The sequence below is a fragment of the Quercus suber genome, unplaced genomic scaffold (assembly GCF_002906115.3).
Source record: "Quercus suber isolate HL8 unplaced genomic scaffold, Cork oak 2.0 scaffold_74, whole genome shotgun sequence".
In the NCBI taxonomy this organism is placed as follows: Eukaryota; Viridiplantae; Streptophyta; class Magnoliopsida; order Fagales; family Fagaceae; genus Quercus; species Quercus suber.
Window position 1 is genome coordinate 1,630,772 of NW_027069539.1, and position 51,914 is coordinate 1,682,685.

The 51,914-nt window shown below is 35.9% G+C and overlaps 5 protein-coding genes and 1 long non-coding RNA gene across 7 annotated transcripts; 4 read left to right on the top strand and 2 right to left on the bottom strand.

Annotated features, from left to right (window-relative positions):
* Window positions 1–4,945: 4,945 nt before the first annotated feature.
* Window positions 4,946–6,819, top strand: LOC112006928 (uncharacterized). Its single transcript, XM_065773422.1, has 3 exons — window positions 4,946–5,407; window positions 5,657–5,775; window positions 6,024–6,819. The coding sequence occupies exons 1-3, from the start codon at window positions 4,946–4,948 to the stop codon at window positions 6,817–6,819; spliced, it is 1,377 nt and encodes a 458-aa protein (XP_065629494.1).
* A 6,934-nt stretch (window positions 6,820–13,753) lies between these two features.
* LOC112037307 (meiotic recombination protein SPO11-1) lies at window positions 13,754–20,528 on the top strand. The gene is made up of 15 exons (XM_065773405.1): window positions 13,754–13,836; window positions 13,965–14,064; window positions 15,301–15,374; window positions 15,478–15,579; window positions 16,059–16,132; window positions 16,368–16,384; window positions 17,002–17,071; window positions 17,143–17,179; window positions 17,382–17,429; window positions 17,519–17,577; window positions 17,639–17,670; window positions 17,791–17,896; window positions 18,094–18,214; window positions 18,297–18,360; window positions 20,101–20,528. Exons 1-15 carry the CDS (start codon window positions 13,782–13,784, stop codon window positions 20,225–20,227), a joined length of 1,086 nt encoding a protein of 361 aa, XP_065629477.1. The 5' UTR covers window positions 13,754–13,781; the 3' UTR covers window positions 20,228–20,528.
* Window positions 18,662–19,846, top strand: LOC112006929 (meiotic recombination protein SPO11-1; the record flags this gene model as incomplete). Its single annotated transcript, XM_065773409.1, has 6 exons — window positions 18,662–18,739; window positions 18,811–18,847; window positions 19,050–19,097; window positions 19,180–19,237; window positions 19,300–19,332; window positions 19,449–19,846. Coding segments are annotated over 6 exons (453 nt in total), but the record flags the coding sequence as incomplete, so codon positions are not given.
* A 6,144-nt stretch (window positions 20,529–26,672) lies between the features above and the next one.
* Window positions 26,673–32,956, top strand: LOC112006923 (serine/threonine-protein kinase ZRK1). Of its 2 annotated transcripts, XR_002882412.2 has the most exons (3): window positions 26,673–27,882; window positions 28,192–28,432; window positions 30,820–32,956. XR_002882412.2 is itself a non-coding variant. In XM_065773406.1 (2 exons), exons 1-2 carry the CDS (start codon window positions 27,320–27,322, stop codon window positions 28,352–28,354), a joined length of 726 nt encoding a protein of 241 aa, XP_065629478.1. In that variant the 5' UTR covers window positions 26,673–27,319; the 3' UTR covers window positions 28,355–28,659. The 2 variants fall into 2 exon arrangements, 1 of the variants encoding a protein (XP_065629478.1); XM_065773406.1 differs by lacking the exon at window positions 30,820–32,956 and having other exon boundaries at window positions 28,192–28,659.
* On the bottom strand, window positions 31,040–32,416 carry LOC136067477 (cysteine synthase 2-like; the record flags this gene model as incomplete). Its single annotated transcript, XM_065773410.1, is given in 3 exon segments — window positions 31,040–32,072; window positions 32,075–32,185; window positions 32,255–32,416. Coding segments are annotated over 3 exon segments (468 nt in total), but the record flags the coding sequence as incomplete, so codon positions are not given.
* Window positions 31,040–34,017, bottom strand: LOC112006924 (uncharacterized). Its single transcript, XR_002882413.2, has 3 exons — window positions 33,772–34,017; window positions 33,508–33,562; window positions 31,040–31,642 (listed from the first exon to the last, which is right to left on the bottom strand). It is a non-coding gene; the product is annotated as an uncharacterized LOC112006924 (long non-coding RNA).
* Between the last annotated feature and the right edge of the window lie 17,897 nt (window positions 34,018–51,914).

A 51,914-nucleotide genomic window follows, 5' to 3' on the forward strand; every position in this document is an offset into this window, starting at 1 on the left:
GAGATCTTTTTTCCTTTGGAAGATACAAGAGCGAAAACAAACAGCCAATTGATATTGGAAGAGGCAAAAGAGTCTTACAATGTATCATTTTTGGGTCCAATGAAATTCTTAGGAATAGGAAGAAGTCTTATCGAATAGAGATTTTTTCTCGCAACCATCTTCCATTTGTTAATGTGATATATAAGAATCAATGCTAAAAATAGTACTACACTCTTGATCGTGAACTATCAATTTCTTGTTGAACCCTATGAATTGAAAATAAGATGATCCAAATTTGAGAGTCCAAGAGTTTTATAAAATGTTCTTGATGGGGAAAAAGAATGTGAATGAAAGATCCCATCATAGTTTTGGAGCATCATCTAAAAATGGTCAAGTAAATTGCTAACAACCTTCAAAAGGAGAAAAAAAAAAGGATTTTGGAAAGGGTTTGGATGTGGCAAACAGAAATCATTATTTGAGTAAAGCATCGAAAACCTTCAAAAGCTGATGCTAGTAGGCTGCTTGATTTGATTTTTTTGAAGTTCTTGGAGGCTTTAGAGCTTGGTTCCGGCAGAGCTTCTGGACTTCTGAGTGCTTCCAATGGCCTGGTCCTCCCCAAATGGCTTAGGAAGGCTTCTATTTATAGGAGTTTTGGGGTAGGTAAGCGACACGTGGCGGAGTCTGATTAGTGACACGTGGCAGAGCTTGATTGGTCCGCTTATGTCATCGCCTGCACATGCTGGAATGATTGTGTCATCGCTTACACGTGCGAGGCTGATTATGTCATCGCTTACACGTGCGGTGATGTGTGATTGGTTTTTGCATGACACTTGGAAAATTTTTATTGGTTTCTGAGTAGTGATAGCAAAACCTAACAGCAATACGTGGCGCTTTGTAATTGGCCGTATTTTGTGGACTTAGTAGTGTGACGTGTCAGCTTGTGATAGGTTGGAAATTTTCCCTGTCTACAGCAATGTCTAATGGTTTAGAGAAACCTTGGACCTAAGTCCCACTCAAGTCACGGAGAAGACCACCAGCACCAGCGTGGCCATTGATGATGGAAGCATCAGTATTCAACTTATACCAGCCTGGTGGGGGTTTATCCCATTTGGCATTGAGCCGAGGCCTTGCACTGGGGACTTTGGACGAAGCTGTGAGAAAATGATACTCTAAAGCTTTTGCAACACACTCTTTTAGGAGCTGCTAGTTCGGAGGTTTAGCTTGGTAAGTAGCACAATTTCTGTTAGTCCATAGAGACCAAAGACCAAAAAGAAAGAGAGTGGACCATGGTATGCCGTGGTGCTGAGAGGGCAGAATAGATGAGCAATTGTCATGCAACCAATCTAATAGAGGGAGGCCAAATGAGTTGTATAGACCTGTGGGTGGGCCAAGACGGTTCCAAAAACTGACAGAGTAGGGGCATTCTCTAAGCATGTGGCTAATGGACTTGGTTTGGGATTTACAGATGGAGCATCGCTGATCTAGGCTTAAACCCCTTGAACCCAAAAGTTCTTTCACAGGTATGCTATTATAAGTGCAAAGCAAAATAAAGAGAACGAGCTTTGGAGGAACTCTAAGCTTCCATATCCAAGTGAGAGAGGGAGTGCTCGGGTTCAAGGTATTTAAACCCTTTGCTGCATTATAGGTAGTCCGAAGAGAGAAGTCACCATCATTAATGAAGGCCCAAGCAATTAGGTCATCCCCTTAAGAGGCTAAATTTGTGGGGATAGCTTGGATGACTTTCAAAATATTATTAGGGAGATCAAAAGAGAGCTGGAGATTCCAATTGCCATATGTGTCAATGGCTTGGTTGACAAGCTGATATTCCTCACCAAAATTGAGAGGACCAATTAATTAGGCTCTTAGAGGGTCGAGAGAGGTCCAGTTATCAAACCAGAAGGAAGTAGAGGCACCAGTGGTAATTACCTTCCTTATGCCACTGTCCAGAAGGGGTTTGGCTGCTTTACAAGTTGCCCACGTGCAAGAACAAGAGCCTTTAGAGGTCTATGGGTTCCTGCTAGTATTGTTGGAGAGGTATTTAGCTTTTAAAACTTGAGCCTAAGGGGAGTGGTCCTCAGACAGTAATTTCCAATTCAGTTTAGCAATAAGAGCGAGATTCTGCGGTCTTGTTTCAAGAGTACCCAACCCACCATGATCTTTAGGCCGAGTGATAATGTCCCAATTCACAAGGTGCATCTTCCTTTTTTCAGGAGTTGAGCCCCAAAGGAAGTTCCTATTTGCACGGTCAATTTCTTTGCAAACTTTACTTGGCAGCAAGGCACCTTGCATGACATAATCAGAAATTGCACCTGATGATGACTTAATAAGGGTCCTTCTACCAACAAGGGATAGTAGCATAGCTTGCCATCCTGCTAGTTTTTCTTGCACCTTGTGGATAATGAAATTAAAGTCCCTAGTAGCACGATCAGCAAATTTTAGTAGGAACCAGCATGCTCTTAGAGCCACAAATTGCTCTTCTAGTTTCTTCAGGAGTGTTTTTTGAGAAAAGGACTCTAGATTTTTCCTTGCTAACTTTCTACCCAGNTTGTGCAAATTCTATGCCAAAAAAAAAAAAAAGTGTTAGTAGTTCTAGGGTTTGTAATGTTTCAATTTCCAATTATATCCCTTGTAAATTTTTGTAATTACACACTTTTCTTTTTAAATTTAAAATATATGTTGGATATAAAAGGTATTTGACAAATCTAAAATAAAATAAATATTTATTTGTTATACAAGTTAAACGGGTTGTGTTAAGTGAGTTATTTCGAGTTGACACAAATAAATTGGCGTGTCAAACGTATCTATTGCGGGTTACATGAGTTGAACCGCTTATGACACGTTTCTTATCGTGTCGCTTTCGAGTCGACCCGTTTATGACCCAAACCCATTAAGGCTCAACCCTAACCCGAAAAACCCGTGTCGAGTTCGTGTCATGTTCATGGGTTGGGTCGAACATTGACACCCCTAATACTATTTACATGTTGCTTTGCCATGTCAAAAATATTGGATTTCAATATTTTATTTTAATAAAATAAAACAAAAATGCCACAGTGATCACCTTTTGTGGGTGAAAGGATGATCTAAGAACCTAATTAACTACTTTAAATAGCCAAAAAGTCAGATAGCCACACTCTCAAGCGAAGAAGAAGACACTCTACAGAGAAGCACTAAAAAGATAAAAGATGGACATACGGGTGGATTCTCGTTCCACCCCAATGAATCTAGCTACAAGAACAAGCTACTTGGACAGTTGCCAGGAGCGTACGAAAGTGCGTTCAGCCTCTTGGATCAAATGCAAAAAGACGTGGAGTCTGACACGGAGGAAAATAATCTTTGTGAAAGCTTTGCATCAGTCTCTCTAACTAAAGAAGAGAAGGTGTGCATTAGGTCTCAATGGTCTCATGCACTCATTTTAAAAACATTTGGTTGCACTGTTGGCTACCAATTCCTGGCATAGCGTGTAAAGGAACTATGGACACCTTCAGGTAAACTTGACCTTGTGGACTTGGGCTACGATTATTTCCCAGCAAGATTTGAAGCTAAGGAAGATTTGGACCATGTTCTAAGTGATGGCCCATGGTTCATTGGACAGCACTTTTTGGCTATCAAACCATGGCAACTAGAATTTTCAACGTCTAATGCCAACCTCTCACAGGTCACAGTGTGGGTAAGATTTCCTGGGCTTCCCATTGAATATTATGACACTGCAGTCCTAAAGAAAATCAGTTCCTCCATTAGTCCAGTGCTCTGCATAGATAGTCACAGCAGCCCACTACCTCCGCCCCTACTGATGCTAGTAAAGATCAAGTGGATCATTCCACAGTGACCATTGATGCAACAACTACCCCTTCACATTCAACCACCTCCCCACCAGCTGAGTTGGACACCTTTGGTCCTTGGCTGCTAGTCTTTCGAAGAAAGCGCAATGTCAGGAAGTCCCCTCAACCAGCCAATCCATTCCATTAGCCGATTGCAAGCACCACTTACACTGCTTCTAAGCATGGGAAGCCTCTCCCTTGGGTCACATCAGATGAAGTCATCTACATGGATGCTGACTCATCAATTGGGAAAGGTAAACGAAAGCTGGTTACTTCCTCTGACCATCACCAAACCTCGGGGCCCACCAAACCCAAAGCCCATAACACTCCAAAGCCCACATCTCAAAACATAAAGAGTCTGAACCAAAAAGGAAGTCAAATAAACAAACACCTTTCTAAGTCCACAAAGTCCATTGCTTCTTTTAAAGCCTCAGATAAAGCCACAAATCTTTCAAGCTCTACAACCTTCCAGTTTAGTGCCAGAGCACCATCAAGCTCCACAGACGCTCCTTTCTCCATTGCTTCACCTAAACCCAACAATGTCGTGGGCAATTTGGATCAACAATCATGCAGTGGAGCTCAGCAACTCCATGATCAACAACATACGATGGGATCCGCTCATGATCTATGGGTGGACGGACAAAGACCTGCTGAACTCTTGGAGTTTCATCTTCCCTCTAACAGAGCAAAGTAAGAGGGGTGGGTGTCTTCCTCTCACGCACCTAGCATGGCACAACACTCTGAATCCATGGTGGAGATTCAGCCTAGACCAACCACCTCTGCTTCCGCTGGGTCAAAGGACATCAAGCACCTCAAGGGATCGCTTGCAGTCCAACCTTTTAGAAATATCACTGGACCTACTAGAAATTTTTCTGAGAAAGTTTCTCACAAGTGAGACAATAGGGGTCTTGATTCAAGGGACTCTTCCACAGCTCAAGCTCATCCAGACTCTTTCATTCATGGAGAGCTTCACCTTGGGGACTGTCATGAGACAGACGTAGTTGCAATTACTAGAGCATGCCATTACACTGGCACAAAACCCTGTGATGCCCAATGAGGAATTAAGGTAGGTGGGATGGAAATGGATGACAATCAGAAGGGCTTTTGCCCAGGAATGTGAGTCCTACTCTCCTTTTCTATCCCCAAAAATGAATATATTAGTCTGGAATTGTAAAGGGGCTATGAAGCCTTCTTTTCGTAGTACTATTCATGATCTAACAAATTTTCATTCTCCTGGCATTATGGTTGTCATGGAGACTTGCATAAGTGGCTCTAGAGCTAGTGAAATCCTACGTACCCTGCCTTATGACGGAATCCACACTATTGATCTCGTTGACTATGCTAGAGGAATTTGGCTATTATGGCGTGGGGATATGGTGGACATGGACGTGCTCACTGCCATGGAACAGGAGATACTTGCTATAGTGAAGGTACTCTCCTCTCCCTCTCCTTGGCTTTTATCTTCTATTTATGGAAGTCCTAGATTTGAGGAACGTCAAATTCTATGGGATAATTTGTGTTCAGTCTCTCTTCTTCATGACCTTCCTTGGACCATTGTGGGTGATTATGATGATGTCATTGATGGCACTGAAAAGTTAGGGGGTAAACCAGTTAGCCTTTGACGCACTACAACCTATAGGAACTGCATGAACTTTTATGGTTATAAAATTGAAAATAGAGTTACAAAACATTCTATACAGCGATGAATTAGCATTGTGACTGCCCCAATGGCTTGATGGACAAAGCAGTCTTTGCCATTATAACAAAATGAATTGGATGAACTCATATTAGATATTTGAATACTACTTGCTAAATCGTATTTGCATTCACTTTGTGACTTATAACTCTTTGAAAGGCAGGAAGTAATAGATAAAGGTGATAGTAAGCTGAAGAAGTTGAGGAGTGTATGTGGCGAGGAAGTGTACAAGACTGTAGTTGATGCATTGCTGGAATTGAATGACTACAACTCAAGCGGGAGGTATGTAATTCCAAAACTTTGGAACTTCAATGAGAGAAGAAAAGCCAATCTGAAAGAGGTAATTAAGTACATGATCGAAGAGTTGAAGACACTCAAGTCTTGATTGATTTGGGGTTCTCTGGTGCCCCTTTCACGTGGACCAATTGTAGAGATATTAATGCTTTAATCCAGCGAAGAATTGATAGATGTTGGGCTAATCTTTTCAGGACCTTACTATTTCCTAATGCCAATGTCACCCATTTTCCTAGGGTGAGCTCGGATCACTGCCCCCTTCTCCTAAGATTATTCGAGAATGGTCAGAGGAGACTGGAACGATCTATTCGTTTTGAAAAAATGTGGCTTAACCATCCAGGGTTTCAACAAGTTGTGGAAAAGGCCTGGGAGTTTATGCCAAGTCTGGGTCTGGCTATCTCCACTTTCAAAAATCTGGCCTCCACCTGGAACAAGGAGATTTTTGGGAACATCTTTGCAAGGAAAAGGCAGCTCCTTCCCAGAATTAGGGGTCTTCAAAAAGCTTTAGCTGCTCAACCCTCAGCCTTCCTTATTTCTCTAGAACAAGAACTCTCCCTGGAATATGCCTCTTTACTAAATCAAGAAGAGGATTTTTGGGCTTTAAAATCTCGGGTGGACTGGCAACTTTTTGGTGATCGAAATACTGCATTCTACCACACAAAAACAATTATCAAGAGGAAGCACAACCGAATTCGGAGGATCATGAATCAATCTGGGGAATGGATTGAAGACGAAGATCAAGTGATGGACATTGTTCTTAGTGGATTCAAAGAGCTCTATCAAACCAAACACCTGACCTTCATCTCCACTGCAGATTTTGAAATAGAGTGGGCTATTGCACTCTCTACAGAGGACTCCCGCAAGCTTTCTACCATGCCCTCGAATATAGAAATTCTTAAGGCCCTCTCCTCTTTGAAACCTTTTGAAGCACCAGGAGTGGACGGTCTTCATGCTGGCTTCTTCCGGCATTTTTGGCACATACTCGGATCATCAGTCATTGATGAAATCCTGACTATCTTCGCATCTAAGTGAATTCCCTTATATCTAAACCATACCTTGGTGACTCTTATTCCAAAGAGAAATGGTCCAGAAGTCCTTGGCCATTTTAGGCCAATTAGTCTCTGCACAACTATTTATAAAATGGTATCAAAGATCATTGTCAACATATTAAGGCCCCATATGCAACACTTAGTCTCCCCACTTCAAGCTACCTTCATCCCTGGGAGAAAAGGGCTTCATAACATGATTATAGTCCAAGAGATTCTTCACTCTATGGAAAAGAAAAAAGGAAGGGTTGGAACTATGGCGTTAAAGATCGACCTTGAAAAGCTTTTGATCGCCTTGAATGGAGTTTTATCAGGGAAGTCCTTGTCCATTTTAATTTTCCTTCTAACTTCATTGCCATCATCATGGATTGTATTTCATCAACGTCTGTTTCTGTGCTTTTTAATGGTGGTAAGCTCCTTACTTTCAGTCCATCCTGTGGTATACGGCAAGGAGACCCATTATCGCCATACATTTTTATTATGTGTCTTGAATATCTTGGGCTTCTTATTCATGATAAAACTGCAAATAATTCTTGGAAGCCCATCAAAGCTTCTAGGTCCGGACCAACCTTCTCCCATTTATTTTTTGCCAATGACTTGATGCTTTTCGGCCAAGCTAGTCTAAAGAACAGTGAGACAATTGATGAAGTGCTAAATACTTTTTGTCAGCTTTCTGGGTAGAAAGTTAGCAAGGAAAAATCTAGAGTCCTTTTCTCAAAAAACACTCCTGAAGAAACTAGAAGAGCAATTTGTGGCTCTAAGAGCATGCTGGTTCCTACTAAAATTTGCTGATCGTGCTACTAGGGACTTTAATTTCATTATCCACAAGGTGCAAGAAAAACTAGCAGGATGGCAAGCTATGCTACTATCCCTTGTTGGTAGAAGGACCCTTATTAAGTCATCATCAGGTGCAATTTCTGATTATGTCATGCAAGGTGCCTTGCTGCCAAGTAAAGTTTGCAAAGAAATTGACCGTGCAAATAGGAACTTCCTTTGGGGCTCAACTCCTGAAAAAAGGAAGATGCACCTTGTGAATTGGGACATTATCACTCGGCCTAAAGATCATGGTGGGTTGGGTACTCTTGAAACAAGACCGCAGAATCTCGCTCTTATTGCTAAACTGAATTGGAAATTACTGTCTGAGGACCACTCCCCTTAGGCTCAAGTTTTAAAAGCTAAATACCTCTCCAACAATAATAGCAGGAACCCACAGACCTCTAAAGGCTCTTGCTCTTGCACGTGGGCAACTTGTAAAGCAGCCAAACCCCTTCTGGACAGTGGCATAAGGAAGGTAATTACCACTGGTGCCTCTACTTCCTTCTGGTTTGATAACTGGACCTCTCTCGGCCCTCTAAGAGCCTAATTAATTGGTCCTTTCAATTTTGGTGAGGAATATCAGCTTGTCAACCAAGCCATTGACACATATGGCAATTGGAATCTCCAGCTCTCTTTTGATCTCCCTAATAATATTTTGAAAGTCATCCAAGCTATCCCCACAAATTTAGCCTCTCAAGGGGATGACCTGATTGCTTGGGCCTTCATTAATGATGGTGACTTCTCTCTTCGGACTACCTATAATGCAGCAAAGGGTTTAAATACCTTGAACCCGAGCACTCCCTCTCTCACTTGGATATGGAAGCTTAGAGTTCCTCCAAAGCTCGTTCTCTTTATTTTGCTTTGCACTTATAATAGCATACCTGTGAAAGAACTTTTGGGTTCAAGGGCTTGAAGCCTAGATCAGCGATGCTCCATCTGTAAATCCCAAACCAAGTCCATTAGCCACATGCTCAGAGAATGCCCCTACTCTGTCAGTTTTTGGAACCGTCTTGGCCCACCCACAGGTCTATACAACTCATTTGGCCCCCCTCTATTAGATTGGTTGCATGACAATTGCTCCTCTATTCTGCCCTCTCAGCACCACGGCATACCATGGTCCACTCTCTTTCTTTTTGGTCTTTGGTCTCTATGGACTAACAGAAATTGTGCTACTTACCAAGCTAAACCTCCGAACTAGCAGCTCCTAAAAGAGTGTGTTGCAAAAGCTTTAGAGTATCATTTTCTCACAGTTTCGTCCAAAGTCCCCAGTGCAAGGCCTCGGCTCAATGCCAAATGGGATAAACCCCCACCAGGCTGGTATAAGTTGAATACTGATGCTTCCATCATCAATTGCCACACTGGTGCTGGTGGTCTTCTCTGTGACTTGAGTGGGACTTAGGTCCAAGGTTTCTCTAAACCATTAGACACTGCCACGGTCCTAATGGCAGAACTTTGGGCTTTGAGGGAAGGGCTTCGCATGGCAAGACAACTTAATATATATTATCTCATAGTTAATATGGATTCCTCTAATGTTGTCAAGCTCTTTTCCTCCTCATCTTCCACAAATAGACTAAGCCGGCCATTGGTGGTTAAATGTAAGGGCATTCTCCAAGCTTTCCAATAGGTCCAGCTCAGCCACTGCTTTAGGGAGGCCAACCATGCTGCTGACTTTCTTACTAAAATAGGAAGTTCTTAACGAGAGAATTTTGTTTATTATGTTACTCCTCCCTTTTCTTTGTTGGATGTATTAGCTTTTGAATGCGCTAGTGACAGCGCACCTAATGCATCTATAAATATTGAGGCTGATGTATCTTTTGATACCCGTTTCCTTGCGGGTTAGTTGGCAATAGACTCTTGGTTTAATTTAAAAAAAAAAAAAAAAAAAAAAAAGATTAGGCACAAATGTTTTCTTGAATATTTTAGAGTCTGTTTGGATAGGCGTTTGTGCGGAACAAACGCACGTTTTTGGAAGTAAACGCAAAACAAAATGCATTTGGCCTCATGTTTTCAGCAAAATACGATTTCCAAAATGCCAAGAAATCATGTTTTAGAACCATGCCTCCAACTAGCTTTTTATGAAAACGCTAGTTTCAATCTCATCACTCAAAAGCAACACAAATGTTTTAGGGGTCTCAATACCTTAAATACCCTCAAATATTTGCTTAATAACAAATTTATCAACCCGTAAAATTCTCACCCGTGTCTGATTTGACTCTCCAACGCTTGCAACTTCTTGGCACAAGTTGTCTTGCTGGAACGAAGATCATGCGACACACACTAGAAGTTGCAAGAATGAGTTCAATGGTGAATTCTGCAACTTATTTGGTTGAGAAGCGACCCACTGCTCTTTCTCTCTCCCTCTATTTGGTCTCTTCACTTTTTAGAATTTTTACTTCTCTTTTTTGTGGTTGATACTGATTAGCAACATATATAATACTATTACTTTATTTAGTTGTCATTAACTCTATAGTGGGGATAGTGTAAAAAAAATAATAATAAAAAACTTTATAGTGGGGCACAATTGCATAGGGAAAGTGACGATACCGGATAACTGTGTTAACATATTTAACATGGACTACAATTAAAATAACAGTATATCCTTATCATCAAAATTAAGTCCTTTTTGGTAATTTGCACCCACAACAAAAAATTTATAGTTTTCAAATTGCAATTTTTACAAGTTTTAACAAACATTTAACTGTGGCTTTCAAAATTGTGTTTTCAAGATGCACCTTTTAAAAGCGCTAGTTTTTAAAATGCACCTTTTGGAACAGTTTATCCAAATAAGCCCTTAGAAACACAGCAAAAAGAAAAAAAATCAAAGTTCATTTACAAAATTTGGCATTATACGATTCTAAAAAAAAAAAAAAAAAAGTGACCTTTCTATAAGCAGCAAAGTTTATGTACTGAATTAAACACAACAAAACTTTTCCTTTCCATTTTGACCTCAACAACAATCATATTCTTTGCGCGCAACGAGCACGAACTGCATGTGAGTTGACATTGAGACGCGTTACAAAGACTATATGCCAAGTGTTTTCTTGGGAAATACTCCATGGAATGAGTATTTCCAGAGTTCTTTTGTCACTTTCTTCGATTTTTGTTTCATGATCAAAGTAGCCAAACCCATATATCTGGACTCAAAAATTTAGTGCCGCAGAATGTATATATTTTTACAGGAAAATGAGTTAAGGGACAGCCAAACATATATTTCATTCATCTCTATGAAACTACGTACGTTTGTTAAGCCCAATTGTCTTTCTTTTTTGATTTATTAGTATGTGTCATGTACAAAGTTTTTTTTTTTTTTTTTTTAATTTTTTTTTTATAAGGTGTCATGTACAAAGTTATGCATTGGATTCTCATCCGAAATTCAGTAATTATCGTGGCATATGAATACTTTGGGAGGTGGGGCTTGATTTGTCTCATAATTGGAAAATTACAAATAAAAGCAAACAAGTTTACTAACACTTTAAGAATGGCAGAATATACATATAAAAAACTGACAGTATTACAGTTAAACTATTAAATAGGATTAAGGTAGTGATTATTACATACACTCTATTATACACATTCTTACTAGAGGAAGAGCCAAGGTGGACGAGGGGGCAATTGCCCCCTTAACCCCACCCCAAGTCCCACATCAAACTTAGTTATGCATTTTTCTTCTAATACTAAAATTGTGCCACACTAAAATCTAGATGAAAAGCTAAACAAGAATACACATTCTTACTAGAGGAAGAGCCAAGGTGGACGAGGGGGCAATTGCCCCCTTAACCCCACCCCAAGTCCCACATCAAACTTAGTTATGCATTTTTCTTCTAATACTAAAATTGTGCCACACTAAAATCTAGATGAAAAGCTAAACAAGGAGTACCATAAGTTGGCAACGGGGTTAAGTTACAACTACATTTCCTCTTTAAAATGTTGTTGTATTGTGAATGATTTCCTTATGTTGATTTGTTGCCACGCATCAGTTATTATCTCTACTATCTTTGTATTATACACCTAGATGTATTCTTTTTAACTATATATATATATATATTTCTAACGTTATTAAGTCAAAAAAGCTTCTTTTGTTCATGATATACTAATACCTTATTGGATTACAAGCAATCTATAAGTAAAGGTAGCAAAATAAATAAGAGATTTTAAAAAGTTGGATCACCATTTTTTGTTCCCTAATACAAATTTAGAATGAAATCTTTTTGGTTAATTTACCTTTTTTCATTCATTTTTATGTGTTTTACTTGTTTAAAATATATACTCAAACTCATAATCACCTTAGAATTTGGAATACCTTAAGGATAGCAGTGACTATTAAATTTCAACTCTAACACTAGGTATGGAAAAATCTTCATTCCCTAAACCAAATTCTGACTCCACCATTGATTCTTATACATATGTTTAAAGCACACAAAAATCATGACTTCAAGTCATGATTTCCAAATGTGTACACTGGGATGCGTGTACTAGTATTTTCTTATTAGTTTATAACATTAACATGCTTTTTTTTTCTTTTTTTTTTTTTAAATGAGCATAACATTAACATCTGAGTATAATGTATAGTGAGATTGTTAGGTTGAATCAGAGTGACGAAACAAAAAAAGAAGGAGAGCGGAAAAAGATTATGTAGTACGAATAACGTTAATGTTTGTGGCCGAAATGGGCAAATGCCCTATTCATGCAAACAAAGTGGCCTTTTTCCCCCTTTCCCAAACAAATTAGGGAAATGACCCTCTTTTGTAACTCGATTTTCTAAAAATCGAGTTTTTTTTAAAAAAAAATTTCTAAAGCCGAGCTTATAATGACGTTTTAAGGACCTATAGTGGCGTTTTGGAACTCGAGCTCCATGAACTCGAGTTATAGGCAATTTTTTTATTTCTTTTTTACCTATAACTTGAGTTCATAGAGCTCGCGTTCCAAAATGCCACTATGGGTCCTTAAAATGTCACTACAAGCTCCTTAAAAATGCCACTATAGGGCTTAACTCGATTTTGAAAAAATCAAGTTTCAAAAGAAAGGCATTTCTCTAATTAGTTTGGGAAAGAGGACAAAATGTTGCTTTGTTTGCGCAAAAATGGCATTTGCCCATTTTTTCATAATGTTTGCTTTATTTCATTAATGCTGATTTTTAAAATGTTGAAAAATTATTTGGTGATCATTTTTTTCTTTTAATGTTTTCTTTATTTTGTGTAGTCTATTGCCTATACACTAGTTTTTGGACCGAATTTACTCCAATGAGAATTTCCTGACTCAAAAATGCACCATAAGGAGGTTTGTCTTTGATGCCTTGAAAAATGCTAGACTGAAAGCCATAATTGATGGGGCAATTGATCCAATATTGACATCTCCTTTGGAAACATTATGTGAGTAGTGTTACATAGTCGCAAGGTGCTTGGCTATTTTGGTTCTTTAGGTTGTTGGTTGTTTACTTAATTCAATTTACACTTAAGATGTCTCAATTTCAACTTCTTATTAGTTAATATTTGTGACCATACCACGGTTTACTAGCATTTGTTAAAGTTCAAATTGTACTCTCTAAATTTGGAGTAATTTTTTTTTCTAAACTTTTAATTTTGTTAATTTCATCATTTATAAATGTTACTAATGTGGTACTTTCATCCACAATCTTTTAAAAAAGTTGTTGCTACAATCACAAAACGATGTAGTTTAATTACTAAATTTGATTCAAATCCATTTTAGTTCTTTAATTTTACTTTCATTTAATTGAATCCTCAAAAAAAAAATTATAAAAGAAAGAAAATGATGAAATACCTTTTCATTTATATACTTTACAAAGTAAGATATACAATTAAGTTGTGTTGTAATTCAATAATAAACGGGTAATGTTAGAGGTATTATTTTTCATAATTATTTACATAATTTGTTGTGATTAAAACAAAATTACTTTCATTTTTGTTTATCACCAATCGCAATATTTGAAATTAGAAGGAAAAAAAAAACGTTTTTGGGCCATAGGAAAATAATAACAAAAAAAGTAACTAAGCTCTAAACCGGGTCGACCCAACTTTTTACAGCATGATTCCGGGTTGGAACCTACCTATAAATACCCAGAAAATGAAAATCTAAAATTTGAAAAAATCGTACGCACAGTTACAGAAAGAAAAAATGGAGGGAAACCGTGGGAGCTCACAGCGCTGCGATTTGTTACGAAAAATCAGAGGTCAGAGAATTCAATTTCAAGTTAAAAAATAAAAATAAAAAAAGGCATTGAAATACATTCACATTCTTCAATCACGCTGTAATCAACAATTTAAATTCTTATAATTTATGGTTTCTTTGAATTTTCAGAGTTCACTCGAGCTATAGTACAAGATCTCAGCATCGGACGGTCACCGATCGTTCTCATCGATCCGTTCAGAGTCCACTGTACGAATCCTCACGCAAACTGGTTCGGTTTCTTCTCTTTCAATTGCATGGATGGCAGTATTTAGGTTTCGAAATTTTGATTTGAACTTCAAACGGCACCGTTTTGTAAAATATGTTCATAGTTTTTTAAAAATTCATTCATTTTTATCTCCAACTTGCGAATTTTTGTAAAAAATTCTTATTCCTTAATTTTTTTAACGGAAACATGTGTGAAGGAAATTTAGCCATGTAGGTTTAGATGAGAAATTTAGCTAGACTTTACATACCTACACCTAAAAAATAGTAATAATTATTATTAATTAGTAATTTGATTTTTTTTTTTTTCCATTTGTTTCAATAACATTGACGATCGTATTTAGGTTTTCAAAAATTGAATCGAAGATCAAACACCACTATTTTGTAGAATTTCTAAAAGCTTCATTAATTTTCAGCGCGTAATTGATTCGCTAAAGACCTTTAATTTTAAAATATTTTTTGCTTTTAAAAAAAATTGTTCATTAGTTTATTTAACGGAATTAGGCTTTGTTTATGGTTGAAATGAAAACTGTGTGAAGGAATTGTAGGTTCAGATGAGAATTTGGTTATTGCTCTATAGCAAAATAGTGATTATTAAAATTTATGAACTTTTATAGTAGGCTAATCACTATCCAACTATTAATTGGTTATGAAGGTTGGTTATAGCAAATAGTATTGGACCTAAGGTGATAGTTGGAGAAAATGGATGTTGTGATTATGGCACTGGACACAAGATGTACGCGCCATGTGTCCATCTCTTTACATTCTAGTGTTATTGAATGCATAGGATTTGGCTTGCATCCAACGCCTTTGTGCAATGGATGTAAGATGGATGCGCCACATGTCCATCTCTTTATATGCGGTGCATCTATTGTTTGTCTATTGCTTGAGATTTGGTTTGGCCTGCATCTAGTGTCTTTGCACATTAGACACAAGATAAACACACCACATGTCCATCTTTTTATATGTCGCATGCTTCACAAGATTTGGCATGCAAACACAAGATAGACATGCCATGCGTCCATCTCTCGTATGCGGTGCATCCAGCACATTGGATGCAAGCCAGACATTAGAATAAAAATGGGATGTAGTTGAGAATGTTACTAGCATGAGGTAACAAGCGTTTGTCTTTAAATTCATCAAGCATGATTGGGATGGAGTTGAAAATGTTACTGTTGTTGTATGCAACTTTGCTGATCCCAAAATTTTGGAACTAAGGTTTAATTTTTATTGTCTTATGTAGCTGTTGCAGCTCTGTTTTGCCAAATGGTAAGGAAATTCTCACACTTCAAAGGGAAAACCATGTGCATAGGCTCGGTGAGTGGGTTTTGAGCTTAACCACTTATGAGAACCTTACAATGAGCCCTCAATTGTATGGAATACTATCCAACTATTGATGAGTTATTGAATTCTATTTCAGATGTCTTGCTAAGAGTGCTATTGATTGTTCAGCAACTTCTGCAAGAAAACCAGCATGGGTCCAAGAGAGATATATATTACATGCATCCATCTGTATTTTCAGGTAAATCTGAATTAAGCTTCAGTCCCAATTTCAAATGATATTTCTTTTTATATTCAAGTTTCCCTATTACTGTGATAGGAATCTGAAAAGTGCATGTTCAGTGGAACAAATTTGAGTATCTGCCCTTAATTTATAATTTGTGCAATCACTTATCAAAAAAAAAAAAATTATACTTTGTGCAATCACTTATCAAAAAAAAAAAAAATTATACTTTGTGCAATCACTTTATGTTAAAGAAAATCACAAGCTTCATCATGGGGAGAACTTTATGAGAGAGAATTTGATATCTTTGATTATGCTCAGGTCTCCATTTGTCAACATTGTCAGTTATTTTATAGGGCATAAGTCAGCACTTAGATATTTCGGAGAAATCTGAACTTATAGTTAGATAGTATTAAATTTTCTTCCATAGATTTCAGTCCTTGTCTGCTTGAATGACATTGCTTTCTTAAATATCTTCTGCTTATTCTGCAATCCAGAACAGTCAGTCGTAGACTGGGCAATCAGTGACATTTGCATCCTTATGCAATGCAGTCGCCACAATCTAAATTTGGTAGGTGTCTTCCTTATGCTTTCTTTTTCACCTGAATATTGCTAATTCGTTTTTGGTTCTGCTGGAGTGTATAAAGCCTTTGTGGTTTAAACTGAACAAATTGGGGGAAGGCTTAAGAAATTTCCAAGTGCATGGCTGCACTAGCCTCAAATATTTGTAAAACCTCTGTCACTTTGTTGTCAATTACAAGGAACTTACACTTATTAAGACATTTATATCTTGTCTCTTTTGGCAGGTTTCTGTGGGCAATGGGTAGGTACTTGAGATCACACTCAGACCTTTGAAGGTAAGTAGACAATCATTATTTTTTTCTGTCTGAATTCTCTTTCTAAGATTGTACTCAAAGTGTTGTTTGCCAATAGCATATATGTGTTACTGGGTGAATATATCATATCTTTCCATTTCGTAGGATTTTTATAGCCACTGAAATGTAATATACGTTTAACTGAATGATTATCAACATGAGTAGTTTTTAAATTTTTTGATATATGGCATTCATTAGGCATAGCTAATAACTTCTATATGCTGAAGTAATTATTTCCAGTGATCATAAAATTTTCAGATCTACCCTCAGTTTATGTACTTGGCAGATGTTTCTTCAAGTAAATAAAATAAAATATAAAATTAAAATAAAAATAAACCCTCTTTTGTGAAGGGGATTAAATAGTCCTTTGAGGGGGGGGGCAGAGAGGGGGTGTCTCTGTATGAGTGATAGTACTTTACGACTTAAATAGTTCTTCACGCTGTTTTTTCATTCTTGAGTTTTCTCAACTACATAGCTGACCCTTTGACCCATAATATGCTGTGTTGATTCTGCTGTAGCATCGCTTAACTGTTAAAGTTTGTTGATCCCAATATTTCTGTTACAGGTTGGTGATGGGCTGGATAAGATTCTTAGAAGGTGGAAGGAAGTTTGATTGCATAAATCATCCTAACGCGGTAAGAACAGGAACTGGTATGGTTATTTAATTATCTCCAATTAATATATGTCTGAACCAGTTCTACTGCAGGCCCACCCCATCCCTGTTCAAGTTGAAGAAGTCGAATGTATCCAATTACTAAGATAATATGCAGGACAATTTGGACCAATCTATGTTTATAATTGATGCAGGCATTGGAAATAAGATTTATCTATTTTTTTCCTATGCATTACGTGCAAGGATTTTTTATGGTATTCCTCAGTTGGTGTCACATATTGTCTGGAATACAGAGAGTAGATAATTGAAATTTTCCTAATTCTTGCATGTAGACATTGTTAGTGTTGCTGACTACATTCTAGTTGTGGAGAAGGAATCAGGTAAGCAATTATACTGGTAATACTTATAGGAAGCACAACTTCTAAGTTCTAAGATTCTTCCTTTTAACTAAATTATTAATGATATGCAGTATTTGAGCGATTAGCTAATGACCAGTTCTGCAATGCAAACCGTTGCATTGTCATCACTGTAAGCTCTTCCTTAGGTCATTAGGCTCATCTCAAAATCCTTTTTGACCATTTTTTCACAGGGAAGAGGCTATCCAGATATCCCCACCAGAAGGTGAAAACTTTCACTTTCAGTTTACAATGTTTCTCACCATATTGCCATATATGTCATTTATCATTTTGTTTTTATGTATCTATTTGGGCTTTCTGTGAATATGTGCGTTTGTACCAATAGGTTTTTGCGGCTGCTCATTGAAAAGTTGTGTCTACCTACCTATTGTTTGGTTGATTGTGATCCATATGGCTTCGACATTCTGACCACATATCGGTTTGGTTCAATGGTTAGGTTTATTAAATTGTTAATGATATTGTTGTTTATTTATCATCCACTTAAGCAAGCTAAACAACATATATGCTGGCAAGTAGGAGTCTAGGACTGTGTATATGAAACTCTAAGAACTATGTAAATTTCCAATTTTTTTGAAAAGCTGACCAGTTTTTTTTTTTTTTCTTTTCTCTTACACTTCTATTTTGTTAGCAAATGGCCTATGATGCAAAGCAACTGCATTGCCCAGAGGTATGCTGGCTTGGAGTTTTTCCTTCAGATTCTGAGAAATACTGTCTTCCACAGCAATGTTTCCTTCCTCTGACAGCAGAAGGTGATAGATGGTACTTGTAGTGTTTCAGATAGGCTTTCTTATGTTCGTAGTCTTCTGCTAATGTTCCTGATATTCCTGCCAGACAAGAAGAAAGCTGAAGCTATGCTAAATAGATGCTACCTGCAAAGAGAAGTCCCAAGATGGAGGTAAAATTCTGTAAAATAACCTGTCATTTTTCTGTTATCCTTGTTTGCCTGGACTACACAGATTCTGAAGTTTTACTTCATCATGAAAGGTTGGAACTAGAGTTGATGCTGCAAAGGGGGGGGGGGCTCTGGATGAGCTATAGTACTTTACCACTTAAAGAGTTCTTCACACTGTTTTTTCATTTTTGAGTTTTCTCAACTACATAGCTGACCCTATGACCCATAATATGCTGTGTTGATTTTTCTGTAGCATCCTTAGCCAATGTGCTTAACTGTTAAAGTTTGTTGATCCTAATATTTCTGTTACAGGTTGGTGATGGGCTGGATAAGATTCTTAGAAGGTGGAAGGAAGTTTGATTGCATAAATCATCCTAACACGGTAAGAACAGGGACTGGTATGGTTATTTAATTGTCTCCAATTTATATATGTCTGAACCGGTTCTATTGCAGGCCCACCCCATCCCTGTTCAAGTTGAAGAAGTCAAAGGTATCCAATTACTAGGATAATATGCAGGACAATTTAGAACAATCTATGTTTATAATTGATGCAGGCATTGGCAATAAGATTTATCTATTTTTTTCCTATGCATTAGGTGCAAGGATTTTTTATGGTATTCCTCACTTGGTGTCACATTTTGTCTGGAATACAGAGAGTAGATAATTGAAATTTTCCTAATTCTTGCATGTAGACATTGTTAGTGTTGCTGACTACATTCTAGTTGTGGAGAAGGAATCAGGTAAGCAATTATATACTTATAGGAAGCACAACTTCTAAGTTCTAACATTCTTCCTTTTGACTAAATTATTAATGATATGCAGTATTTGAGCAATTAGCTAATGACCAGTTCTGCAATGCAAACCGTTGCATTGTCATCACTGTAAGCTCTTCCTTAGGTCATTAGGCTCATCTCAAAATCCTTTTTGACCATTTTTTTCACATGGAAGAGGCTATCCAGATATCCCCACCAGAAGGTGAAAACTTTCACTTTCAGTTTACAGTGTTTCTCACCATATATATATGTCACTTATCATTTTGTTTTCATGTATCTATTTGGGCTTTCTGTGAATATATGCGTTTGCACCAATAGGTTTTTGTGGCTGCTCATTGAAAAGTTGTGTCTACCTACCTATTGTTTGGTTGATTGTGATCCATATGGCTTCGACATTCTGACCACATATCGGTTTGGTTCAATGGTTAGGTTTATTAAATTGTTAATGATATTGTTGTTTATTTATCATCCACTTGAGCAAGCTAAACAACATATATACTGGCAACTAGGAGTCTAGGACTGTGTATGTGAAACTCTAAGAACTATGTAAATTTCCAATTTTTTTGAAAAGTTGACAAGGTTTTTTTTTCCTCTTACACTTCTATTTTTGTTAGCAAATGGCCTATGATGCAAAGCAACTGTGTTGCCCAGAGGTATGCTGGCTTGGAGTTTTTCCTTCAGATTCTGAGAAATACTGTCTTCCACAGCAATATTTGCTTCCTCTGACTGCAGAAGGTGATAGATGGTACTTGTAGTGTTTCGGATAGGCTTTCTTATGCTTGTAGTCTTCTGCTAATGTTCCTGATATTCCTGCCAGACAAGAAGAAAGCTGAAGCTATGCTAAATAGATGCTACCTGCAAAGAGAAGTCCCAAGATGGGGGTAAAATTCTGTAAAATAACCTGTCATTTTTCTGTTATCCTTGTTTGCCTGGACTACACAGATTCTAAAGTTTTACTTCATCATGAAAGGTTGGAACTAGAGTTGATGCTGCAAAGAGGGTTGAAATTTGAGATTGAAGCATTGTCTGTGCATTCACTATCCTTTTTGTCAAAAGAGTACATAACATCTAAGATTCAAGGTGGAGTGCACATTTAACTCGTCTGAAAATTTTCAGTGTACTTGCTACCATCTTGTAGAACATTTATATGATATCTGCAAGATTTAAAATTAAAACATAATCTTTAAACAATGTTTTATAGTTATAGGAAGAAGTCCAGTCAAATAGAGCCCAAGAACTCTCTTTTGGATCCAAGAAACAGCTCTTAGAGATCTTTTTTCTTTTGGAAGATACATGAGCGAAACACAACCTATTGATATTGGAAGAGCCAAAGAGTCTTACAATGTATCATTTCTGGGTCCAAAGAAATTCTTAGGTATAGGAAGAAGTCTTATCAAATAGAGATTTCTACTCGCAACGATCTTTTAATTGTTAATACGATATATAAGAATCAATACGAAAAATAGTACTATGCTCTTGATCGTGAAATATCAATTGTTTGTTGCACCCTATGAATTGAAAATAAGATGCTCCAAATTTGAGAGTCCAAAAGTTTTATAATACGTTCTTGATGGGGAAAAATGTGAATGAAAGATCCCATTCATAGTTTTGGAGCATCATCTAATAACAGTCAAGTAAATTACTAACAACCTTCAAAGGAGAAAAAAAGAAAAAGAAAAAAAAAGGATTTTGGAAAGGGTTTGGATGTGGCAAACAGAAATCATTACTTGACTAAAGTATCGAAAACCTTAAAAGTTTATGTTAGTAGGCTGCCTGATTTTTTTTTTTTTAATAATTCAAGAATTGTGGTTGGAGGATTTAATGTTGGTTGTCTCTGTTGAAACATAACGAGGTACTAATTAGTTTGAGTTATAAGATTCTTGACAGTTTGTTGATTTAAATTAATAAAATAATGTGATCGGCCTTTGGTTTAAACCAACTGGCTGGGTTCTTTTAATCTTGTTCATCCAATCTAAAAATGGAATAAGGAATGGATAAAAAAAAATAAAAATAATAAATAAAAAGAAGCAATGGATTTCTTTTTATCTTTTTTGTGTAAAACATTGTTGGTTTTCATATGGATACTATTTACATGTTGCCTGGCCATGTCAAAAATATTGGATTTCAATATTTTATTTTAATAAAATAAAATAAAAATGCCACAGTGATCACCTTCTGTGAGTGAAGGGGTGATCTAAGACCCTTTTTTTTCATTAGAAGGACCAAATTCTTGAATTTCTAGGCGACTGGGCTTTAGGAAGGCTTGCTATGTTTTTTAAAATCTACAGCCCTCACAAACAGCCCGGATATGGGCTTTTTGTCCTAGGAAATTCAAGCTTATTCCAATTAGGCCCAATTGTCTTCTTGAATGTTTTAGAAACACACAACGAAAAGCAGAAAATCAAAGTCTATATACAAAATTTGACATTATACAATTGTTATTATTATTATTATTATTTTTGGGATAAATCACAGTATACTACAATTCACCATCAAGGACGAATGTTATATGAAACCTAACAAGTCAGGTAGATTAAAGACAAGAATCACACAACCACAACATGACTAGATAAGTCTCCACCCATTTGGGATTAATGGTCCACGTATCACAGCCAGCATCACAGCTAATTTGGCTAATGGAGACAACGAATGATACAATAAAACGGTAAATAATAATAGGGTAAACTACATATTTGGTTTCTAAGTTTTATATTATATGTCAATTTAGTCCTTGACCTTTTAAATGTCTCAATTTGGTCCTTAACCTTTTGGTATTATGGTCCTTGTCGTTAAGTGCTGAATGGAAAATGTTGACGTCGCTAACGGTAAAATTAATATATTGTTTTTATGCTACCTAGATTTCCAAATAAGCTACCACGTGGAATTAATTTAAAAAATCAAAGTTTTTCTATCTCAGTTGAACTCTATCTGTGTCTCTGATATATCCCTCTCTCTATGCTTACTGCTCAACCTCCATGACCGAAGCTTACTCAAGGCTAAGCAAATACAAAAAAACCCATTCCAAGTCCAAAAATTGTAGATGTGTAATTTGTATCCTTCATTCTCTTTGAATAATTTTTATTTAAAAAAAAAAAAAAAAAACCCTTCATTTCTATTCTGTCAAATGGAAAAATGAAAGAAGGGATAGTATTGGGAAACTTAAGTTAGAAGATGGAAATAGAATAGAAGTTAAAATACCCAGACCTTTGCAAAAATAATTTGTTTTTGATTTTGCAAAGCTAAGTTGAAAATACCTAAACCTTTATACCAAAACAAAAAATTTTAGTCAGATCACATGAAGAGCTTACTCATATCCATACCCATTTACAAATCTACTTAGAATCAGAAACATCCAAACCCATGAATCCATTTTGAAAAACAAACCAAAATCTAAATCAAATCATACCACCATCTATATGGCTTGCAAAAATGAACAATACCTACAAATGCAAAAGGCTTCATCCACTCGAAACATACCCCTCTGAAATCACCAAACCCTTCTCCTTAGTTTCCCCTCATGCACAGTTCAAAGATAGATAAAGGCTTAGAGCTTCGATCTTGGTAGATTGATGAGAGAGAGCGAGTAAGAGTGAGAGTGTGGGAGGCTACAAAAGAGGATTTGGACTTGGCAACCACTGGTATGATGGTGGTGGCAAGCGGCGGAGAATAGCAGTGGCGTTGAAGGAACTCAGAGAGTGAGTTTCGGTCATGCTGTCATGAAGGCTAAGCATAGAAGAGAGAGAGAGAGTCTAAGTTAGATCAAAGAGACAGAGAGAGTAAGAGGGGCTGAGTTAGAAAACTGTAAACATGTAGTTTACCCATAATAATAATTTTGGGGGAAAGAGAAAGTAAAGAAGATTCTTTTGGCTTGATGTAAAAGTCTACGCTTACAAGCTTATTCACAAGAACATTATTGTGTTCAAATTTTGGTTGTTTAGTAGTCGATTCTAACCTTGGCTTGAGCTTGGCTTATTTGCTAAATAAATAAATAAAACAAGTTTTTTTTTCATAAACTAAATCCACTACAAGCACTATGTAAAATCACCTTAGTGCATTCTTTAGTTTACTCAACTGGGATCCAATTAGCTTGAGCCTAACCAAACATTACGTTAAGAAAATGAAAAATCCTTCTTTACTTTAAGAGAGAATAGAAGTGTACAAAATAGGATACGAAAAGGTCAACACAATTATTGTTAGGCATAGGTGCTCATAAACATATCTAGTTCCCAATGGGCTTTCAAACAACAATCAAGTTTTAGTTTCAAAATTTAAATATGGTTATGGACAATTAATAGAAAAATTAGGTCAAAATTAATTCGGAAAAATGGGCATTTGCCCTTAATTTATAAACTATATGGCAAAATGTCCCTATTTTCAAACTCATTTTAACAAAATTGAGTTATAGGTAGAACTCGACATTAGCAATGTCGAGTTCTATGCATATTTCCCCCTCTCATATAAATTGTGATTCCCACCATAAATTTAATTAGCAGGACCCACAGTTATGTGAGAGAAGGGAGTACGCATTTATGATACTCTGAGAGTACCTATTAATTTCCCTCACATTAGCCCTTCAAAGCCAATCCATACCATGTATTGACTTTGGAGGGCCCCACCGGTTTCTATAGTATTTGTTTTTATTTTATTTTATGGTCCTCTATTTTGGTCATGTTTTTAATTTGGTCCTTAATTTTTTGTAACTTCATTTTTTTTTCTTATATTTTTAAACTTACTAATATTTTGATCCCGACATCATCTCACTTACCAAATATATATATATATATATATATATATATTTCAAACTATTTTTTTTTTTTTTTTTTTTTTGCCTCAACATTTTTTGAAAATAATCCATCTTTTAGCTTTTTGTAACAAATTTAACATAAAAATTACCAAATACCATATCTTTTGATAAACACAATTAAAAAAAAAATGCTACGTACATAACACACTCTAAATATAATGGATTCATGCGAGATTTTTTTTAAAAAAATGGAAAACAAATACATGTGAAGCACAAAATTTATGTGGATTGACCTTAGATCTACGTTCACAAGTGGTGTTGAGGAAAAAGTTTAACTAAAAAATTAGAATGACAACCCTCGTGACACTAAAAAAATCAAATCCCAAATGCACTCAAAGAACTCTCTCTCTCTCTCACAAAAGCAAAAGCTAAAATAATTCTTGTTTTCTCTAAACAAAATTTTGGATGTATACTCTATTAGAAATATAAACATATGGTGGAATATACATATATTCAAATTCTAAAAATATTAATCCAATATATTTCTAAAAAAAAAAAAGAATATTAAAACCAAATAATATAGTTATAGATTAGTTTAACATCCCTAAGAGCACTCACATCAGCTGGTGCAAAATTGTGCAAAATAGAAAAAGATGCAAAATTTACACAATATTTCCTAAATTTGCTCTGCATCAGCCTGGTTATAGTTGTGTGAATATACACATTTGTTACAGTAACCGTGCATATTTGCATGGTTCCTGTAGATGTGTATATTACTATTTTATTAATTTTTTCTCCCACCTCTTCCCTCATTAGTCTCTCTTCCCTCACATACTCTCAACACCGCCTAACCACCACTCAATCACCACCACCACAACCCGTGATATTCCAATCACAAAATCAACCAAAAACAAAGAAAAATCAATCCAAAGCCAAAATCAAACCTTCAATGGAAAACTCAACAACTTAGAACCCAAAATCAAACTTCAAACAAAAAACCCATCAACCCAAACCCAAACTCAAATCAAAGCCACCATCACCACTGCCATGAATGTAATAATCATTTTGAAATACCTCTATCTCTAGCTATCTCTCTCTTTCTCTTGGACTAAGGGTCTATTTGGAATTCGATCATTTTCCTGAAACTGAAAATTTTTTGCTGAAAATACTATAGATAAAGGTAAAAGTTAGCTGAAATAGTATAGTGAGACCCATAAATAGTATTAAAAAGTGCAGTAAAGCCCATGAATAGTAGCAAAAAGAAGCTGAATAGTAAAATAAGTTGGCAAAACTAATTTTTGCCAAACACACACTAAAAACACTAAAACACCACTGTGCTTCACCAAAGGCGAGAGAAATAGTCTTCGTCCTTCATCGCCTACTCCACCTCCACCACTTGTCCTCGTCCTCTTACTAACCTCATGCACCCTAGATGGGTCAGATTTTTTACTTCTTTAATATTTGTTCTAATTTCATTAGTTTTATGAGAAAGATTGTGTTCTGTGATTCGATTGCATTTTGCATTTTGTTTTGATTGTGTTTTGATGTCTTTGTAGCCGTTGAGGTTGAAATAAATGCTAAAATTTTAATTTACTGTGCTAAATTTTGTTATCCAAATTTATTCGAGTGTAGATTATTTTAAGTAAGAAAAATGTTTAGAGTTGCTATATTAATTGCTATAGTACTCTCTTCTTCAAGATAGATACTATAGCAACTCTAAAAAAAAAATTGAAAAAGTTTGTATTTTAAAGAGACTATTAGAGCTGATTTTTTTGGTGTGCATTCCAAAAAATGACTTTGGCTAGCCGATTAGAGATGCTCTTAAAGAGATAAAACTTGGTGAAAATAAATATGTTGGCTCTTAGTGTAGATCGAGTTCATATCTAATATATATTTATTAGACAAAGTTTAGCTACAAAACTGGTTGTAGCTTTAGACTATAATCTTACTCAATAAAATAAATATTGCTACAAATTTTGAAAATTTAACCGTTAAATTGCATGTTTTTTATGTTCTTAATAAATATGTCAAATTTTGTATCAATATGATATTAATTATTAGATGATCTATAAGCTTATATTTTATGTATAATTTTAAACTACAAAAAGTTGCAATTTAAACAATTTACTAATGACATAGCCATTGATATTTAATTTTCTAGAAAATTTGCAAGCATGGAGTATATAAAAAGAAGTTGTAATCCAGTTGTGAATCTGTCAAAATTCACATCCAATAAAAAGATATTGGGTAAAGTTATAGTATAAGATTACAACTAATTTTACAGCTAAAATTTATTCATATTTATTTAGTTAAAATTGTAAATCCAAACATAAAAGCTGCCAAAAGGAGAGTAATTGTTGGGTACTCCTTGAGTACCATAAATGCGTACTTTCTTTTCTCACATAATTACGAGTCTCACTAATTAAATTTAAAGTGAGATTCACAATTCATGTGAAAGAGATGAGTACGTATTTATATCATTCTCAAAATATTTAATAATTTTTCCAAATGTGACAAGCAAAAGCTGCCCTTTCCTTTTGAAATTCCAAAGAAAAAAAAGAAAAAAGAAAGAAGAAGAAGAAGCAAATAGAGGAATTCAGCTACACTTGCACTTTATAAAATAAAAAATAAAAAAGGAGAGAGATGCGTGGAATGTGGATGACAAAATCACCGACTAATGTGAAGCGATGGAGCCCACCCAAGTCAACGCACGGTATGGGCCTTTGATCGGCTAATATGATAATCAAAACCTGTACCTTCCTTTTTGAAATTGCGAGAAAAGCTAAAGAGGAGGAAAGCTCCACTTTACTTTTACTTTACTTTTACTTTACTTTCGATGAAACCTCCCTCCTGAATGAAATGAATTTACAATAAAAATGTGCCCTCATTGTCATTTAGCTGAGCCTCCATCCCTCGCTAGCAGAGTCGTAGAGCACAAACAAAAGAGAGCAAGGAAGGACGTTCCACATTCAAGCTATTATGCGCTGGAGTTGGTTCATGCCATATCATTTCTTTATTAAAAGAATAGAGGAAAGAAAGCAAAGAGAGAGAGCCTTTTATGAGAATGGAAGCCTGTTACTTGAGAAGCTGATTGCCTCTTGCAATGCCAAGCCTATTCCCATCCGTACCTTCTCCCCTCAACAGCTCCTCCTAGCAACCAACAACTATTCTTCAGAACTTCTAGGATGTTATTGGGGCTATTGGTACAAGGGTTCTCTTGAAGGACGAATTGTTCTCATTAAGCATTTACAATATGTTTGGGCCGATAAAGCCATCAATGATTTAGCGATTTCTGCACAAATGAGTGGTCACAGCAATGTATTAAAGCCCATAGGCTGTTGTCTCCACACTCCCATCTCCCTTTTTTGTGTTTGAATTTCCCGCCAATGGTATCCTTGCAGATCGAATTTATGTCTCCCCTGTTACTAAACGACAACATGAGCCGATGATGTGGGAGAGAAGGTTAAAGATTGCAAGGCAGATTGCTCATGCTCTTTCTTATCTCCATACTGCCTTCCCAAGACCTGTCATCCACATGAATATGGATATGCGCAGTATCTTATTAAATGAACATGATGTTCCCAAATTGTCCGACTTTTATTTTTCTGTATCAATTCCCGAAGGTGAAGCTGACGTGGACGCTCCTTTTATTTCAAATTTCAGATCCCCCGAGTTTAAAACAGAAGGCAAGGTAACTGAGAAAGCTGATGTATATGATTTTGGTCGGATTCTTCTAGAACTTTTAACTGGAGAGTGTTCTCGTGAAATATCCCGATTGACAATTGATAAAGATTCTAGTTTAGTAGCATACATACATAACCGTGCTCAAGGTAGTTGCATAAACGAGATTGTGGATCCCGCAATCTTGGCTGAAGATGGGGAAGGAGGTGCTACTTTAGAGCATCAATTACAAGCTGTGGTGGACCTTGGCTTGACATGTACAGAGGAAGATCCACAAACAAGGCCAACTATGGTTGATGTCACTAAACAACTCAGACGGATTGAGAGGTTCGTTCCATCACTAATTATTTGCTCACTTGCTTTCATCAAATCATATTTTATAGATAAACAGATTTTATTGCATATCCAAATGTTTTAGGCATGACAACAAACAAAATTTATTCACTTGATTTTCAAACAAATAGCTATGGATGGAATTTAGAAAAGTTAAAAAAGCTATTTTGATGGAGAGCCATTTAATGACTTTATGAAATCCCCATTGCTACTAAGAAACAGGCCTAATAAACTGGTATGCATCTTAAGTAATAAAGGAGAATTCTCTATGAGATTGGCTAATGGTATTTCTCAATCACACAGGTTCGCACAAACAGGTGAAGTTCTTTTGGGAAATTTGCAGAATTTAAAGCTTCATGAGAGTTTTGAAGAGCATGCTTCTGCATCATTGAAAAGGAATGCTTCTAGCGATGAAATCCAAGCAGTGAATGAAGCCTCTGAAAGGCCTCTTGAAGTTTCATTGTGATGCAACTGAATGATGACAGAGCTTGTATAGCAGTTTTAACATGTCATTGGGAAGTTATCATTATGACAGACACTTAAGGTATGTATTGATGCTATAAGAACTGGAGGATAGGTTGTTATTGGCAAAGGAGTTTGATAATTGTTCTTTTGTTTGAATAAAAGGAATGCAAACTAAGTAGTTCATGGTCTTAGTAACTGGCTATGTATAGTGGTTTGTTGAGGGAAAAAAAAAACTTTTATTGTTTAGTTGGTTTGTAAATTTTCTTTTTCCAGAATATATATGATTTCTCAATTTAGTTTGGCAAACCTTTTTCTTTTTGCAAAATAGTCTTAAATTTTAATCATTCATGTGAATTGGGTCGAAAATTCATTAAATAACTTATTGCTCCACAATTGATCTTCTAATTAGTATAATTGCAGTTAACACCTTCCCTTTGAATGAGATAAATATTATTGTCCTAAAAAGTATGAAACAAAAAAGTCATTATCCTAATGCACAGAGATGTGCTTAATCCTTCTCTACTTTTACTGCTCCAGTTCATTTTTATCCTCTTAAATTCAAAAGGCACCTTCTAATGGAACTCTGCTGGAGAAATTTAGTTGCGTAGGGCTGCTTGAACTTTGCACAGTAGTGGAGAGAAACATCAAAGAAAAAACTCTAGGTTAATGTGCAAAAACTCTAATCCAATTGCCTTGGTTATCAATCTATGCTAAGACAGATATTTGGCATTGTAAAACATATCCAGATGCCTTATCCCACTATCACAAAGGATAGTCACAATAGGACCAATACAGTTTGCCAGAAAAGCAAGTGTTGTTGGTGCAAACACTAGGCCCCTTGATGATGGAGGATTGATAATAGGTTTTACTTGATTTGAATTTGATTTGGTTTGAATTCTGATTTTATTTCTGAATTATATGTTATTGACTGTTTTGTTTCTTTCCTTCTTGATTCTTGCCTTGGAGGTCCTACTTCAAAAGGCTCCAAAAAAAAAAAGGCAAATCATTTTGGCATGGTGAATTTGACAATAGATAATATTGAATTGAAATTTTTCTCTAACTTGGTGGTGATTTCAAGCAACCTTAAGTGGTGAAGCCCTAGGTTTGTTATGGTCTTTCTTTATAAATCCCTAGACAGGTTTACAAATCTTGTACCGCATCAAATATGGTAGCAGAGCCAAAAATTTGATCCATGTACTGAAATTCACAACCCAAAATGACCACAACTTTATGCAGCTTTTGAAACCAAACTCATCGAAGCATTCAAACACCACCACCCTCCTCAGTTAATCATACTAATCCACATTAGGATCTCAACTAAAACACCATTGCCAAGTCCAAATCAAGTTGTATTGTTCCTTGCCTTGACATGTACTGAGGAAGATATAGAGAAAATGCTAACAATGATAGATGTTACCAAAGATTTGGGGTAGATTGAGAGACTTGTTCCATGGTTGATTATTTCTAATTTGGTTCATCAAAGTACCTTTCCAACTAGAATAGCCTCTTATTTAAGCATTGAAAATTCAAATTTTACTATGAAATCAAAGTTTCCAAAAACAAAATTTCAATGTAAAATGTGTTTATACTGAAGTTGAGTTTTCAATTTAGTTTGGCAAGCCTTGTTCTCTTTACAAAATAGTCTTAAATTTTAATCATTCATGTGAATTTTTGGGTAAAAAATTCATTAAATAACTTATTGCCCCACAATTAATCGTCTAACTAAAATAATTGTAGTCAACACCTTCCCTTTTGAATGAGATAAATATTGTTGTCCTGAAAAATATGAAACCAAAATGTCATTATCCTAACAAACAGAGATGTGCTTAGTCCTTCTCTAGTGTTTCTGCCCTAGTTCATTGCTATCCTCTTAAATTTAGAAGACACCTTCTAAGGGAACTTTGCTGGAGAAATATAGCTGCATCGGGCTGCTTGAACATTGGATAGAAGTGGCGAGAAACAGCCAAGTCAAGACTCTAGATCACACTAACTCATTTGATGCCCAAAAACTCTAATCCAACCTTGGGTATCAATCTACGCTAGTTGAGACAGATATTTGGCATTGCAATACATACACAGATATCTCATCCCGCTATCACAGAGGACAGTCACAAACAATAGCATGAACACACACACACACACACACAGAGTTTAGTTGTTGTGGACACTAGGCCACTGGATGATGGAGAATCAAGGGTGGACATTAAGAGCCACACTAACGAGTTTTATTTTTGAATTATTATATGTGTATGATTATAACAATATTCTCAATGTTGAAAAATTCAACTTGCTTTCGCCAGTTGCTTAATAACAACGGAAATTTTGGTTGGTATGTTCATTTAGCCATGCAAAGCATTGTGTCCTTTGTCTTCTCCATTAAAGATGATTTGCATTTGGTGAATAATAGGAGAGTGGGACCAGTTAATAATAAACATATTCACATTATCGCATATCCAAATGTTTCAGGCATGCCAACAGGTTGATTTCAAGTCTTCCTAGTTCACAATGACTCAAAATTTAAGAGATTAAAAGGAAGAGATTAGAGATTAGAAGGCAAAGCCAAGGAAGGTAAGTAGTATTCATTGTTAATATACTTCTACAATGATGCTCTAAGAGTCTTATTCACAGTTAAATGAACTAACCACTCAAATTTGTCTGGCAAACTTATTTCCTCATGACATTACCATAGACAATAATAACTGGTACATTGGCATTAATTCATTCAACTTCTCTTGAAAAAATGATTTCAATCATCCTTGTACACAGCTCTGAATGAAATATATATTGTACACCTCTTAAAGGAAATACATATTGATGTCCTGAATAGAATGAAACAGAAAATTGACAATATCCTAACATAGATGTGTCTTATCCTGCTCTAGTGTTGCTGCTCCAGTGTCTTTTTAACTACAAGAATTCAGATGGATAAACAACAATTTGAATTAGAATTAAATACATAATTTTCTTGGAGAGATATAGTTGCTTAGGCCTGCTCAAACTTTGGATGGAAGTAACAATAAACATCTAAGTCAAAGCTCTGGATCACATTAACTCATCTGATGTCCAAGAGGCTCTAATCCAGTAGACTTGGGTGTCAATCCATGCTGAGACAGATATTAAGCACTGTAAAACTTACTCAAATGACTCATCCCACCATCACAAATAATAGTCACAACTCACAGTAGTGTGACCTGGGCCTATGGATTGTGTCATCAAACGTTTGATGGCTCTGACACAATTCATGGCCAATGAACTTCCAAGAAAGAGCCCATCGTTCTTCAAAAGAAACCTGATAAAAGTTCAAGAAGCATAGCATTGAAACACACAGAAAGTATTTCTGTTCCAGCAAAGGAAAATGGGTGAAAGAATGGATTTTAATTTTTTATGTTTCATCATCTGACAAATATTAATGGTGGACCAAAAAGGGAAAAAAATCCGTAGTAGAATCAACAAAACAACAAACTGGTAGAATTGGCAGAATCTTTTTCCCATAGGTTTCATTCTCATCCTATCAGAAAAATATATCACTTTAAAAAACCAAAGGCATGCTCTAACCAAGACATTTCAACACCTTTCAAATCTGTGCCCCTGAAAGTCCCATCAAGTTTTGCCATCATGAAATTCTGTGCTAACCTATATTTTCCAAGTCCTTCTGTTATTGTTTCAAATGGATTCTTCAATCTTCGTCCTTCAGCATTGTCTATAGTGTCCATCACCCCCACCTTGTAACCTTTTTGATTAAACTAGAACCGGGAGGATCTATCAAGAGGCACTTAATGTTTGGATTTTTTCCTGTTGAACACATACGGTCATATGCTAAGGGATTCATTGACTAATCTAATATGAATGTTTAAATTAATGTGTAATCAATGGTTTGCTCCTGGGGTTTTCCATTAACTTAGTCAGCTTCTCTATGCTTTGATGCTGCCTCATTTTCTTCCAGTGCCCTTCTCTGTGCAATGTTGGCAAAGTGGTCTGTGTCTGTAATTGAGACAGGTCTCACCCTTTCAACAATAGCTCCAAGGGGTTCAAGTATTTGAGACAGACAAATTTGCAATGAGAATAAAAATTAAGTAGGTTGCAGTACATAATAGAGGGACAGAGAAAGCTAAGGGGGAAAACAGAGGCAATGTCATATTTGAGTACTTAGACAGGCAATCATTGATATCCTACAACTTTCCTCATCAAGCCAACATTTTTTGAAATCTAAAATTCTTCACAGTTCAGTCTTCAGACACGTACAATTATTGGATCCTACCTCTCAAAAATGGATGTGAAAAACTGGCTACAAAAATAATCCTAGAGATGATAAGAAGACAATTGTTGCTTTATCTTGCTTCAGGCCTTATCTAACAACTAAATTGCATATGGTGTGGTTAGTGTGGATATTCTTGTGCAAGAGGTTAAATCTAAAGAAATGGTTTAAGCATGTGGAACTGGAAGCAAGACATAATCATCATTTTCAAAAAGCTTTATATATTTCAAGAATCAAGTTTATACAAGAATCATCATTTTCTTTTTCCTTTATCAATAATATTCTCTTATTACCTATGAAACAAAAAGGTTTGATATTTGTTAATTGTTAAAATCTGATTATCCTCTTGATCTGATATTAGTTTCCTATTGATGTTGAAGCATGGTATACTAGTCGTTAACCTGTGCGATACACGGACAAATTTGAATATATTGTTTTATTAATTTCTTCCTAATGCAGTTTTTGAAATAGAGTTGCAGCATATTCCCCGTAATCAAATATTTTATTTACTGTTCCAGCATTTTTGCAGTAAAGGTTATTTATGAATTTCAACCAGTTTGTTTTGTAACACCCAATTTTGCTATTATTAGTAAAAATCTTAACAACCCAAGAGATTCAATAGAAACAATTATAAAACAACATTCTTCTCAATGAGTTTATAACCAGACATATCTACCTATATCTATCATAGAAGCAAGCATATACGATGTTCTGGAAATCAAATCGATAACCTTCCTCATGGAGGTACAAGGCCCAGTTTTTTGGGTTTTACGTGTTGCTAAATATATAAATATTCTTAAGGATTACAGAGATAAATCATTATGATTTTTTGAAATTTAGAATCACTTGGACGTGACTGTTTCTTACATTGAATTTAAAAATCATAAAATTATACATACATAGATTGGATATTGCACTTCCTTGCGGACATCTATCAGTTTCACTAATACAAATCTGCAATCAAACAGCAGGACAAAGTATTATCATACAACCACAATTAAAGGATAGACAAACTAGTATGTTGTGTCCCAAGATGTATAAGTGTAGTCAAGAATTCATCACAAAAGATAAAGGGATGTCAGTATATCACACACACATCTCTGCTATTCAATATTTATAGTTTAGTTCCACGGAAAAATAGAAAGAGAACTGAGATGAGATACCTTTGAGGGCTTGAGGTAGAGGCGATGAAAGCCGGGTTGGTGGGTTACCGGTGGTGACTCGGACAGAGACAGTGGGTCTGGCGATGAAAGGGGCTGGAGTCGAGAGGTTCAAATTGTTTTTTGTTTTTTGTTTTTGTTTTGTTTTTTGTTTTAATGTATTTATTTATTTTTATAAAGAGAGATTCAACTATAATATTCACATCTAATAATAGTTCTTTATCATTAAACCAAAATACCAATCAATTTTTGATATAGGCATGGATTAAACGTCAAATCTCTAGAAAATTATTAAATACTCTGATACTTAGAGGAAAGAACAGTTTTTAAAAAAGATTGTAAACCCACTTAATTAGCATGGATTAAACACCTCAATGCCTCTAATATAAATGTAACAGAAACTGGTAGGGTAAAAGATAAATTAAATTAACAATTTACTACCTCAAAATTAAAGCATACCTTGCTGAAAAATCGCCTTGTGTCATTTCTGACTCAATCGCTCCAAGAGTCACAATTGTAATTCCAATATCGAGTCCAACTTCAGTCCTCAATGTCTCAAAAAAGGAAATTTGGGCTGCCTTGCTTGCCTGAAACCATCGCAAATTTACAAGCAATTGGTGGGAAAGAAAATGTGGTAGTAACACATATACGGAGTTTTCTTACATTGTAGAAGCACAATCTTGCAGCACTTAACCATTTTGCAGTTGAAGCAATCACAACAATCTTTCCTACCTATCGTTTGCAAGGAAAAAAAAAATTAACTCTTAAGAGGTTTTCAATTTTGCTAAGTACTTGTGTCTTTAGATGTGAATAGCTAGTGGGATTTAATTTAAAGCCCAATGCCTATTTCATACTAACAAACACATCAACAGTGGGCCTAGAAATGCAATAATAAACCTTATTTTAGTGTTACCATACCCTCAGTGACATTATATAATAAACATTTGTTTTTTAATTCGATTTACAACTAGTGTCACAAGCTAGTTACAAAAGTGGGACAGAATGCAATCATGCATGCCGGTGTGTGTTTTGAAGGCGACTCTGTACTAGTGGTGAAGAGCTTACAGTCAGGTTTGGTTTCTAATGCAATGGTTGGCCATTTAGTAAAAGACATTATGTCTATAAGGGGGCACTTTCAGTCCTCTAATATCATCCATGGAAGGCGGCAAGGCAACAATGTTGCCCATGCTCTAGCTAGGGATGCTAGCTTTTCTTTTCCTTTGAGGGTTTGGATGGAGGAAGTTCCTCCAAATATTTCCTATTTTGTTGTAAGAGATTTGTCTTAGTTTATTGAAGTTTGCTCTCCCCGAGTTGGGGGTTCCTCAAAAAAAAAAAAAAACGGTATGTTATGCCCGTACTAAATAAGTCTTAAATTTACCCTCTACCTTCCTTTTACGAGAAAAAAAAAAGTCATTTTAGTTAAAACACACACACACACTTACAACGTCCAAAATGGTTCACTGTCTCGTCGTCAACAAATTGCTTACATTCTTCAGTTTTAGAAACATCTACCCATACCAAAACAACTTTTGGGCTTTATCTGCCACTGCCTAAAGACTGTCCTCTCTTCTTGCAATAAGGGCTAAATGAGCACCTCTCCTAGGCCCTAGCATACTCGTAAGCAATATTCTTCAGGCTCAAATTCCCAAAGTTAATATGTTACATTGTTAATTTTCTTACAAATGATTTACAAGTTTACATGATAATGAATGTAATTAATTAATTAAATCAACATCAATTATGTAATAGATTAAATTTTTTGTTGAAAAATGCTAGCTATCTATGCTTAAATCTTAAAAGAACTAGTCTAGATATAGTTAGAGCTACTAGTAATTAGTTATATATCTCAATTTGAACCTCTCCTAGGCCCTAGCATACTCGTAAGCAATATTCTTCAGGCTCAAATTCCCAAAGTTAATATGTTACATTGTTAATTTTCTTACAAATGATTTACAAGTTTACATGATAATGAATGTAATTAATTAATTAAATCAACATCAATTATGTAATAGATTAAATTTTTTGTTGAAAAATGCTAGCTATCTATGCTTAAATCTTAAAAGAACTAGTCTAGATATAGTTAGAGCTACTAGTAATTAGTTATATATCTCAATTTGACTTGGTAAACTGTAAACACTTGATCTAGGACTCGTCACATATCCACATAGTTTACATTTATCTAATCCTACACATTTATCCAATTTAATTCTTGTAATATGGGGTATTACAATCTCCTTATATATACACAAAATGCAAACACAGACACACACACACACAATAATAATAATAATAATAATAATAATAATAATAATAATAATAATAATAATAATCAATCCAGACAATAAAATGCCACTTATATTAATATTTTTAATGTTAAATAACCTATAAAAAGATAGTATATAAATTATATTGAGGGTATTTGTTAGGACTTTTTATATATGAATAAACCATGTTATATTTTTTTCATAGTAAAAATTCCCCTATAATTCTCATGTAATGGTTTTAAGTAATTTGATAAATATTAATTATAACTTATGACTGCTTTTGTTAATCTCAAAAAATGATTAAATTATAACAATTTACAACCATATAGATATAGTAACTATTTATGCATCTAAAACCCTCGAGATTAGCTTCAAACCAATATCAAATTATTAATGCTATATTATTAACAAATTTTATTACAAAACACTCATTTTCATGAAAAATAATAAATTATTACCTAAACTATATGTGGTCTTTGCACTTTTTAAAGATAACAATACTTTTTAAATATTTTTTCTATTCGATTAAAGCATTTGCTTATTAATTTTTTTTCTTTATTTCTTTTTTATAGCTTTTGAATTTTTAAAAACATTGATAACATAGGATGAGGCTTGACACAAAATAAAGATATATACAAAAAAATATAAAATGTAGTTAGAAAAAAACACCTATGATGGGGGTGGGGTTGTTTTGGGTGAGAGGGGTGTGCACAGGATAAATTGAGTGGGTGGAGGGAAATATTTTTAACCAACCCTCTAATGGAAGGTTGGAAAAATTGCAATTCACTACCGATACCAATCTATAAATACGACAGATCGATTAAACATCTTTAATAGTTTTAACTCGGCAGGTTGAGCGAATTAGGTGGGTTGACAAATACAATTATCTAAATGAAATTATTTCAGTTAAATTGAATAATAGTTTCCACCCTCAAATAAAAAAAGGAATGAATTTTTTTCAAATTTTATTAAAATAATCACAATACTACATTATTTTTTATAAAAATGATTGAAATTTTATCACACTAAAAATAAAAACATCTAAGAATCTTAAATTGGACATGTACATAGATTAAGAATAATAATAAAATCTTAGAGAGAGCCACTAGAGTTTATTAAGGAAGATATATGTGAAAATGAAAAAATAAAAAGAAAGAGATAGAGATGAGAGAAATAAAGTAGATGTGTATGTGAAGTAGAATTTTGCAACATAACAAAGTTTTATATATATAGGTGGGTGGGTGGGGTTGTGGCGGGTTAGAAATATCTCAACCCATTATTCAACCCAACCCGCTAAATTATTTATCAAACCCACCCAACCCGACCTGTCTCACTTAATAGACCTACATGGATTGAGTTGGGTTGGTTTGGGTTGGGCAAGTTAGAAGGTGTATTGCACGGACCTACTTAGAGAGTGCAAATTTTTTCACAAACATGGCTTGTATCCAATCCTCTTGTACATTAAACTCATCACATGTCATTATTTGGTCCAATACACAAGAATTGGACCCAATCTTTGCCAATTTCCAACCATTTTGGATTAATGGTCCGAGTATCATAGCCAATATGTATCCAATCCTCTTGTACATTAAACTCATCACATGTCATTATTTGGTCCAATACACAAGAATTGGACCCAATCTTTGCCAATTTCCAACCATTTTGGATTAATGGTCCGAGTATCATAGCCAATCGATGGCCTTGTAGCTAAATTGACATCTTCCTATGTACTAAGGACACGTTTGGTACACTGTAATGATTATTACATGAGAATATGAATAAGTATTACAAGGAATACATTAAGTTGAAATGTAATAAGTATTACTATTCATTAGTTTGGTGACCATTAAGGAATAGAATTCTGAATATGCATCTACAATTTAGTAGAATATAAAAAAAAGGAGTAATTAAATCATTTTTAAGTCATATTTCCTAAAATACACTTATTTTAAGGGTGTTCAAAATAGAGCTAACAATTAACAATAAAAAAAATTATTTTCTTTCCTCTTTAAGATGTGGCAACTAATGACTTTATGAAATTTCTTTTAAAAGTTATTAAATAAGGTGAATGAATAGATATTCAGTACTTTTGATAAGGAATAGTTATTCCTCATTTTGAAGAATAGCTATTCATTAGGAATAATTATTCATTGTAATAAAAATATAACCAAACAACCGAATATTTATGCCATAGGAATATCTATTACATTACAATGTTTATACCAAACATGCTCTAAGTGCTTGGGAGTTTAGTAAGAAAAATGTTCGAGCTGTGGTGTTAGCAGCATATTATAATTATCTTTATGGGGAAAAAAAAAATCAAAACTGATTTGGCAAATAGATATTAAACGGAAATTAATAATTTTGGTGAAAAGAAAGAAAAGAAGATTCTTTTGGTTGGATGGAAATGCCTCAATTCAAATTCTCCATGATCCTTACCTTATATAAGATCTCGAGCTCGTTATGGGATTTTAAAAATTCTGCTTAGGTGAATTTATAGAAAGATGAATATAATCATAACTTTTAATTTATGGAGGGAGAGATTTTAGGACAATCTCAACGCATGACAACTCAATATGGTATTGTATATTTAAGGAATATATTTTCATAGTAACCCTTTTTTTAAGGTCAAGGCACACAATTTTTGAAGCTTAGTCATAGCTAAAAAACCACTCTCGTTCTCCTTCATTCCAGAAAAACCCATTGGAAAAAAGTTGAAAAAACTCCAACAAAGTTGGTGACAATGGAATACTCCTCCACAGAAGTGGTTAGATATTAGAAACAAAAACCTCTTTCTCGTCTAATTGTTGTTTTATTTTAATAATTAATAATCTTTATTTTTGGTTTTTGTCTTTTTGTTTAATTTCTTGGATTGTTTTCTTTGTAGATTTGTGTTCTGAAAGTGAATTCCTGCCAGACAAGAATAAAGCTGAAGCTATGCTAAATAGATGCTACCTGCAAAGAGAAGAATTCTCCACCCCAATTCTTGAATTATTTATATAAAAATAGGCAACCTACTAGCATCAACTTTTGAAGGTTTTTGATGCTTTTCTCAAGAAATTATTTTTGTTTGCAACATCCAAACCCTTTTCAAAAGAGAAATGATATGTCCATAGCATTTTTACAATATTTTTACAATAAATCTTAAGTGGCAGGTTGTTACTAGTTGTTATTAGTGCAAAAAAGTAATCTTAGGGTGTGTTTGTTTGGAGGCTAAATAGGGTGGGTGGAAAACTTTGGAGAAAAAATGGGAAAAAAAAACATTTTTAAAGTGTGTTTGATTGGGTATTGGGTAGAAAGGAAGGAAAATAAATGGTGGGGCTCAAGTATTTTCTTCCTAAACCCACCAAAAAATTCTCTACAAAATGGAAAGAAAACTGAGAGAAAGAAGCTGAAGAAATGAGCTTTCAAAAATATCCCTCATGTGCCCTCAATGTGTTGGCCTTTTTTTTTTTTTTTTTTTTAACGTGCTTGGCTTTCTCTTCTTCTTCTTCTTCTTTTTTTCTTTGATTTTTTTCTTTGTTAGTTTACTAACGCGCTTGGCTTCTTTTTTTGTTTTTTTGTGCTCATATGTTTATTTTCTCATAAATTTTGGTTGGTTTTTGTTTTTGTTCCTTTTTTTTTTTTAGAAAACAGTTTTGAGTTAATTTTGAATGCTATTTTTTTTTTTTTTTTTTTTTTTTTTTTTTNACCCTTAGTGTTAGATTCAAATTTGAACCAATAATAACCAGCTATTTATGATTTGTTGTAAAAATGTTGTAGATATAGCACCTTTCTTTGAAGGTTGTTAGTAATTTACTCGACTGTTATTAGATGATTCTCCAAACCTATGAATGGGATCCTTTTTTTTTCCCATCAAGAACATTATATAAAACTCTTGGACTCTCAAATTTGGAGCATGTTATTTTCAATTCATAGGGTTCAACAAGCAATTGATATTTCACAGTCAAGAGTGTAGTACTATTTTTAGTATTGATTCTTATATATCATATTAACAAATGGAAGATGGTTGCGAGAAAAATCTCTGTTTGATAAGACTTCTTCCTATACCAAAGAATTTCATTACCCAGAAATGATACATTGTAAGACTCTTTTGCCTCTTCCAATATCAATAGGCCATGTTTTGCTCTTGTATCTTCCAAAAGGAAAAAGATCTCTAAGAGCCTTTTCTTGGATCCAAAAGAGAGTACTTGGGCTCTATTTGACGGGACTTCTTCCTATACCAATAAACATTGTTTAAAGATTATGTTATAACTTTTAAATCTTGCAGATATCAAAAATGTTCTCCCAGATGGTAGCAGGTACACTAAAAATTTTCAGACGAGTTAAATGTGCACTCCACCTTGAATCTTAGATGTTATGTACTCTTTTGACAAAAAGGATAGTGAATGCACAGACAATGCTTCAATCTCAAATTTCACCCCTTTTTGCAGCATCAACTCTAGTTCCAACCTTTCATGATAAAGTAGAACTTCAGAATCTGTGTAGTCCAGGCAAACAACGATAACAGAAGAATGACAGGTTATTTTACAGAATTTTACCTCCATCTTGGGACGAATTGCTTTTTTAATAATTCAAGAATTAGGGGTGGAGGATTTGAACATTGGTTGTCTTTGTTGAAACATCATGAGGTGCTAAATAGTTTAAATACAATTTGCTAATTTAAATCAATAAAATAATGTGATCGGTCTTTGGTTTAAACCAACTGGCTGGGTTCTTTTAATCTTGTTCATCCAATCCAAAAATGGAATAAGGAATGGATTTGAAAAAAAAAAAAAAAAGCAATGGATTTCTTTTTTATCTTTTTTGTGGAAAAAATTATTGGTTTTCATATGGATACTATTTAGGGGTGTCAATTCGGGTTGGCGTGTCGTGTCGAGGTAGGGGTGTTCGACTAAATGGCTCAACCCTAACCCGACCCATTTAATAATCATGTCATGATCCTTCAACCCTAACCCGACCTGTTAATAAGGCGGGTTGATCTGACCCAACCCATTTAACACGTTTAATAAACGAGTCGTGTTGGGTTGACACAAATGTAACACAACCCATTTCAACCTGCATAATATTAAATATAACATCCACCTAGAAATAATTTTTTTATATCCCAAAAAGCAGTGCATACACTTCAAGTCTTCAACCTACATTAAAAATAATATAGTTCAACGAAAATATAACATTCATCTAGAAATAAGTTTTTTACACTCTAAAAGAAGTGCATACACTTCAACCCAAATTCAAAATAACAAAGTTTAACAAAAATAAAATAACATAGTTCAACAAAAATATAATATCCTTGGAACTCGCCAAATGCTAAGTATCAATATTGAAAGAATTTGAGCAAACAGTAGATTAATCATGACTATAACCATGATTATCATCCATAGATTCTTTGTTGATGTCCAAATTCATAATATCTTCCAAGCTCATCCAATTTCATTTGTGCAAGTTCTATGCCAAAAAAAAAAAAAAAAAAAAGTGTTAGTAGTTCTAGGGTTTGTAAAGTTTCAATTTCCAATTATATCCCTTGTAAATTTTTGTAATTACACACTTTTCTTTTTAAATTTAAAATATATGTTGGATATAAAAGGTATTTGACAAATCTAAAATAAAATAAATATTTATTTGTTATACAAGTTAAACGAGTTGTGTTAAGTGAGTTATTTCGAGTTGACACAAATAAATTGGCGTGTTAAACGTGTCTATTGCGAGTTACATGAGTTGAACCGCTTATGACATGTTTCTTATCGTGTCGCTTTCAAGTCGACTCGTTTATGGCCCAAACCCATTAAGGCTCAACCCTAACCCGAAAAACCCGTGTCGAGTTCGTGTCATGTTCATGGGTTGGGTCGAACATTGACACCCTTAATACTATTTACATGTTGCTTTGCCATGTCAAAAATATTGGATTTCAATATTTTATTTTAATAAAATAAAATAAAAATGCCACAGTGATCACCTTTTGTGGGTGAAAGGATGATCTAAGAACCTAATTAACTACTTTAAATAGCCAAAAAGTCAGATAGCCACACTCTCAAGTGAAGAAGAAGACACTCTATAGAGAAGCACTAAAAAGATAAAAGATGGACACACGGGTGGATTCTTGTTCCACCCCAATGAATCTAGCTATAAGAACAAGCTACTTGGACAGCTGCCAGGAGCGTACGAAAGTGCGTTCAGCCTCTTGGATCAAAGGCAAAAAGACGTGGAGTCTGACATGGAGGAAAATAATCTTTGTGAAAGCTTTGCATCAATCTCTCTAACTAAAGAAGAGAAGGTGTGCATTAGGTCTCAATGGTCTCACGCACTCATTTTAAAAACATTTGGTTGCACTGTTGGCTACCAATTCCTGGCACAGCGTGTAAAGGAACTATGGACACCTTCAGGTAAACTTGACCTTGTGGACTTGGGCTACGATTATTTCCTAGCAAGATTTGAAGCTAAGGAAGATTTGGACCGTGTTCTAAGTCATGGCCCATGGTTCATTGGACAGCACTTTTTGGCCATCAAACCATGGCAACCAGAATTTTCAACGTCTAATGCCAACCTCTCATAGGTAAAAGTGTGGGTAAGATTTCCTGGGCTTCCCATTGAATATTATGACACTATAGTCCTAAAGAAAATCGATTCCTCCATTGGTCCAGTGCTTCGCATAGATAGTCACAGCAGCCCACTACCTCCACCCCTACTAATGCTAGTAAAGATCAAGTGGATCATTCCACAGTGACCATTGATGTAACAACTACCCCTTCACATTCAACCACCTCCTCACCAGCTAAGTTGGACACCTTTGGTCCTTGGCTGCTAGTATTTCGAAGAAAGCGCAATGTCAGGAAGTCCCCTCAACCAGCCAATCCATTCCATCAGCCGACTGCAAGCACCACTTACACTGCCTCTAAGCATGGGAAGCCTCTCCCTTGGGTCACATCAGATGAAGTCATCTACATGGATGCTGACCCATCAGTTGGGAAAGGTAAACGAAAGCTGGTTGCTTCCTCTGACCATCACCAAAGCTCCGGGCCCACCAAACCCAAAGCCCATAACACTCCAAAGCCCATATCTCAAAACATAAAAAGTCTGAACCAAAAAGGAAGTCAAATAAATGAACACCTTTCTAAGTCCACAAAGTCCATTGCTTCTTTTAAAGCCTCAGATAAAGCCACAAATCCTTCAAGCTCTACAACCTTCCAGTTTAGTGCCAGAGCTCCATCAAGCTCCACAGACGCTCTTTTCTCCATTGCTTCGCCTAAACCCAACAATGTCGTGGGCAATTTGGATCAACAATCATGCAGTGGAGCTCAGCAGCTCCATGATCAACAACATACGATGGGATCTGCTCATGATCTATGGGTGGATGAACAAAGACCTGCTGAACTCTTGGAGTTTCATCTTCCCTCTGACAGAGCAAAGCAAGAGGGGTGGGTGTCTTCCTCTCACACACCCAGCATGGCACAACACTCCGAATCCATGGTGGAGATTCAGCCTAGACCAACCACCTCTGCTTCCGCCGGGTCAAAGGACATCAAGCACCTCAGGGGATCGCTTACAGCCTAACCTTTCAGAAATATTACTGAACCTACTAGAAATTTTTCTGAGAAAGTTTCTCACAAGTGAGACAACAGGGGTCTTGATTCAAGGGACTCTTCCACAGCTCAAGCTCATCCAGACTCTTTCATTCATGGAGAGCTTCACCTTGGGGACTGTCACGAGACAGACGTAGTTGCAATTACTAGAGCATGCCATTACACTGGTACAAAACCCTTTAATGCCCAAGGAGGAATTGAGGTAGGTGGGATGGAAATGGATGACAATCAGAAGGGCTTTTGCCCAGGAATGTGAGTCCTACTCTCCTTTTCTATCCCCAAAAATAAATATATTAGTCTGGAATTGTAGAGGGGCTATGAAGCCTTCTTTTCGTAGTACTATTCATGATCTGACAAATTTTCATTCTCTTGGCATTGTGGTTGTCATGGAGACTCGCATAAGTGGCTCTAGAGCCGGTGAAATCCTACGTACCCTGCCTTATGACGGAATCCACACTACTGATCCCGTTGACTATGCTGGAGGAATTTGGCTGTTATGGCGTAGGGATATGGTGGACATAGACGTGCTCACTGCCATGGAACAGGAGATACTTGCTATAGTGAAGGTACTCTCCTCTCCCTCTCCTTGGCTTCTATCTTCTATTTATGGAAGTCCTAGATTTGAGGAATGTCAAATTCTATGGGATAATTTGTGTACAGTCTCTCTTCTTCATGACCTTCCTTGGACCATTGTGGGTGATTATAATGATGTCATTGATGGCACTGAAAAGTTAGGGGGTAAACCAGTTAGCCTTTGATGCATTACAACCTATAGGAACTGCATGAACTTTTGTAACATGATTGATTTGGGGTTCTTTGGTGCCCCTTTCACGTGGACCAATTGTAGCGATATTAATGCTTTAATCCAGCAAAGAATTGATAGATGTTGGGCTAATCTTGTCTGGACCTTACTATTTCCTGATGCCAATGTTACCCATTTTCCTAGGGTGAGCTCGGATCACTGCCCCTTTCTCCTAAGATTATTCGAGAATGGTCAGAGGAGACTGGAACAATCTATTCGTTTTGAAAAAATGTGGCTTAACCATCCAGGGTTTCAACAAGTTGGGGAAAAGGCCTGGGAGCTTATGCCAAGTCTGGGTCTGGCTATCTCCACTTTCAAAAATCTGGCCACCATCTGGAATAAGGAGATTTTTGGGACCATCTTTGCAAGGAAAAGGCAGCTCCTTCCCAGAATTAGGGGTCTTCAGAGAGCTTTAGCTGCTCAACCCTCAGCCCTCCTTATTTCTCTAGAACAAGAACTCTCCCTGGAATATGCCTCTTTACTAAATCAAAAAGAGGATTTTTGGGCTTTAAAATCTCGGGTGGACTGGCAACTTTTTGGTGATCGAAATACTGCATTCTACCACACAAAAACAATTATCAAGAGGAAGCACAACCGAATTCGGAGGATCATGAATCAATCTGGGGAATGGATTGAAGACGAAGATCAAGTGATGGACATTGTTCTTAGTGGATTCAAAGAGCTCTATCAAACCCAACACCTGACCTTCATCTCCACTGCAGATTTTGAAATACAGTGGGCTATTGCACTCTCTACAGAGGACTCCCGCAAGCTTTCTACCATGCCCTCGAATATAGAAATTCTTAAGGCCTTCTCCTCTTTGAAACCTTTTGAAGCACCAGGAGTGGACGGTCTTCATGCTGGCTTCTTCCAGCATTTTTGCACATACTCGAATCATCAGTCATTGATGAAATCGTGACTATCTTCGCATCTAAGCGAATTCCCTTATATCTGAACCATACCTTGGTGACTCTTATTCCAAAGAGAAATGGTCTAGAAGTCCTTGGCCATTTTAGGCCAATTAGTCTCTGCACAACTATTTATAAAATGGTATCAAAGATCATTGTCAACAAATTAAGGCCCCATATGCAACACTTAGTCTCCCCACTTCAAGCTGCCTTCATCCCTGGGAGAAAAGGGCTTCATAACATGATTATAGTCTAAGAGATTCTTTACTCTATGGAAAAGAAAAAAGGGAGGGTTGGAACTATGGCGTTAAAGATCGACCTTGAAAAGCTTTTGATCGCCTTGAATGGAGTTTTATCAGGGAAGTCCTTGTCCATTTAAATTTTCCATCTAACTTCATTGCCATCATCATGGATTGTATTTCATCAACCTCTGTTTCTGTGCTCTTTAATAGTGGTAAGCTCCTTACTTTTAGTCCATCCTGTGGTATACGGTAAGGAGACCCATTATCGCCATACATTTTTATTATGTGTCTTGAATATCGTAGGCTTCTTATTCATGATAAAACTACAAATAATTCTTGGAAGCCCATCAAAGCTTCTAGGTCCAGACCAACCTTCTCCCATTTATTTTTTGCCAATGACTTGATGCTTTTCGGCCAAGCTAGTCTAAAGAACAGTGAGACAATTGATGAAGTGCTAAATACTTTTTGTCAGCTTTCTGGGTAGAAAGTTAGCAAGGAAAAATCTAGAGTCCTTTTCTCAAAAAACACTCCTGAAGAAACTAGAAGAGCAATTTGTGGCTCTAAGAGCATGCTGGTTCCTACTAAAATTTGCTGATCGTGCTACTAGGGACTTTAATTTCATTATCCACAAGGTGCAAGAAAAACTAGCAGGATGGCAAGCTATGCTACTATCCCTTGTTGGTAGAAGGACCCTTATTAAGTCATCATCAGGTGCAATTTCTGATTATGTCATGCAAGGTGCCTTGCTGCCAAGTAAAGTTTGCAAAGAAATTGACCATGCAAATAGGAACTTCCTTTGGGGCTCAACTCCTGAAAAAAGGAAGATGCACCTTGTGAATTGGGACATTATCACTCGGCCTAAAGATCATGGTGGGTTGGGTACTCTTGAAACAAGACCGCAGAATCTCGCTCTTATTGCTAAACTGAATTGGAAATTACTGTCTGAGGACCACTCCCCTTAGGCTCAAGTTTTAAAAGCTAAATACCTCTCCAACAATAATAGCAGGAACCCACAGACCTCTAAAGGCTCTTGCTCTTGCACGTGGGCAACTTGTAAAGCAGCCAAACCCCTTCTGGACAGTGGCATAAGGAAGGTAATTACCACTGGTGCCTCTACTTCCTTCTGGTTTGATAACTGGACCTCTCTCGGCCCTCTAAGAGCCTAATTAATTGGTCCTTTCAATTTTGGTGAGGAATATCAGCTTGTCAACCAAGCCATTGACACATATGGCAATTGGAATCTCCAGCTCTCTTTTGATCTCCCTAATAATATTTTGAAAGTCATCCAAGCTATCCCCACAAATTTAGCCTCTCAAGGGGATGACCTGATTGCTTGGGCCTTCATTAATGATGGTGACTTCTCTCTTCGGACTACCTATAATGCAGCAAAGGGTTTAAATACCTTGAACCCGAGCACTCCCTCTCTCACTTGGATATGGAAGCTTAGAGTTCCTCCAAAGCTCGTTCTCTTTATTTTGCTTTGCACTTATAATAGCATACCTGTGAAAGAACTTTTGGGTTCAAGGGCTTGAAGCCTAGATCAGCGATGCTCCATCTGTAAATCCCAAACCAAGTCCATTAGCCACATGCTCAGAGAATGCCCCTACTCTGTCAGTTTTTGGAACCGTCTTGGCCCACCCACAGGTCTATACAACTCATTTGGCCCCCCTCTATTAGATTGGTTGCATGACAATTGCTCCTCTATTCTGCCCTCTCAGCACCACGGCATACCATGGTCCACTCTCTTTCTTTTTGGTCTTTGGTCTCTATGGACTAACAGAAATTGTGCTACTTACCAAGCTAAACCTCCGAACTAGCAGCTCCTAAAAGAGTGTGTTGCAAAAGCTTTAGAGTATCATTTTCTCACAGTTTCGTCCAAAGTCCCCAGTGCAAGGCCTCGGCTCAATGCCAAATGGGATAAACCCCCACCAGGCTGGTATAAGTTGAATACTGATGCTTCCATCATCAATTGCCACACTGGTGCTGGTGGTCTTCTCTGTGACTTGAGTGGGACTTAGGTCCAAGGTTTCTCTAAACCATTAGACACTGCCACGGTCCTAATGGCAGAACTTTGGGCTTTGAGGGAAGGGCTTCGCATGGCAAGACAACTTAATATATATTATCTCATAGTTAATATGGATTCCTCTAATGTTGTCAAGCTCTTTTCCTCCTCATCTTCCACAAATAGACTAAGCCGGCCATTGGTGGTTAAATGTAAGGGCATTCTCCAAGCTTTCCAATAGGTCCAGCTCAGCCACTGCTTTAGGGAGGCCAACCATGCTGCTGACTTTCTTACTAAAATAGGAAGTTCTTAACGAGAGAATTTTGTTTATTATGTTACTCCTCCCTTTTCTTTGTTGGATGTATTAGCTTTTGAATGCGCTAGTGACAGCGCACCTAATGCATCTATAAATATTGAGGCTGATGTATCTTTTGATACCCGTTTCCTTGCGGGTTAGTTGGCAATAGACTCTTGGTTTAATTTAAAAAAAAAAAAAAAAAAAAAGATGATCTAAGACATTTTTTTTTTTCATCAGAAGGACCAAATTCTTGAATTTCTGGGCAACTGGGCTTTGGGAAGGCTTGTTTTGTTTTTTACAATCCACAGCCCTCACAAACATTCATAGCCTGGATATGGGCTTTTTGTCCTGGGAAATTCAAACTTGTTCCAATTAGGCACAAATGTTTTCTTGAATATTTTAGAGTCTGTTTGGATAGGCGTTTGTGCAGAACAAACGCGCATTTTTGGAAGAAAACGCAAAACAAAATGCATTTGGCCTCTTGTTTTCAGCAAAATACGATTTCCAAAATGCCAAGAAATCATGTTTTAGAACCATGCCTCCAACTAGCTTTTTATGAAAACGCTAGTTTCAATCTCATCACTCAAAAGCAACACAAATGTTTTAGGGGTCTCAATACCTTAAATACCCTCAAATATTTGCTTAATAACAAATATATCAACCCGTAAAATTCTCACCTGTGTCTGATTTGACTCTCCAATGCTTGCAACTTCTTGGCACAAGTTGTTTTGCTGGAACGAAGATCATGCGACACACACTAGAAGTTGCGAGAATGAGTTCAATGGTGAATTCTGCAACTTATTTGGTTGAGAAGAGACCCACTGCTCTTTCTCTCTCCCTCTATTTGGTCTCTTCACTTTTTAGAATTTTTACTTCTCTTTTTTGTGGTTGATACTGATTAGCAACATATATAATACTATTACTTTATTTAGTTGTCATTAACTCTGTAGTGGGGATAGTGTAAAAAAAATAATAATAAAAAGCTTTATAGTGGGGCACAACTGCACAGGGAAAGTGACGATACTGGATAACTGTGTTAACATATTTAGCATGGACTACAATTAAAATAACAATATATCCTTACCATCAAAATTAAGTCCTTTCTGGTAATTTGCACCCACAACAAAAAATTTATAGTTTTCAAATTGCAATTTTTACAAGTTTTAACAAACGTTTAATTGTGGCTTTCAAAATTGTGTTTTGAAAATGCACGTTTTAAAAGCGCTAGTTTTTAAAACGCACCTTTTGAAACAGTTTATCCAAATAAGCTCTTAGAAACACAGCAAAAAGCAAAAAATCAAAGTTCATTTACAAAATTTGGCATTATACGATTCTAAAAAGAAAAGAAAAAGAAAAAAAAAGTGACCTTTCTATAAGCAGGAAAGTTTATGTACTGAATTAAACACAACAAAACTTTTCCTTCCATTTTGACCTCAACAACAATCATATTCTTTGCGCGCAACGAGCATGAACTGCATCTGAGTTGACATTGAGATGCGTTACAAAGACTATATGCCAAGTGTTTTCTTGGGAAATACTCCATGGAATGAGTATTTCCAGAGTTCTTTTGTCACTTTCTTCCATTTTTGTTTCATGATCAAAGTAGCCAAACCCATATATCTGGACTCAAAAATTTAGTGCCGGCAGAATGTATATATTTTTATAGGAAAATGAGTTAAGGGACAGCCAAACATATATTTCATTCATCTCTATGAAACTACGTACGTTTGTTAAACCCAATTGTCTTTCTTTTTTGATTTATTAGTATGTGTCATGTACAAAGTTTTTTATTTATTTATTTATTTATTATTATTTTTTTATAAGGTGTCATGTACAAAGTTATGCATTGGATTCTCATCCGAAATTCAGTAATTATCGTGGCATATGAATACTTTGGGAGGTGGGGCTTGATTTGTCTCATAATTGGAAAATTACAAATAAAAGCAAACAAGTTTACTAACACCATAGTTTTAAAAACCGAACCGGTCATAGAACCGTTTTCTTTGTAATTTCCGGTTCAACCCCGGTTTTTGACCGGTTTTTGGCCGGTTTTCCGGTTGTTGACCGGTTATTGACCGGTTTTGGAGCTTTTAACCGGACCGGATTGGCCTCCGGTTCCCGATTGAACCGGTCGGACCGGACCTTTAAAATGCATGAAGGCGCATCTTCTGGGATAAAACCCAGTGGATCAACATCCCTTCAGGAATCTGTCCCGGCAACGGTGACTTATTCCAGTGGTGATATGATGATTGCTTTACAAGAAGTCTTATCCAGATCCTTACAGTTTCATAATGGTGTCTATAGTGAATTACCAGATTCCATTAAATTTATTCTTGATAATCTCTACGCTGCTTTTACCCAAGACCAATATTCCTTGTTTGAAAAAACCCTCAAAGCTCTCGAAATCCACCTTGTTAACCTTACTGCTCAAAATGAGGCTTATATGGACCTCTATGCCAACCTTGTTTCCGAAACCAACCTTATTTCAGAAAATGATCTTGTTCCAGAAAATGCGACTCTTAGAGTTCGCCTTGTTAACTACATTAGTCAACTCTTTGGCAAAGAGGATATCCATTCAAAGGATAAAATGACTTTAATGGGCACTGATTTTGCTAGACTGAGTCTTAAGACCCAATCTCAGCTACGAGGTGCTGTTGCCAACTTGCCTATAGATATACAATCTTGTATTCTAGACAGCAAGGCTATGTTTGGATCTATTGATCTATGGTTCACCTGTTTCAAGAAACTTGTTACAGCTGCTATTCCTGATCCTGATGAATCAAACCATGTTAATTCAATGTTCAACTCCTGATGCTAAAGTTCAAGTTCCGAAAATGATTCAATGGCAAGATGTCAATCTTCCCAATGAATGGCTTTTGGAACAAGAATCCCCTATTCCCAAACCTGTTTTTGATGAGCTAGATCTTACAAATATTCAACAATATCTTGATGGTACTGTTAAAATAAGTTTTCAACATGTTCAACCACCCTTGAGGATCAACGAAGGAAGACATTCCTTTGCTGGATCTGAAACTGTTTCAAAAAGAGATCAAGATCTCAATGATTTTTTGCAAAAGAATTTTGAAAAACCTTCTGATTTAAAATTAAAAGGTGTTTCAAGTGATAAATCCCAGATCAGCTCTGTTTACTATTCTACCAAACCAGAATCTTCCTCTCCATTTGGCAAACCTGCCAATGAAGACGACGAAGAAACTGGATCTATTTCTCCATCTGGTTCTGATTTTCCTCCTATTGACAACAATAATGTTAACCGTTTGAGAGTATTGACTGTTTTAGATGAGAATTTTGAAGTTGATATGGTTCCTTTGTACGATGAGTTCATGCTTTCAAAAAATAGACCTAAAAGGAAATATTTTCAAAATAATTTTGCTCAGTCTGAAAAAAACCGTGTTAAAAGAAAATGGAGAGAAAAAATGCTTCAATTGAAAAAGCATATTTTGTTTTTTGATTTCCTTGAAAATTATTATGTTTCAAAAGATGAAGTCACAAAAAACTATTTGAATGTGATAAAGAGATCAAATTTTGTTAAAGATGACAAAACTATTGTCAAGTCTAGTCATCCACCTCTTACTACTATTTTGGTAACTACTGAAAAAACTGATGTTAAAGCTACTCCTTTCAAAATTGCTGATGATAAAACTCCTGTTGTTAGTATTATTGAACAAAACAATTTTACTAATGAATCTTTGCATATTATTGGTCAACAGCTTGACCGTATTGAAGAAAAAATTGTTGAAAAAACTGTTGAAAAGCCTGCTTCTGTTGAAAAACCTGTTTCAGTAAAAACTGAGAAGCCTTTGATTAATTTACCCAGTTTTGATGACAAATTCAAGTTTAAAACCTCTCAATCCAAACTTTGGATATTGTTGAAAAAATGCTTGCTGATTTAAAAGTCAAAACTGAAGGTACTTCTACAAGTACTCATGCTGCTTGTACTATTTCCAAAAATGAAAAAGAAATTGTTTCTGATGAAAATACAGATTCTGATACTGTTTCTTCTGTTTCTGCTAAAAGGTTTTTGTTTTA

Bases quoted from the DNA above. Each gene is read 5' to 3' on its own strand.
- LOC112006928 (XM_065773422.1), top strand. From the start codon at position 4,946: ATGAATATATTAGTCTGGAATTGTAAAGGGGCTATGAAGCCTTCTTTT. The intron at 5,408-5,656 runs GTTAGCCTTTGA...TTTGAAAGGCAG, and splicing joins AAAAGTTAGGGGGTAAACCA to GAAGTAATAGATAAAGGTGA. The intron at 5,776-6,023 runs GTATGTAATTCC...CCATTTTCCTAG, and splicing joins GACTACAACTCAAGCGGGAG to GGTGAGCTCGGATCACTGCC.
- LOC112037307 (XM_065773405.1), top strand. From the start codon at position 13,782: ATGGAGGGAAACCGTGGGAGCTCACAGCGCTGCGATTTGTTACGAAAA. The intron at 17,430-17,518 runs GTAAGCAATTAT...AATGATATGCAG, and splicing joins AGTTGTGGAGAAGGAATCAG to TATTTGAGCGATTAGCTAAT. The intron at 17,897-18,093 runs GTTAGGTTTATT...CTATTTTGTTAG, and splicing joins CATATCGGTTTGGTTCAATG to CAAATGGCCTATGATGCAAA.
- LOC112006923 (XM_065773406.1), top strand. From the start codon at position 27,320: ATGATGTGGGAGAGAAGGTTAAAGATTGCAAGGCAGATTGCTCATGCT. The intron at 27,883-28,191 runs GTTCGTTCCATC...TCAATCACACAG, and splicing joins CAACTCAGACGGATTGAGAG to GTTCGCACAAACAGGTGAAG.